The sequence below is a fragment of the Canis lupus genome, chromosome 4, assembly GCF_003254725.2.
Source record: "Canis lupus dingo isolate Sandy chromosome 4, ASM325472v2, whole genome shotgun sequence".
NCBI lineage: Eukaryota > Metazoa > Chordata > Mammalia > Carnivora > Canidae > Canis > Canis lupus.
This window is the reverse complement of record NC_064246.1, coordinates 3194135-3266223: the sequence shown is the minus strand read 5'-3', so window position 1 is coordinate 3266223 and position 72089 is coordinate 3194135. Positions and strand designations below refer to the sequence as shown.

General features: G+C 42.4%; 3 long non-coding RNA genes across 4 annotated transcripts; 2 read left to right on the top strand and 1 right to left on the bottom strand.

The window, feature by feature from the left end:
• Positions 1–12052: 12052 nt before the first annotated feature.
• Positions 12053–17174, top strand: LOC125754904 (uncharacterized). Its single transcript, XR_007410001.1, has 3 exons — positions 12053–12111; positions 15740–15897; positions 16752–17174. It is a non-coding gene; the product is annotated as an uncharacterized LOC125754904 (long non-coding RNA).
• A 25763-nt stretch (positions 17175–42937) lies between these two features.
• LOC112660890 (uncharacterized) lies at positions 42938–46647 on the bottom strand. The gene is made up of 2 exons (XR_003137292.3): positions 43911–46647; positions 42938–43586 (listed from the first exon to the last, which is right to left on the bottom strand). It is a non-coding gene; the product is annotated as an uncharacterized LOC112660890 (long non-coding RNA).
• Positions 46648–46702: 55 nt separating this feature from the next.
• On the top strand, positions 46703–54115 carry LOC112660829 (uncharacterized). Of its 2 annotated transcripts, XR_003137235.3 has the most exons (4): positions 46703–46832; positions 47359–47523; positions 49487–49955; positions 50717–54115. It is a non-coding gene; the product is annotated as an uncharacterized LOC112660829 (long non-coding RNA). The 2 variants fall into 2 exon arrangements; XR_007410000.1 differs by having other exon boundaries at positions 49487–54115.
• The last annotated feature ends 17974 nt before the right edge of the window (positions 54116–72089 follow it).

Sequence of the window (72089 nt, the reverse complement as noted above, 5' to 3'; positions counted from 1 at the left end):
GAAAAAATAAGTGGGAAATATCAGAAAGGGAACATGAAAGACTCCTAACTCTGGGAAACGAACTAGGGGTGGTGGAAGGGGAGGTGGGTGGGGGGTGAGGGTGACTGGGTGGCGGGCACTGAGGTGGGCACTTGACGAGATGAGCACTGGGTGTTATTCTGTATGTTGACAAATTGAACACCAATAAAAATAAATTTATTAAAAAAAACAAAAAATAAGAGCAAAAATCAATAATAATTTTTTAAAATACCCTAGAAATAATCAATACAGCCAAAATTTTGTCCTTGGAAGGCACTAATAAAATAGCTACATCTATACCCACTATTTGCTTTGACGTGGAGGGACCTGGAGGGTATTATGCTGAGTGAAATAAGTCAATCAGAAACATTATATGGTCTCATTCATTTGGGGAATATAAAAATTAGTGAAAGGGAATAAAGGGAAAGGAGAGAAAATGAGTGAAAATATCAGTGAGGGTGACAAAACATGAGAGATGCCTAACTCTGGGAAATGAACAAGGGGTAGTGGAAGGGGAAGTGGGCAGGGGGTTGGGGTGACTGGGTGATGGACACTGAGGGGGGCACTTGGTAGGATGAGCACTGGGTGTTATGCTATATGTTGGCAAATTGAACTCCAATAAAAATTAAAAAAAAAAATAAAATAGTTACATCTCTAGTGAGATTAATGGAGAAAAAATAGTAATATTAGGAATGACAAAAATTATATAACTACAGATACAAAATTCAAAATGAAATAGGCAATATTATGAACAGGTTTATGCTGATAATTTAGAAGCATAGACAGACTGGACAAGTTCATAGAAAAATACGACCTGCTTAAATCTGTCTGTCTCAAAACAGAAACGGAAAGCCCAAATGGCCCAATATCTACAAGGGAAAGAAATAGAAATAGTAGTTTAAAATTTTCACACATAGGAAACTCCAGAACCAGAGGATTTTTACAGGAAAATTCTGATAAATTTTCAAAGAACAAATAATTCTAATCTTAGAGATTCTCTTCTAGAGAATAATAAAAGATCAAATACTCCACAGTTGTTCCTATGACCCTAGGTTTAATCTTGATGGCAAAACCAGACATTCTATTGAGCAGAAGAACCCAGGTATAGAAGAACACATAGTTTGATGATTAAATTATATGGTGTTCAAGAATTGGCTGAAGTAATCTACAGTGATAGGCTTGAGAGCAGTGGTGTCTATGGGGGCTGGGATCGACTGAAAGAGGGCATAAGGGTAAGCTCTGGGATAATACAAATGTTCTTTATATCTTGGTTGGAGAATAGGTTTATCAAACCTAGTGGATTTTACATTTAAGGCATCTACATTGCACTTCACGCATTTTACTTCAGTGAGGAAATAAATATTGAACTCTAGTTAGGAGGTTTGCTTTTTGCAGTGGTCTGGGCTAACAATTCTAAAACTACTTTTATTAACATCAAAGGAAACTATCCACAAAGTGAAAAGGCAACCTACAGAATGGAAAAAAATATTTGCAAACCACTTATTTGGTAAGGGGCTTATATCTAAAATATATAAGGAATTTATACATCTCACTAGCAAAAAAAATCAAGCCAGTTTTTAAAAAACAGTCACCAGATCTGAATAGATAAGTTTCTAAAGAAAATAGGTAGTCAAGAAATACATGAAAAAGTGATCGATAACACTAGCCATCAGGGAAATACCATCAAAGCCACAATGAGATATCACATCACACTTGTTAGGATGTCTATTAACCAAAAGATAAGAGCTTGCAAATGTTGGTGAGGTTGCTAGGTGAAATAAGCCAGACAGAGAAAGACAAATTCTGCATTGTATCACTTATATGTGGAATCTTAAAAAAATAAAAATAAAAAAATAAAGTCAAAGTCCTAGAAACATGGAGTGAAATGGTAGGCAAAATGGGGAGAGTTGGCAAAAAGGGTACAAACTCTCAATTACAACATGACTAAGGTCTGAGGATCTAACCTACAACATGGTGACTATAGTTGATAATAGTGCATTGTATAATTGAAATTTCCTAAGAGAGTAGAACTTACCTGTTCTTACAAAAAAAAAAAAAGAAGAAGATAAATATATCTTGTTATATATATATATATATATTAAATAACTTGATTGTGGGACTTCTTTGACAATGTATACATCTATCAAATGATCATGCGTACACTTTTAATATATTACAACTCTGTCCATTGTACCTCAATAAAGCTGAAATAAAACTACTTTTATTAATAAAAGACATGTTTGTCACTGCTAGAGAAAGCAGTTCCAAATATGGAAAGAAAGAGAGTCCATTGCCAAAGCCAGGACTCTGCTATCCCTTTTCTAATCTCAATTTTTAAAAAAATCCGAGAATTTGGAAACATTTTGGATAAATGGGAATAAATGTAACTTGATAGTTATAGTTTTTGGTATGTGTTGATTGGAGTTTAGATTATTTGGGGATCCCTGGGTGGCTCAGCGGTTTGGCACCTGCCTTTGGCCCAGGGCGCGATCCTGGAGTCCCGGGATCGAGTCCCACGTCAGGCTCCCAGCATGGAGCCTGCTTCTCCCTCCTCCTGTGTCTCTGCCTCTCTCTCTCTCTATGTCTATCATAAATAAATACATCTTAAAAAAAAAAAAACTTTAGATTATTCTAAGACCACATCTCAAATATCTAAGAGATTTTGCTTTAGAGTTTCCAAAGAAAATTTTTTTGGAATCATTTTAAAAATGATTTCCTGTAAAAAAAAAATCTTTCTTAAAAGAAGATACAGTGGTTTTAAAAAATGCAATTGACTCTTGAACAACGGGTTTGAACTGTATGGGTCCACTTTATAATCTGGATTTTTTTCAATAAATCCAGTTCAGTCCTGTATTTTCTTTTCCTTATGATTTTCTTAATAACATTTTCTTTTCTCTAGCTCACTTTAATGTAAGAATACAATGTATAATACATATAATACACAAAATATGTATTAGTTGACTGTGTATGTTATTGGTAAGGCTTCTGGTCAAGAGTAGGCCATTAGTAACATTTTGGGGGGATTCAGAAGTTCTATGACCACACAGGTGTGGGAGTCCTGCACCCCTAACCTCTGCATTGTCCATAGATTGACTGTATATACGCAGGATATGAGGAATTTCCTCTCAGAAGTCACCATAGTCCTTGGTGAAACCTGAATTATCTGGTGTTTTTGCTTTAAGCCTCTAAGCTACATTTCTGTTCCTGTAGAGCAAGAGCAGAGTCCAGAAAAGCAATTTTTCTTCTTTTGTAGAAACTTCTTTATCTGGCAGAAAATGGTCATTCCTCAAACCTGCATCAGAAGGCTACTTTTCAACTCTCGGTCAGTATGATCAACATTAAGCATCCATCAAATGAAAGATTGCAAGCAATAACCTCAAAAAATTCGACTAGGCAACTAGTCATTGATTCTGTGTTCAGCCTGATGGATGAATGCATGAAGGCAACAAGTGATTGCAGAAAGCCCAGACCTGGCCACCTGCCACCTTCTGGCCAGCCCTCTGGCTAGAAAGCACCATTTTTGGCTTTACCAGAACCCTGGTTCCCTCATCATGATCCATCAAGATTCAATCCTTGTTGGAGGTCTGGTCCCCCTCACCTTTCCTTGGGATTTGCAGAAAAGCCCAGAGATCAATTTACAATCAAACTTCATTACCTCTTGGCCTGGCTGTTTGCATGATTGAGACTATCTGGGGGATGAAATTTGTGATTTATACCAAGAAGGAAAATAAAGTCGGTATGATAACAGTATGAAGGAGCTTGTAGGAAAGGCTTAATTTATTTTGGGGATTAAATTCATTTCAGGAACTTTAGAAGCATTGATTCATATTAAGGTAATAAATGTGCTAATTACAGTTTAATCGTTTCACCTCATTAAGCCATGACCACGAGACCTCTCATTAGTCACACCACCTTAGTGGGTAAGAATGATTTTGGGTGTTGTCCAAGGACGATTGGGAATCAGTTGGCTGAGCTGCCCTTGAACAGAATCAGAAAGTAGGTGATCTTTTTGGCAGCATCTTCTCCCAAAGCCCACTCCTGCAGGTGTTTATTTACTGCCCTTAGATTTTCTGCCTACCTCTGAAAGTCTTCCCTGACCAATTACCTTAAGAAGGATCAAGTAAATAAGTGAACTGTGCTTTATTATGGCACTTATAACTTGTATTTGGCACTTGTGATCATTTCTTGAGGATTCTCTCCCTACCAGACTATAATTTCTCGTTGATACATTTTTAATGAATAAATCAATGTATATTTGATGAAACTCATAAAAATGACAAATTCTGAGGGCACCTGGATGGCTCAGTGGTTGAGTGTCTGCCTTCGGCTTAGGGAGTGATCCTGGGGTCCTGGGATCAAGTCCCACATGAGGCCCCCCCGTGGGAGCTGCTTCTTTCTCTGCCTATGTCTCTGCTTCTCTCTTTGTGTCTCTCATGAATAAATAAATAAAATCTTTTAAAAATGGCGAACTTGGTTTTGCCTATTTGAAAGTAAGTAAAACTTAATGAACTAGGTGGTCGGCTCCTGGCAGACAAGGAGGAGGTCTATTTAAGTGCATCCTGGAGGACAGCACAGTATCTGGTGCAAAATTATTGCTTAATAAGTAATGGAAAATAATAGTGATGCTTTTTAAACCCAGAGGACCAAGCCCTAGTGGGAGCATTCTGACCTTGGATGAGAGTAGACTTGGATGGGCATCTTTCCACGCGCCCCTTGGAGTCACATGCCTCCTTTTGAGACCCCCTCCCCAAAGGGAGAAATACTTGCGCGAACAACTCACTCCACTCAGACCCACCTGAACCCCAGCAATCAGCTGTCTGGCACTGGTGAGTTGGCTGTCGCTGCATATGTTCAAGGAGAATCTGGGATGTGTCAAAGTTGGGGGGCTGGAGTCCCTTCGTTGGGAGGATTGTGTGATCCCCAAGGTTCTGTGGATCAGCATTCACAGAGTGGCAATAGTGAACTGTCATTACTCTCTAACCAGGGCTCAGCATTACCAAAGAAGCAATGGGAATGTTTTCTAACACCAAGCATGAAATGCTTGTTGCCGCTAGCTGGGATGCTCCAGCACAGAAATCAGTTCCTGTCTTAATTAGTCAGTGCCTGCTGAACACCTTGAAAATGGAAAGAGCCACGTAATGGAAGTTACATAACAAACCTCCAGCTGCAGCCCATCCCCCTGGAAAATCCTTGTAGTAACTTTGTTCTGATGATCCACCGTTCCCGTCTCAGAAATTGTGAACACACAGATTAAGGTAAACAGTTAACAAGAAAACATTTCAAAACCTCTTCTCCCGCTAGAGGATGCGGTTTGGTTGAGTGTTGTATATTTACTTGAGTTGATTGAAAGAGGGGAAAAGAAAATCATCTGGCACCATGCAAATTAGCCACTGAAGTGTCAAGAGGGTGTGATATTTTTACAAAACAGTCCAGCTGGTTTACACTGTTGGTTTAGAAAAAATATCCTTTCATCTTCATTTGTAAGTTAAAGATTTGTTTTGGAAATGGAAGGAAACTTCATGACTCGTTCTTGTCCCTGGCTGACACTGACCTGAGTGACAACGGTAAAGTGAGGGTCTGTGTCTTGTGGGTGGGGAAGGAGAGTTTGAGGATGAATGGCCCACTTCCTGCCCCGTGGCCCCCGGGTTCTGTGATAACGAGGTATCTTGTGACTACGTTGTAGAAGGTCAAGTCACAATAGGACTCGGTGCTGTGAGGAAAAAGCCAACATCCATCCTGGTTGAAAAACTTAGTCTGATCGGATCATTGGGTTGTGCGCAGCTGCTATTCGCTAAAAATGCTCGGTCTCCCCGACGTCTGCTCTCACTTTTCCTCTCCGAGATGGTGCATGGCGCAGAGGACTGGGGGGTCGTGGGGATGCTTCGCAGCCCTGGCATTTGGCGGCGCTGTCCCTGGGCCATCGAAGCGGCTCTCGGGCCGGGGCTGGCTGCCCACAGCTCCGCGCGCCGGGCCCGGGCGCCCCCGTCCTTTCCGGAGCGCGGCTGCGACTCCCCCGAGCCGGCCTCGGCGGGCGCCCTGCGACTGTCAGTCTGGGCCTGTGGACTGAAGGGGAGCGAAACATGGCCCTCAACATAGGCCTCTTTGGCATAAGGATTACCTTGAGTTGGTTATTATTATTATTATTATTTAAAGATTTTATTTATTTATTCATGAGAGACACACAGAGAGAGAGAGAGAGAGAGAGAGGCAGAGACCCAGGCAGAGGGAGCAGCAGGCCCCATGCACCGGGAGCCCGACGTGGGACTCGATCCCGGGTCTCCAGCATCACGCCCTGGGCCTCAGGTGGCGCCAAACCACTGGGCCACCGGGGCTGCCTGAGTTGGTTATTATTTTTAAGAAATAGCAAGAAACACAGGAAAATCCCTGAAAATGGTGAAGTTACCGTTTTGTGAAGAACATTAACATTGATAAAACTCTCTATTTGTAAGATTGTCTTTCTCTCTGTATCAGGAAGAAGAGAATAACTGAATCTCTAGAACCTCTTATCAGTGGAGACCTTACTTAAATCTGCACAACAACCATACCCTAGTTCACTATGCTTTTCTTGGTCACCTCCCATAACTGGTCTTCCCCCTCCCCTAACACCTTCCTTTGTCTCCAACTGGAGAGAGTATTTAAGGTGATGGCTTGGGCCATTTTGGGGAGTTACTCAGATATACATGTTACTAAATTTCTGCTTGTTTTTCTCCTGTTAATCTGTCTTTTTATTTGGGGAATGGAGGTCGTGATGGTGTCGTAGCCTAGAACCTAGAAGGATAAATAGAAAATTCTATTTACTGTGCTATAATATATGCTACTTGAACTGAGGAAAACCCAGTCAAGATGTGTCCAAAGCCTGCTCACCTGACTGTCCTCTGTGGCCATGTTTACTTTGTGGTGGCATCCTGGTTTGGTACAGGGAAGCCCATTACTGTGGTTTCTTCTAGAACCCCAAATGAGAGGGGAAGACACACCTTTCCTCTTCTTGCTACAACCCCCCAGAGTAAGCAGGAGGTTTTGTTTTGTTTTTGTTTTTTCATCTTCCCTTGTTCACTGTATTAGTTTGCCAGGGCTGCCATAACAAAGTACCACAAACTGGTAGCCTAAAGAACAGAAATATCTTGTCTTTCAGTTTTTGGGGCCACCACCTTAAATACTATCTCCAGTTGGAGACAAAGGAAGGTGTTAGGGGAGGAGGAAGACCAGTTATGGGAGGTGACCAGGAAAAGCATAGTGAACTAGGGTATGGTTGTTATGCAGATTTAAGTAAGGTCTCCACTGATAAGAGGTTCTAGAGATTCAGTTATTCTCTTCTTCCTGACGCAGAGAGAAAGACAATCTTACAAATAGAGAGTTTTATCAATGTTAATGTTCTTCACAAAACGGTAACTTCACCATTTTCAGGGATTTTCCTGTGTTTCTTGCTATTTCTTAAAAATAATAACCAACTCAAGGTAATCCTTATGCCAAAGAGGCCTATCTTGAAATCAAGGTGAAATCAAGGTGTCAGCAGTCTTGGTCCTTCTGTGGACAGTGAGGGACGACTGTCCCAGACTTCTCTCCTTAGCTTGTTGATGGCCATCTTTATGTTTATATGGCCTTCTGGCTGTATAGTTGTGTGTGTCCAAATTTCCCATTTTTATAAGGACACCAGTCATGTTGAATTAGGGTCCACCCTACTGACTTCGTTTTAACTTAATTACTGCTGTGAAGACCTTATCTTCAAATAAGGTCACATTCTGAGGTACTGGAGTTTAGGTCCTCAACGCATGAATTTGAGAGGGACACAATTCAACTCATACAGTCACATTCTGCTTGTACCATAGAGGAACTCAGGTCATGGAGTGACCTCCACATGAACTCAGGTCATGGAGTGACCTCCACAATATGGTTTTCATGCGCCACTGGGTTACCTCTTCTTCATAATACGGATGACTCTATGACCCAAATCATCCAGGCTTGATAGTTAATATGCTAACGGAGGAGAGAAAGGTGCTTAATCTTTTATTAAAGCTGCAGCCTTATTGTAACACTATTATTGCCTTTGTAGTTAATCCTACTTTATGTGTCAAAAGCTGAATATTAATTGTATTTATCTTTATGCTTTTTCTGTGACATGTTTAATCTTCCCCATAAACATCCCCTCCTCCCAATTTGGGACTGCCCCTAGGAAAACAGATGCTCTGGACCAACTAGGAAGAAGGCCATGCAATGAGAAAGGTAAAAAATCAAATATTCCTAAGTTTTAAAATATTATCCCCTTTACAATAAATTGATGGATAAAGCCAGTAACCTTTGGAAGGAAGAAAGCTTCTTGCTCTCTCAATTGCCAAGCTGATTTTTAATCAAGTATTTATTAAAACCGATGGATCTTGATTTACCATAATACTGATTGAAGAGAGAATCTGGTGTTCAGTTTGCAGAGAAATAGATATGAAATCTGAAAACAAAAACAAAAAAAGGAATTTGGGGAAGGAATTGATTCTGGAAGCTAAAGGAGTAAGTTCAACTTAAGATAAAATGTTAAACACAGATTGAAGATGAGGTGGTTGTAAGTCTTGATCCATTTTCTCCTCTGCCTCCCCCTCCTTGCTTGACTCTCTTCTCCCCCTGCTCCTTCTGTCTCTAAATTTCCTTCTGCAAAGCCTGTCTGCAGTCCCTACAATGAGGATGGCACAATTAGCACTTGGATTAACAGCATGTGAGCTGAAAGGGCTTTTATGCATTGGAGCTAACTAAAATCTGTGTTGCTTTTGGTTTCCATTTTTATTTTTAAAAATATTATTGCGCCATTGGGGGCGCCCGGCTGGCTCAGTCGGTGGAGCATGAAACTCTTGATCTCAGGGTTATAAGTTGGAGCCCCATGTTGGGTATGGAGATTCACTTAAAAACAAAATCTTTAAAAAATATAATATTCCACCATCAAAAGAAAAATTTGTCCTATTGTCCCTTTTATTCCTACTTTAATACAATGAATTTCGTTTTTCTGTAACATGCTCTTGGCATATCCATATACATAAATATTTCCATGAAGTTGTAAGCTTGGGCCACATGCCAGATATGTCTTCTGCTTCTGATTCCTTGCTTCACATTATGTCACAAATATTTCCCATGTGACAACATAATTGACATCATAATCACTTTTAGTATTTGTATAATGTCACAACACACTGATTTCTCCTAATATACTTAACCATTTTTCTTTGTGGCACAATTTGATAGTATCTAGTTCTAAGGTTTAATGACAATAAGAATCCTTGAGCATCTTGGCTTTTCCCTCTATATTGAATTAGTGGTGTAGGGCATGTTCCTTGCAGTGGGATTCCAGGGTCAATAATTATGAACACTTCCATGGCTTCAGATAATCAGCTTTTTAAAAAAGGTTTTATTTATTTATTCATGAGAGACACAGAGAGGCAGAGACACAGGCAGAAGGAGAAGCAGGCTCCTTGTGGGGAGCCCGATGTAGGACTGGATCCCAGAACCCTGGGATCATGACGTGAGCCAAAGGCAGACACTCAACCACTGAGCCACCCAGGTACCCCTGGATAATCAATTTAATTGGAAAATGAATACTGAGTTCTCCAAAGAAATTGTCAAATGATAAAATTGTACCATTTTGCTGGTTTTGAAATTGAAGACTAGCTATACTGAATTACTTTCGTACTATGTAAATCTATACTTCTGAGTACACATACGCCAAATTTGTCAGTCTTCTTATGAATAGTGCATTCTTAGCTTTGGAGAGCTATGGTATTATGCTTGAGGGCAGGATTTCCTCCACTTGTGCTCTCTTTCAGTCCCGGGGACATGCTCAGCCTGCTGGGAACACTGATAAATGCATCTAGCTGGATTCTGCCTGTGTGAGGTGGAGCATGGGAAGAGAGGTGGTGTCTCTAGTGTACTAATGTCTTTTTCCAGAATATTTCTGTAGGCGGAAGGAGTAGGTAGTGTTGTCAAGGCCTGAGAAACAGGACCCAGCTGCTTCTCAGAGCTTTCTGAGGAGACAGGAGGTTTCCTTGTGGCCTGCTTTCTTTCTTCTTTCAGACGAAGCCACAGTCTAAATATCTCGCTAATGGAGTTCTCTGGAGAGGCAGAGGTTTGGTTTTCTTGATGCAGGCTGCTGCCAATTCCCAGATAACTTTCAACAGCTGGCAGGGCTGCCAGCAAATGTGTCCAGAGATGGATTTGAAAGAGAAGGAAGATAAAAATGGCTCTTTCTTGCTTTCCTCCCTCCCTTCCTTCCTTCCTTCACTTTCTATTTTATCTTTCTCTTTTTTTAAGCATTAAAAAACTCAGAACAGTTTTTCTTATGGGAAGAGCCAACTTTATGCTGCACACTATAGAACAAGACATGTCACTCTACGAGGAGCAGTGAGAAAGTTCCAGCTTCTAGGCCCCTCCCCAAAGCTGGGTGCTGGCAACTCTCCTCTCTCTCCCAGTCTTTACCAGCTAAGATTAATTTAACCTGGAAGCCAGCATGGAGCCAGCGAGTGATGAAGGCAGGAGCTTGGACTCACAGTATGATACCTGCTTTCTAATTAGCTGTGGAAGAAGAATGCTATTGTTCATCTTGAAGTGATAGGTAATGAGGCTAAGCTTGGATTTATTAAAGGAGCAACAGTGTCTCATTCCAGAAACGGTTCTGTGTATACTATCCCCTGTGTATACTATAAACCATATTAAAATAGGCTTAGAACAGTGTACATACAAATACTTGATAAAAATGAGGCACAATGGAATACCATTCAACAACAGAAGTAACAAACTACTAAAATATGCTGCCACATGGAGAAACCGTCAAAACATTATTGCCAGACTGTAAAGACCACATGTTATATGAGATTTCCAAAAGAGGAAAAAGTAGAGGTAAAAAGCCTATCAATGATGACCTCAGGCTGGGATGGGAAGATTGAATACAAGTAGTCACAATAATGCTTTTTCAGGTAATGAAAATGTTCTAGAACTGGATGGTGATAATGCCCAACTCTGCACATTTATTAAAAATAATTATAGTAATATCCAAAAGGATATATGCACTATTATCCACAATAGCCCAGATATGGAAGCAGCCCAAGCGTCCATTGACTGATGATAGGATAAAGAAGATGTGGTGTGTATATACAATGTTACACAGCCATGAAAAAGAATGAGATCTTGCCATTTCCAATAATGTGGATGAATCTAGAGGGTATAATGCTAAGTGAAATAAGCTAGCAGAGAAAGGCAAATACTGCATAATTTCACCTGTATGTGGAATCTAAAAACTAAAAAAAAAAAAAAAAAAAAAAAAAAGCAAGCAAACAAAACAGACTCTGGAATACAGAGAACAAATGGGTGGTGGCCAGAGGGGAGGTGGAGTGGGGGAAGTGGGAGAAATAGATGAAGGGGATTAAGAGGTACAAACTTCCAGTTATAAAATAATTAAATAATTGAGATTAAAAGTACAGCATATAAAATATAGTCAATAATAGTCTAATGTTATATGGTGACAGATGGTGACTACACTTACTGCGTTGAGCACTGCATCGTATGTGGGCTTGTTGAACCACCATACTGTACACCTAAAACTAACATAACATTGTCAACTATACCTCAATAGTAAATTTTAAAAAATTATAGCATACCATTATAATGAGTGTATTTTTATGGAATCTAAATTATACATCAATAAAGATATCACAAAAACTTGAACTTAAAATTCTCAAATGAAGGAGGTGTCACATCCATAAATCTGTGGATCCTAAAGTAAGAACACATGACTTTGAAGAAAGGTGATTTGTATAGCTTGAAAACAATATTGCAGAAGGCATAGTTTTGCAGAAGCAACATAGTTTTCTTTAGCAACAGTGGAAGTCAGCACAAGGGAGGAATATCTAAAAAGTGTGGTGGGGAAGAATGTGAACTGTAATTATATATCTAGCCAAATAATTACTTATGAGTGGGAAGGAAATAAAGACCTTTTAAGTATATAAGGTATTTGAAAGATTATTACTCATAGATTTTGCCTGAAAAATGACTGGAATTTGTATTCTAGGGGGCAGCTAAGAGAGCCTGGCAGCAAAAAGTATTATACAAGGTGTAATAGAAAAAGTAAGTAAAATTTACTTTAATTTAATCAACATCCTTCTATTAGAAACATGGATCTCAATTTGCAGATAATATCCACGTAGTGTGTAGAGATGAAGGAAGTGCATATCTGTGTGAGAGAGATAAAAAGTGTGTTGAAGGATCCTGGGAGATCCTTATGCTGAGGGAGCCAATTGAACCACATAAAATTAACATCTTCTGTAAATAAGAAATTATCTAATATTGGCAATTTCACATGGCTCAACCAAATCAGTAATTAATTACTCTCTAAAAGTATCCATGAAAAGAGTAGAAATGGAATAGATGTTCAAATCAATAGAGGAGAAAGGGGTTATTTCACAGATAAGGGAGCAGGGATGTTGAAGCCACTTTGTTTGGGGAGCCCTGGCCTGGCTAATGTCAGGACCCACAGTGTCACCTGAACTATTCCTTGGGTGTGGAAGCCCACCCTAGTGGTCCAAGCCTGATGCTGCAATTCCCTCCCTTCCAGCCAGAAATGTATGAAGAATGCAGATTGAGAAGCTGATACACATCTTAGCCTCCAGGGGACCTTCTGCTTCTCGACTCTGCTCTCCCAGGGGCAGAAACTCAAGTCCATGTGAGGGATGAAATGGACTCTGTGGTCAGAGACCCCTCCCACCCCCGTATAGTGGGCAGAGCTTCTGGCTGAGGGACGGTCAGCCTTTGTACTGTGCTCTCAGGGGCTCCGTGTCACAGCCAGCACTCTGAACAGGGCTAGGCTCTGGTTTGGGATGAGGCGGCCCTCCAGCCCCCATGCCCACCTCAACCAAGGAAGGCCAAGTGGACGTCAGGGTGGAGTCCAGAGAAAAGAGGCCTGGATGTTGCTGAGGAGGCTTCTGCTCAAGACCAAAAGGGACCCAAGGGGGCTCACCCCATGTGCATTAGCAGGGGTTCTCTGGAGAAGAGAACCAAGAGGAAATGCAGAGAGGAGAGAGTCTGAGACCAACTCTAAGAAGCTGGCCTCCATGACTGTGGAGGAGGGGATGTCCATAATCTGCAGGGTGGACCAGCAGGCTGGAGATAGGAAAGAGTTCATGATGCAGGTTGAGGCTGAAGGCTGTCTGGGGGCAGGAGTTCTCCTTCCGGGACCTGTCTATTCTCTTAAGGCCTCCCTGGACTGATTGAATGGCCCACCTTCATGATAGAGAGGGATCAGATTAACTCCGCCCATTTAAATGTTAAGCTCACCTAAAAGATACTTTCATACTGACATCTAGACTCATCCTTGACCAAATATCTGGGTACTGTGGCTTAGCCAAGTGCATACATAAAATGAATCATGATCTTATGGTTGGGGCCAGCTCATCCAGGAAGAGGACACCTGGAGACTCTTCTGCACAGTCCTTGTGATTCCAGGGCTGCAGCAAATGGGAGGATGAGATTCTTTGCTTCTGAGTCCTGCTGGGGGCCCTGACATGAATACCCAAGGAGCATGCCTCTGCACTGCCCCCCATTCCGTCCCTCCCTGCCTTCTCAAAATAACACTATACACGTCCTCTAACCTCGACGGTATTACAAGGTAGTTTGGTGGTATGCAAAGTCCACAGGATTTGGAGGCAAGCAGACCTGATTTTCAATCCAAGCTCCACCATTTATCAATCATTAAATGGTCTTGAGTAAGTAACCAAACCTCTCAAAGAATCAGGTCCTTAAAAATAAATTGAGAGGTTCTAGTGAGATAATGTGAGTGGGCCATGGCTCATAATAGGCAATCAACAAATACTGGTTCCTCCATTGATCTGTAAGGCAAGAATAGGGGAGCTCTCGGGGGCCCAAGAAGGTGTACATGAACATTATTTGGCTGTTTCAAAGCAAAAGATAACAAATGGAATTGTTAACTCAAGCAACATAAACACTGGTCTTTGAGGATGAATACAATCTCTTTGGATACTTTCTTTGCGATGGTCTGTGTTCCACGGGATGTATGCATTGGACGACAGAGGGACAGAATGGAGACTGCCGGGTTTTGCTTGTAACTGGCAGTGTGGCCTCCACTAAGACACTTTTTGGGGTGGATGTCTGTAAAGAGGGGGGGTTGGGCCTCAGTCTTAACTTCCCCTTCAGCTGTAATATTCCATGCTTCTACATGCCAACATTTGTGTGCTAAGATATACAACAAGGTGTGCCATTTTATATTTGACATCAAGCTGTGTTTAGGAAAGTGACAACAAGATGTGACTCAGCCATGGACTGCATTGCTTACACTGGGACGTCAATCATTTCTGAGAGCAGATGCTTGTTTTTTAATGAATTTTGCCTCTTAGTGCTGTTTTCTTGTGCATCGATGCCTCCTCTGTCCCCCAAGTGCTTTTGGTCTGCACATCATCAGAGTCTAGATTCTCTTGACACAAGCCATACATTTTGGATTCTTGGGAAATTAATTTTTCAGCTTATTTGGAACTTCTGAGCACTATAACTTTTTTTTGGATCTTGCAGAATAATTTCCCTCCCTCCCCCAAAATCTTTTCAATTTTTAATTTGAAATCATAAATTCAACATTATGAAGAAGAGGGTATTTTCTCTGAGAGAGGACTACCATGCACCTCATCTTTCATAAGAGTTTAAATTTCATGGGAATTGTCTTGAGAGGTCTCTGCTTCTAAGTAGCCAGGACTCAGCCTTGGCCTCCTGTGGTTTGGGCAGGCTCCATCTGGCAGTTCTGGCAGGTTGGGACAGGTTGTCTGAGAGAAGGATGTGCCCGTGGTCTGAAGGAGCAACTCTTTCCCTGTTACTACTGTTCACGTGGTATGCTTCAAAGACACAATCCCCAAGCCATGAAATGAGCATGGACACTCACACTCATGGGTAAATGAGGCACAGACTCACAGTTGGATCTCTCCCTTCTTCTTTTTCATACTCCAGTCTCTCTAAACAAAACCATTGAGCCAGGATTCAGAACACCTGACTTCCAGTTTGTACCCTGCTTCTAACTGTGTGGCCTTGAGGATGTCACTCAATTTCTCTGGACATCAGTTTCCACATATGCAAATGAGAGCAATGGACTCATTTGAGAACAGCAGATACACTACCCTCATGTTACCAACCGACCAACTCATGCAAGGAGCAGACATCACTAATGAATTGCAGCACTGCCAGCTATATAAGGATTAATGGAACAACACAGGAAAGGGCAGTCTATTTGTTGTCCTTGCACAAAACTGTGTCCAAGATGCGTGAAGGCAGTTTGTTTGAATTGTCAGAAAGTGGAAGAGGTTGTCAGTGGGCCAGACTCTCATCTACCTCGATTCAGGAAAGTCCTACTAGAAGGAAGGGAAATAGCTAAAATGACCTTAAAATTCCCCGACATTATCTATAATCCTATAGTGATTGAACCCATCTAAGCCAACATCTATTAAAAATCTATAGTGATCAAAACTCTCTGCTAGGTGACCGTGGGAAGCAAAGATAAATGACAGTTCTTGGCTCAAGAGAGTAAAAATTGACTAGAGGAAGCAGATAGAATAGGAAGGCAGGACAGTCTGAGCATGAATAGCACTATAAGCAATGCATGGGAAATTATTTCTTCCCCTTCTCGGAATGCTTTAAATACAGAATTTTGTTGAGTCTTCTCAACAACTATGCAAGGATGTATTTTATCCCTGTTTTTCAGGATGAGGAAACTGAGACCCGGTGAGATTAAGAAAACTTGGTGGAATCACACAACTCGTTAGTAGCAAACCAGGACTAAAACTCTGGGACTCAGGCTCCAGGAAGGATTCTAAGGACCTTAGAGTCACCATTACAGAGGGTAGACATCTGCCTTGTAAGGTGAGAATGATCTTAAAAGGCAAGAAAGAGAGTATGACCTTCCAGGCTGAGGGAACAGGGAGCCAGCATTGGTTGGAGTCATGGAAAAGCGTGGTGAGCTCCAGGCTCCAGACTGACCACAGGCTCATGTCCTGTTTGCCAACATTCCTGAACAGGTACAGAGTCCCCAGCTCAAGTGGAGGCACAATAATGTTGGTTTTATAGTGGTTGGTGGGATTAATTGCATGCAGTGGGTGATAAGGTTGGAGGTACCACTGTGGGACTGAGAAGACCCATGATTGGCTGACCTTATTTCAGGGTGGTAATTCAGGCATCAATGTGATGAGGGCAGAGAGAATGGAGGCTGGTAGAGTTTGTCTGTGTCAGAGGAAAGGAGGAAACCCCAAACAAAGAAAGTGTCTGTGGGACCAAGAGAACGGTGAGTGTGAGGGGGCAAACTGAAGACTGCTGTTTGTGGTCTAGGTGATGGGGAAGAAGGGACACACACATGCACAGGCATACCCACACTCACATTTCTCTGTCCCCATCTGACACTGTTCTCAAAATCATTCAATGGCTAAGTGAAATATGCTTTAGGGCAATGAGATATGACTTCACAGTACAGTGGCTCATCAGATTTACTAAATAGAAAGTGGATCCAACCAAATATGACCCTCGGTTATTAAGTTGTGGAAGCAGATAGCACGGAAATGTAGGTAGACACATACAGAAACAAAGCAAGGGGATGGGGGAATGCCAACCAGGTATCCTTTCTAGAAGGCGTAGACCATTGTGCCTCTGATCCCAGAGTTGTTGCCTCAAACAGGCATTTCCAAAGCGTTCAGGGAAATATTCTTTTTTTTTTTTTTTTTCAGGGAAATATTCTATCTGAACACAGAGTCAAGACCAGGAAGCAGTGACACGGTGCAGGGGTAAAGGGGATGTAAGAAACCATCAGCAGCAGCATCAGGAGCAGAGAAAAACTATGGGCTCACCAGCTCCAGCCCAGTCACCACCACAAAGTCTGGCTGCTTGTCATGGGAAAGCTGCAAGCAGGGTCTAGGAACAGGTTCATCGCTGGGACTGGCTTCTTCTGGATGACAGCCTGCTAAGGTGGTCAGATGGGTGTGACGGGGACAGGAAGTTGTCTCTCCCTTACTTACCAGCTGTGTGACTTCGGCATCATTCAAGCCCTGTGAACCTTGGTTTCTTCCTCTGCAGCACAGGGTTAAGGATCATTCCTCAGGGGTGTTACAATTAGCACATAGTTAGCGCTCAGTAACCATGAGCTTCAGTCATCTCACCATTAGACTCGTTCACACTTAATTCTGTGTTTGTAGATTATGTGCTTTAGATCTCAGACAAATTCAGGTAGAATTTTTAGCTGTTAGATTTTGGTTTCTTTGCAGTAGATTCTGGCAGGAATCTTAGAAGTCATTTGCTCTAACCTCCAGCAAGAATTCAGAATATAATGTATGTGTTTCCATTTGTATTTCTTGCATGAAGGAAAGCCTCCACACTAGGAGTAGATGCGTGACACATCTAGAGATCAAACAAACAGCAAATCCCAACCAGGCAGCAGGTGGACAGTTTTCAAATTGGCTGTTCATGCCAGGGTGGGTGGTTGTGGGAAGCCCAGGATGCTCTGTAGGGCACAGGCCTTCTGAGTCATGAGGAGACTTTCCAGTAACATTCAGGCTACAGTTTATTACCAGTGAGATCTAGGGCAGGAGAGGGAGAGGGCGGGGGTGGGAGCTGTGGAGAGAAAGAGCTTTTACCGCCTTAGCAGAAACAAGTCTGCAGTGCAAACATTGAAGATGAGCCATGCCTTCTTAAATTCTAGGATCTTGACAAAAATTTGCTACTATACACCAGCAGATAAGAGCAGATCTAGCCAGAGCTATGGAGATAATATTGATGGAAATTCTAGATTTAGCTTGAAGACTTTCACCTGTAAGTGAGGCTCTGTTTGCTCGACTTTTCCTCTGTCAGCTGTTCTAATGTATCCTTGGTAGGCAGGTTCAGGACCTTCGCTGCTGGGAGCTAGGTAGACATGGGGATGGTGTGGGTCGTCACTCAGTAGGTGCCTAGGGGCCACAGGGAGGGAGAACAGCATCTTCCCTCTCCCCTCCCCTATTCTGCAAGAATAGTTCTGGCTAACAGTTTCTAGCCCATTTCAAACCAGCTGGGCGGGGATCCAGCTCCTCACCCCAGCCTGGGCGGTTGCATCCCTGAACTCCTTGGCCAGGTTTGGCCAGCTGCTGCTCTACAGGGTCTGAGCCCTGCTCCCGGCAGTCCTTGCAGCAGCTTGGGCAGAACTTTTTGGTTCCGACCCTTGTTCTTCTGTGGCATGGAGACATCCTTGGCCTCCCACCAGGCCTCTTCCCAAACCCAAGGTAGGACAGGTCTGGGTGTTGCCTGCAGCCACGGGTGTGATTTCAGGCCAGCTACCACCCTGGGATTCACTGCTGGCAGCTGGCTGCCCCCTGGACAAAAAGGCTTGTGTTCAGGCTAGTGCCTTCCACCCAGGCTTATCTGGTTCGTCTTCTTCTCCACCAACATATCCCTGTCCCCTCTTCTGAATTACGGACTCAGAGCCTGAGAATTTCTGCCACATGCACCTTAGCTCTGTAATTTGTGGGGACCAGAGAAAAATGAAAATGCAGGTTCCCTTGTGCAAAAAGTATTAAAAATTGCAAGATTGAGAAAATAGAACAGTAAACCAAGAACAGGGCTCCTGTGATGCTGTGCACCCACAAAGGCAGCCCTAGCCGCCCTGACCTCAGTGGGGCACAGCCCGGGCCAGGGGCTCATTCACAGCCAGTGGCTGGGTCTGAGAAAGGGACCTGGGCCTGGGTGGTGAGACAGAATTGGGTTTGCTCTAAAACCACACTGTGATCATGTTTTTATAGTTGCATGTCATCTACATGACTAGATGTTCCACAAAAAACTTACATTGCTCTTTTTATAGTCTGTGTGTGTGTGTGTGTGTGTGTGTGTGTGTGTGTGTGTGTGTTGCTGTCCCTAGTAAATAGTTTTTACGGCTGTTGTCACTGTAAGCCCTATATTGAAGAACCTCTTCAGGTACTGTTACAGTGAGGAGCCTCAACTGGGGGTGTCTCTGAACAAAGTTGTCGCCTGCAGATGGCAGGTTTTGAGAGTGGCCACCCCAATTCTCAAATAACACAGAAGGAGCTTGGCTGGATGGGCAGCAGTGAACACCTCAGGAGTTTGGCCAGGTCACTGAGAATCTTCAGGTCATAGTTTGAATATATCCTTGTATGTGCCTTGTATTAATCCAGACTGGCTTTTGCAAAAAAAAAAAAAAAAAAAAATTGGAATCGATTGGTTCAGTTGGCAGATGTTCTGCTCCTCTAGATAAGGCTCTCTTTCAGGTGTTGCAAGGGTTCAGAAGGGACCAAGGTGTAAGACACAGTTCTGGTCCCCAAGGGGATCCCAGTTGTGGTAGAGATGACAGTGTAAAACTGATGGTTTGGCCCTTTGTTCCTGGGGATGTCCGGCTTGCCCTGGCTGGAGGAGGCTGCGTGGTAGCAGAGTGAGTGGGGTTGACCACAGCGAACTGGGGAAGCTAGAGAAATATTGTCTTCAGTGGGTCTCAGTGGTATCGAGTTTGAGTCCAGGCTCTGCAGGTGACCTTGAGCAATTATCATTTTGAGATTCTGGTTCTTCATCCACAAAATGGGGAACGTAGCTCCCTCACAGTGTTGTCAGGATGAGATGCGGAACTCGAAAGCACTTTGGTACTTCGGTACTCCTACACAAGTACCAGACAGAAGTGGTATAATGACCTGCCTCCTGCCTGTGCCCGAGCTTTCCTCCCAGTCCAACATACCACCCATCCAACGTGCTCAGCTCCCATAATTCTCTGGGAAACTTCTCCAGACCTTTCCCTTCTTGGGAAGAACCTATTTCTCATTTCTACTCCACACCTGGACTAACTGACAACTTTGCCAAGGAGATCAGCTAATTTACATTAAGGTGTGTGTGTGAGTCTGCCAAGGCCTCCATAACAAGACACCACACACTGGGTGGCCTACACAACAGCACTTTATGTTCTCCAAGTTCTGGAGGCTGGGAGTCCAAGATCAAGGAGCTGGCGGGGTTGGTTTCCTTTGAGGCTCCTCTCCTTGGCCTGCACATGGTGGCCCTTACACAGTCTTTCCTCTGTATTCACACACCCCGACATCTCTTGTGTGTCCATGTTTCCTCTTCCCATGAGGATACCAGTCAAATTGGATTAGGGCCCTCCGTATGATGTCATTTAACCTGAATTACTTCCTTAAAGATCCATTCTCTCAACATAGCCACATTTTTGGCCTCTGTGGCTCAGAGCTTCAACATACAACTTTTGTGAAACCCAGTGCAGCCCATAACAAAGAATTAAGGATCAGTGATCTCCTCCTTCTAAAGTTGCTTGCCTTTGTGAAGAGGATGCTGAAAGAGGAATCGTAGAGGGAAGGAAGGCTGGATACAGGATGGTAGATTCTAGCATCTCATGACCAGCTGGGTGTTGCGGCGGGGGTGGGGGCTTGGGGGGCGGATTTTTGGGCAGGGATTTTCTTGGCACCCTTCACAGACCAACATATAGGCAGCCACCTGTTCTGCCCATGAACATGGCTGGTGCTGGGTAGATGGACCGCATTTCGTTTTCTTCCCAGATTCCAAAGAAATAAGCCACTCTCACCTCCCTGCCTCTGAGGAACACCAGTATTTTTTAAATAGTTCCTTGAACAGCAGCTGTTTCAGCCCTGCCTGGAAAATTGAGCCACCAGCCTTGCCAACTGTTGAGTACTACAGGGAGAGGCACGATGTGCGTTTAAGAAAAGAAGAACTCCAGGGTGTTCAGCAGAAGGGCACAGCCCGGAACTGGCCTCCACTCCTCACAGTTGGGAAGCCAACCCTGCTCCAGCTGCAGCAAGCCGTTAAGATAAATGACAGGCTGGGGTTGTGGGGGCAAGCAAGAGAGAAATGGGACTTATTTAGCTTTTTGTAAAAAGAACCATGCTCTTGCCTTGGGTCATTCAGAGACTTGATGCTAGAATCTGGCTTTGTGGTTGGTGGAAAACAGCAAACCAAGCCCAGTGGCAACCAGTGTCCTTCAGAGGAGGGTGTCAGGAACTCTACCTGTCCCCAGATGAGACAGGGCTTCTTCAAATGATATCTCTGACTCCTCCTCCTGTGCCCGGGAGGGACAGAAACCTTTCATTATCATTCTGCTCAGAAAAAATGGATGTGCAACGGTGGCCTTTGAATTCAGGGATCTGTTAGAGCTTTTAGAAACAAAATACTCAACAAACTAAAAATTACTTTATCTTGCGAATCAGCAGGGATTTTCTTATTATCCCTTGCCAATCTAAGAAGAAAGCTCTTTCGTACACACACACACACACACACACACACACACAAGTGTAGCTAATTTTGTACATTAAAAAAATATTTTGCTCCCACCTCTCTGTCCTTGTTCACAGAAAATGAGGCTCACCACATCTAGGCCATCATAATAAGCATTGCTTTCTTCTTAGTTTCCATACAACTCTGAAGCTATAAGTCAAATCCTGTTGTTTGTTTACGTTTGCAGCATGCCAGCAGCCTGCTAGGGGATGGCCCAGAATCCATAACTACCTGCAGTCTTTGCCAGTGGAAGTCCCCTGCTGAATTCCTGGTCAGACAAGACCTGGGGAAGCTTCTCCATCTGTCTGCAGTGGGAACTGGGACTGTGCTGGCAGAATGGCCAAAGTTCAGAGAAGGCTGGGGCCCTCGGCCATCAGAGAGGTGAAGGAGGTAGCTTTTTCCCTAGGATGTGATTTGTAGTCATTTGCTAAGAAACTCCTTTGCTGTGTTTAGCTGCAGCTGTCTGGATAAAAGGTGAAACAAAACAGAAGATCATAGAGGAAGAGAGGAAAAAATAAAACAAGATGAAATCGGGGAGGGACACAAACTATAAGAGACTCAGTCACAGGAAACAAACCAAGGGTCGCTGGAGGGGACGACAGGGATGGGAGTGTGGTGGTAACTGGGTGATGGGCATTAAGGGGGGCACATGATGTAACGTAATGAGCACTGGGAGTTATATAAGACTACTAAATCACTGACCTCTACTTCTGAAACCAACAATACATTACATGTTAATTAATTGAATTTAAATAAAATTTTAAAAATTAAAAAAATAAATGAAAAAAAGGTGCATTCTCAGAGATAAAGAGGATGACCACTAAGTTTCTATCGAGCACCGAGTCTTCAAGCTCCCACACAAAATAGATGTGACTGTCATGTGTCACTACCAAGGCAACACTGGCTCATACCTAACTTCCAATCCTACCATGCTTAGAGGGAGAACCAGGAATTTGGGGGAATAGTTCTAATGACTATCACGGCGAGCTTCACAGATTGAAGGAAGGAGGGAAGAAAACACGGGGAGTGGTAACCAGATCACACACATCAGAGAGCTGGGGGGCTTGAGTGGGAATACCTGCATATAACCAGGAGGGTGTAAATATGGCAGGCAAGTAATGTTACCATGTTCCTACATAACAAATCTTGAAGTCAATTCAACCTTGCTCCTAAAGCTGGTGCATTACGATGAGGACACACACACAAAGCCATCGATTCTTTGCCCCATTCTTGGACACAGGTTCAACAACATCAGAACTTTTTGCAATATCCTGTCTCTTGTTTCCTGTCTTCCTCCATCTTTTGATCTCTCCTTCATCTCTCTATTTTTTTCTGGCCTAGTTTCCAGTTTACATATTTTCTTTTTTGCTCTATCTAATCTGACAGTAAAGCCATCCAAAGTGCTTTAAATTCAGTCATGATATCTTTCCACACCAGAATTTCCATTTGGTTCATCTTTTTTAGTTTTTAACAGAAATTTCCAGTTATCCATCGGAATCTTTCATCCTGTCTTTTAATTCTTAAACATGTTTGTCATGGTTATTTTGAAGTTTGTGTCTGTTTTATTATCTGGACCTGCTGTGGGTCTGTTTCTATTGTCTATTTTTGTCTTTATTTTTAGTCATGTTTTATCTTCTACATGCCTAATTATGTCTTCTTAATGAATGCCAGATATTGTATATGACCATCTGCAGAGATCATTTGAGGCTTCTAATGCTGTGATATTCTTCCAGAGAGCATGCATTTTTGCTTCTGGCAGACAACTAGGCTATGATCACTGGTAATTCCAGATTGCCTTAATTCAATCAAGGATTTAGATTATTTGAAATTGAGCTTCAGCCCCTGAGAGGGCTGGTCTGTTGGTTTACACTTATTTCCAAGGCAACTGATAGCCTAGAGTGTTTTCCTGGGCTTCCCTCCTTAGCTGTTTCTGAAATCCATAGTGTCTCTGTCTCTCTGTCTCTGTCTCTTTTGTATTGAAGTATAGTTGATACACAATGTCACATTTCTTTCAGGTGTACAGTATAGAGATTTGACAATTCTATAGGTTATGGTCTGCTCATTACAAGTGAAGTTACCATCTGTCACCATAAATGCTATTGCAATATCATCGACTATATTCCCTGTGCTATACCTTTTATTCCCATGACTTACTTATTCCGTAACTGGAAGCCTGCATCTCCCACTCCCCTTCATCCATTTCACCCAATCCTCCCCTCACTCTCCTCCCTCTGGCAACCATCAGCTTGTTCTCTGTATTTATAGGTCTGATTCTGCTTTTTGTTTTTCATTGGTTTGTTTTTTAAATTCTACATATAAATGGCATGATGAAACCCATAGTCTCTTGATGTGTGGAGAACTCTGCCCAGTTTCTCAGGCTCTCAGCTTCTACTTTCAGAATCTGCATATGCTTTTGAGGACAAATGGTCCCAGGTACCAGGCTCACCCATGGGCCTCCTTTCCTTCTTAGAACTGCAATTTCTCTCTGCTTTGGTAGCTCTTTGATGCCTCCAAATAGGTGTCGTTATAGCTGAACCAGTCTTCTTAGCTGTTCTCAGTGGGAGAACCACTTCCTGAAGTAGAAGCTTGGGAGGTGACATTTGGATCGAGACCTGAGCGAGAAGGAGCTGGCATCCTCAGGATCCAGGGAAGAGTGCCAAAGCCAGAAGCGATATCAAGAACAATAATTTGCAGTCAGTGAAAAATGTGGCTGTGTTCAAGGAGTAGACAGGCCGTTGTGGTTGGGGATCGGTGAGCAAGGAGGAGGACAGTATGACAAGAGGCCGGCCAGGTAGCAGGGTCGAGATCATGTGGGTGCTGGAGGCCACAGAGAGCAAAGTAGGTCTTCCCTTAAAGAAGATTCAGAGGAATATGGACACAGTGCTCCCTCCATATGTGTGGAATCCACTCCTGCCTTCATGGCACTTCATGATAGAGTGGCTCACGGATTGTGTTCTGTTCACAGGAACTTGAAATAAATGATCCTAAGGTCCTATGTGTAAATCTGGAAACTGATGAAAATTCTTCAGTTTTTGGTTTATCCATAAACCAGGCAGTTTCCCTAGATCAGAGCATGTTGATATGGAGAGCAAATGGGAGCAAACATGGAAGTGCCATTCATTGGCACACATAGCTGCTGAGGCTCCAGGCAAATGGCCAGTTGACTGGATGCTTTCCCACTCCCTTTTTTCTTTTCCCTCTTCTTCCTCCCTTCTCTCCATTACTGTTGCTTTTAGGCCATCCAGTGTGCTATCCAAAGTCCCCATGATGTCCAGGCTTTCCAGGAAGCTCAAGCCAAGCCTCCCATTCCCTGAGCTTTAGGACTCCATATACTTATGGACTTCTACCTTGGAAAGTAATAGACACACATTGACTAAACATGTGACTGAACGTCTAGGAAAGTAATTCACAATAAGGTCTACTATACTTGACTCTCTCTGGAGAGAATGTTTACCTAAATGAATGTATTATCCCTAGGTGACATCTCAGAGCTAATTTTAAACAGAACTGCAAAGCAGTTTTCTTTTCTCAAGAAATCTTCCAAGGAATAGAATACCTGTTCTCAGCACAAAACCCTGACAAGTTATCTCAGGTGTTCCCCCACTGTTTGGAACTGGCTCAGCACATCACGAAACTCAGGAAACAGAGGTTTCTGCTTCTGGGGACACGCTTTGGTGTGTGGAGGTAAGAACTAAAACATTTGAAACTAGAAATCATGTCTCCATGAGTGTGAGAGACTCACACATCACGTTACATTCATGGGAACTTGAAATCAATGATTCCTGCTTGTAGATTGAAGACCTTAGCCATGATGCCTAAAGTTTTGGTGTATCCATAAACCAGGCAGCTTAGCTACAAACATACTGCCACACACAGCCACAAAAGCCACACTCAGGAAGTCAGACATGAAGGGGAGACCCTGTGTCCTCTAGTTGCTGCTCATGTTAAGCAGGTGACACTTAGCAGAGCCCATCATCTTCTCTGTGCCTGAGGATCTTAATTTCATACAGTCATATGATTGGTCTGAATATAGGAATAAATAGCTGCAGGATTATTCCACCAAGAGATATCTCTGGAAGAGTGAGAAAAAAAGGAGAAGATCTTTCTTTATATTAATATTTTCTCTAAGGGCATCTTCTAATACTGTGTCCCTCAGGCACATCTCACCTGTAGTGAAGATTTTTTCTGGGCTTGTGAATGTCTTGCACAGGAAATTCAACCCATTGCATTTAAGGGGTATAGCAGAACTGGTCATGCTCAGCTTCATGTTTCTTGCCTCCCCTCTCTGGCTGATGATGTGCCCTTGATACAGCTCTGTGTGCAATCTACTGTCCTTTCTGGAAGTACTAGTTCATTCTCACTCTAGAGCCTTTTGTAGAAGACATGTCCCCTGGTTTGGTTGTTTCCTATGACATGTTCAATGAGCTGAGCAGCATTCTGATCATGTCATACCAGGAAAGTGTCTCAGTACTGAGCTCTTTGACAAGAGAAGTCAGCGGCAGAAATATTCAAGAACAACAGCTCTGGGCTCCAGAAATTGTGCTGTTTTCCTTCCCCATAGCTTCAACTCAGGCAGTTAGGATCACAGATGGCAGTAGAACAGAGGGCCCTCCTGGGAGCATTCTTAAATCTGGTTCTAGAATAAATACAGTCATTGCACAGGAAGTGCCTGCAAACAAATGTCTTGCATCCATGAGGACGAGGCTCTGTTTCCCGCCTGACCTGCTTCATTGGCACAGGGCCCATCCATCTGAGCAGAGTTAGGTAAGAAGCAGCTCATGAGAAAGAAGTGAGCACTGAGAGACGTGAAATGATTTACTTGAGATCACAAATCAGTGCCAGAGTTTCCTGAGAGAATGTTACTTCCTGCTCCCCAAGCTTAAGATATGGAAGCCTGCTGTCAGCCAGCATGAGGAGTCCAAGGGGCCAAGTACTGATTTGTTGATGCACTCAATGATTTTTGGGGGGAGGAGGGTAAGGGCATTTCTCATAGCTGCCAACAAGTTGATGTGGTCCAACTGTCATAGAACTTTCATTCTAGAGGGAAAAACAGACAATAACAAACAAACAAACATTGTGATCAGTGCTATGAAGGAAACATACAGGATGAGGCTCGGGAGTTTCAGAGAGTGGTTAGGGAGGTGCCTCTGAGGAGAGAACATTCAGGATGCCAAGATCAAAGGAAGAGATGGAGCTAGCCAAGCACAGGTAAGAGAGCTGAAAAGTGGGGGAACAGCTTGACCTGTTCTAGAAACTATCACAGTATCAGCAAGCCTGGCAGCACGGTGAGCAAAGGGCAGAGTGGCAAGAGATGACAGGGAGCTGCCAGGCTGGGCTGGACTCTATAGTAGGTTAGAGACTTTGACTTTACTCTGAGCACCAAGGAAGCTAGCGAAACTTTCCAAGCAGGAGTAGCCACAGTTTGATTTGTACTTTTAAAATATCAGTCTGGATATATATGGAAAACTTCGACTTTGAGGGGCCAGAGTGACAGCAGGAAATTATTGCATCACCGAGAACTGATAGGAATGTGGACCAGGTGGTGGCCACGGGGTGGCAGGAGTGGGCAGTCTCATTATATTTTGGGTGTAGAATTGGCAGGACATACAAATGGTGGGATGTTGGGGTGGGCAGAATGAGAGGACCGAGGAACCCAGGATGTTACCTAGATTCTTGCTTTCAACAGCTAGCTGAGAGAGGTAGCAGAAGCCACTTCAGCAAGATGTGTCTCTCAAGGTGGGGAAGACAAGGGGAGGAATAGGCTTGCAGGATAGGGAATCAGGGTTCTGCTTTGCATATTCTATCCAAATGCAGAGGTAAGGAAAGCTGTTGAATATATACATCTGGCACTGAGAGGTGTTGTCTGGGTTTAAGATAAGAATTTGAGAGTCATCAAGATATAAATGGTACTTAAGGAAATTGGAATAAACTAGACTACCAGGGAAGAAGATGTAGCTAGAAAGCAGATGTGAACCCGTAGCTCTTCAGAGTTTAAATGTCTTATGGAGGAAGAGAAGCCCATGGGATGACTATGCAGGTATATTTGTTTCCTGTTGCACTGCAACCAATACCACAAACATGGTGGAAAGGCATCTATGGAACGGGAGGAAATATTTGCAAACCACAAATCCAGTAAGGGGTTAATATTCAAAATATACAAGTAGTCATACAACTCAATAGCCGAAAAACCCAAACAATCTAAATAAAAAATGAGCAGAGCAACTGAATAGATATTTTTCAAAAGAAAACAAACAAATGGCCAACAGGTCCACGCAGAGATACTCAACTTCAGTAATCACCAGGGAAACGCAGATCAAAACCACAATGAGGTATCATCACCTTATACCTGTTAACATGGCCATCATAAAAAGATAGGAGGTAGGGGCACCTGAGTGGCTCAGTTGGTTAGGTGTCTGACTTTCGATTTTGGCTCAGATTGTGATCTCGGGGTGGTGTGATGGAGCCCCACATCGAGCTCCACACTGGAGTGGAGCCTGCTTGAGATTCTTTTTTTTTCACTCTCTCTCTCTGCTTCTCCCACCCTGCTTGTGCTCTCTCTCTCTCTCTCTCTTAACTCCAAGGAGGAGTTAGAAAGAGGGAGAGAATGAGGAAATAAGACTAAAAAGAGAGATTGGCCAGATCAGACGGGTCCAAGGAGGCCACAATAAGGATTTACCCAGGGTGTGATGTGAATCTCATGGGGGTTTTGAGCAGTAAAAGAACAACTTCTGATTTTTTAAATGAATTTTATTTTTATTTTTATTTTTTAGATTTTATCCCTCAGTTGCATCTACTCCACCTGCTGTACTCAGGGACTTTGTTGCCAGAACTCTCTTCCTACAGCCCCAAGATGCCAAGGTTTCAGAAAAGAAAAAGCTTCTTACCATGAATTGTCAGAATTCTCTGGTTGGCAGCACCTTGCAAGAGTTAGTATTCTACTGTGCACTTTATCTCTTCTGTGTCCAATACCTTCCATCCTCCCTCCCTCCCTCCTCCCTCCCTCTTTCCCTCCTTCCTTCCTTCCTTCCTTCCTTCCTTCCTTCCTTCCTTCCTTCCTTCCTTCCTCTTTTTTTTCTTCCTTCCTTCATCCTTCCCTCTTTCCCCCCTCCATCCCCCCTTCCTCCCCCCTTCCTTCTCTCCTTCTTGGGATCCACATGCTCAGTGGGATTCTCTCTGCCATCTGCCATCGTGGGTGAGCAGGAGCGTGTGCCCAGCCGCTCAGTGGCCCATCCAGCTGCCTCACCTTACTGGCAAACAGAGCCCATTATGGTACACTGGTGAGAAGAGGTCGCGGTGACAATAGGAAGAATTTCATTTTCTAGCCTCATCCCCCATCTTGCAGCCAAGATGAGTTGCATACTTTGCTTTCCTGGCTTTTGTCAATCACAAACACTTAGGGCTCTCTTCTCCCTCTTTCTGGGAGAAGAGGGGGAGGCAGTGAAAGCTGAGAGGACACCCTGTATTCCACAAATATAAAAACATAAAAATATCTCTCCTCAAGATGAAGTGATGAGAAAATATGCAAAACCTGGGAGCAGAATTCTTTTTAGGGGGGGGAAAGTTTTTAGCACAGCAGTGTGATAAACCCTGTGGCCTATAAAATGACAGCTGTCGGATGTGGCTTGAGGAGGCTAAGGGAGCTGCAAGACATTCAAATGTCTCTGAGCAAGGATTTCAGAGAGCTGATGGAAGGAAGAGAGAAGGGGCCAAGAACCGTGCCAGAATCCTGGCCCCAGAGGAGAGAGAGGTCGTTCATGGTATGGACAGCTGAGGAGCTCCGAAGGACAGGGATGTCTTGATACTCCACTCTCAATGATCTGCTGACCTGGCTCACACTGTACACCCCTGCTCTCACTCCCAGAATCCTTAGCAAAGTCTACCATGTACATGTGTCAATGGCATTGGTTGCAAATCAAGGAAAGGAGCTGCTTTTGCTCTCTGCTTCCTCTGTAAAGTTCTCCACCTGTGATTTTCCTGGTCCCAAGAAAGAGAAGGAAAAGTGGGTACATTGATTTGTTTCATGCTCCCCATACTTTCACTCCCATGGAAATCTTTCCCATATTATTTTTTTAAAGATTTTATTTATTTATTCATGAGAGACATACAGAGAGAGAGAGAGGCACAGACACAGGCAGAGGGAGAAGCAGGCTCCATGCAGGGAGCCTGACGTGGGACTCAATCCTGGGTCTCCAGGACCACACTCTGGGCTGAAGGCAGCGCTAAACTACTGAGCCACCCAGGCTGCCCCCCATATTATTATTTTTTTTGAAGATTTTATTTATTTATTTGAGAGATTGAGAGAGAGAGAGCACAAGCAGGAGGAGGGGCAGAGAGAGAAGCAGATGCCCCATTGAGAAGGGATGTGGGGCTCAATCCCAGGGCCCTGAGATCATGACCTGAGCCAAAGGCAGACACTTAACCAACTGAGCCACCCAGGCGCCACACTTCCCATATTAATTTTAAGAGTTTTGCACTCATAGAAGGAAAGCATGTCGGTTCTGGTTGTTGTTATTTTTTATATCACTTGGTAAGGGAAGGGTTAAAGCTTTGTCAGTAAGTATAAAATCAGTAAGTTTTCTGATCTCAGAGTAAGATATATCCCCAGGAAGGGAGAAAGACTTAGACGTTAGTGATGATCTTCTGTCATGAAAAAACTAGTCAGATGGGAGAAGTGGGGGTGGGAGAGCAGCCCCTTGGTTCAAAAGAATGAAAATGAGAAAGGGATTTCTAGCTGAGCTTAATGAGGCTGCTTCCAAAGTTAGCTATAAGTCTAGCCTGACTTGACATTTTAAGAAGAAAACATCTGAGATGAGAATCAACAGCAGAGTAGATGTAGATGGTATTAGATTCTGTGTGTGTTGGGGGGGGGGCGGGGGGGCACCACTAGTCAGGTCAAAGCCAGACTGCAGAAAATTGGGATGTTTGGTGGTCAGTGACCAGTAAATACCAAGAGAGGAGAAAACCACACAAATGAATCAGACTGTAAATTCTTTTCTTTAAATTTATTTTTTATTGGTGTTCAATTTGCCAACATATAGAATAACACCCAGTGTCATCCCATCAAGTACCCCCCTCAGTGCCCGTCAAATTTACAATCTCAATCTGGGTGACGGGCACTGAGATTGTAAATTCTATATGGAATACACTAATGCCTAAAAGGCCACAAGGGAGGGATGTGGGCAGGGTGGGGATAAATGGGTAAATTAAGAAGGTTTGCATACACTATGCCTCATAGCTTGTGCACCTAAACTCCTAGAACTTTCTCTAGACCATATTGGATTAGAGAGAAAAGAGCTAGCAAGGTTATTTTTATTGAGACTTTGGAGCCCAGAGGCGATGAAGGCACCTTTCTGACATGTATGCCCACAGTGGCTCTGTAGGAAAGCCTCATTTACCCTGGGGAGCTGGGGTGGTGCAGTCGGCTAAGCGTCTGTACAACTTTGATTTCCAGTTTACAGTTTGCTTTGGTGTTATTGAAATGCAACATTGCCCTAGAGCATCCAGTTCTTTTCAAAGCTAGGGCTCAGAGACCTTTCAAGGGGGCTCCCAATTCGGTGTTCCAGCATCCTGTCATCTCAGGTCTCCCCCAGGCCAGAAAACTCTACTCTCTCCCCCAACTCAGTCTCAAAGATCTTTCTACAGACCCTAGATATGTTGTAGACAAGCCTGGTCTCCATCCTACACCCAGTTTATTTCCCTGAAAGAACAGACTCTCAAACAGATTGGTGTCTGGCCAGAGAGGCATAGCCTAGAGGCCTACTGGAGGTTACTGGGGTCAGCCATGAAAGACATGAGCTAGGAAGTGATAGAAAAGGGTAGGCTATGGAAAGGCTGAAAGACAGCAATGGTGTGTGGCCCGTGGGTCCTTGAAGGTATGGAAGACAAGCTGGCATGGATAGTAATTGCTTAAGATGGATAGGTAGATGGGAACAATGGCAGAAAGTTCATAATGATCATAATAACAGCACCCACCAGGTGTGGACTTTTAATTATCACTATCCACTATGCTGAGCACTTTACAGGCAGATTCTCAGCTTGTCATCAAAACTTCCCATTTTATAGAAGAGAAAACTAAGACTTGGCAAGACTGGGTAATATACTCGTGGTCGCCCGGTTAATAAGGCAGGACCAGTCTATGTAATTCCATAGACTGTACTTCTTGGCTTGGGATAAAGAAGACTGCTTGGCTGAGAAAGCCATTGCTTTGTTTAGAAGATATCACTGACCAATCCAAGTACTCTCCTTATTGTCTTGATAGACTCTAAGAAACTAGGAAGCCCTGAGTAATGTGATATGGACACAATTCATCCACTATTCCCACTGAAGCTCTGAACTTACTGCTTTTATGTCCTGAGAGTTCAAGCTCCTGTCGAGAAACCATCAAATCTCCCAAATCACCAAGGAAAGGTGCCTACAGAGCTTCTAGAAAACGCTATTGGCTCTGCAAGCACCCCTTTCCCTATCAGTAAGACAGTATGAGAGTCCTCTTATGGAAGAATAAAATAATACTTCTAAGACTAATACTAATAAAAAAAATACATTTATTAGGAAATTACTCACTAGTGTCCTATGGTTGAAGTTCTGGAATGTGCCAGATACATTTTATGGTTTTGTCTCTAACTCTGTCTCTGAACTGCTCCTGTAAAAGATCATGTGATAGAGCTGCGCTTTGAGTTCCTATTTTAGCTTTAGTTGTTAGAAATTGCTTCTATTAGAGAGTAATGGGAGGATTGAGCCTTTAAAAATCAAGGGACACCTGAGTGGCTCCATTGGTTAAGCATTCGACTCTTGAATTCAGCTCAGTTCATGATCTCAGGGTCATGAAATTGAGCCCTGTGTCAGGCTCTGTGCTGGGTATGGAGCCTGCTTAAGATTCTCTCTCTCCCAAAAAAAAAAAAAAAAAAAAGATTCTCTCTCTCCCTTTGCCCCTATCCCCTGCCTACTCTAAATAAATAAATAAATAAATAAATAAATAAATAAATAAATGGAATCAAGGCATTTCACTCTCTTACTTTAAGGCCTCTGGAGGTCCTCACCAAGACCTACAAGGCCACACATGGTCGTGTCGGCCCCCAGGTCCACTGTGTGCACTCTGACTTGATGTCACTCCTTCCTATTACCCCCCCTCTGGTCTCCTTGCTGTTCCTCAGAAACCCCAGGGGTACTCTTATGTTTGCACTTTCCTTTTTCTACCTGGAAACATTTGCCTCCAGGTATCTACATGGCTCCACTTCTTTCATCCTGTAGTTCTGTGTGTGCTCCAGGTCCACCCCATAAGAGAAGCTCTCTCTGACCACCCCATATAAACTGGACCTCCCAGCTCTCTTTGCCCTCTTTTCCTTCAGAACACACCTCTCTTCTGAGCCTAGAACAGAGCCTGGCACATTGTGCTCAATATACTCCTGTTGACTAAATGAAGGAAGGAATGAATAATTAACACATATCCATTATCAGTGCTAAACCAGATGCAGGTTTTGCTTGCGTCTTCTTCAGAGAAATATCAGGGTGTAATCATCCTACCATAGAAAACAGAGAAATGAAGCAATTACTGATTTTCCATTCCCAGAGACAACTTCTACTTAAATGACCTAGAAAATTGAGATCAGAGTATCTTTTGACCCAAATAGAACAAGAACTGCCTCAAATTACTTCCTCATTTTGTCAGTGACAGCCACGCCCTAGTTTACAAAGATAAATTAGATTTTAGCCCAATGCAGTCATAGATCATTGGCCTAACTAATAAGTAAATGAAGTTTCCACTTTGTCTCTTCTTAAAATGAGTCCAACTTACCAATGTTTTAAATTTAAGACTATGATTTACACTCATAGTTTTCAGGCCTTCCAAACAGAGAACTGTTTATGTATACCAGATTCTTTCAACAGAGAGCTTTTGTTTTAGGGCTTAAATAATTTAGGGCTTAAATAATTATAACTTATCTATGCTTTGTCTAAATATCAAAAGAGCTCCTGGTCTTTCCTTGTTTGTTATATATGTGACCTAAAGTCTGCCTCTTCCCTATTTTCAAGATATTTTTCCTTAATTGCATTTAAAGAGAAGAGATTTGTCTCATGTCCCACCTGAGTCACCTCCTGAGTGGCTATTTTTTTAAAGATTTTATTTATTTATTTATTTATTTATTTATTTATTTATTTATTTATTTATTTTTATTTGAGAAAGAGAGAGCACATGAGCAGGGGGAGGGGCAGAGGGAGAGGGAATCTCAAGCAGACTCCCCATTGAGCCTAGAGCCTGACACAGGGCTCAGTCTTACAATCCTGAGATCAGGACCTGAGCCGAAACCAAGAGTCAGATGCTCAACTGACTGAGCCACTCAGGTGCCCTCTTTGTGGATATTTCTTTCCACCTCTTGCTCTATTCCTTTAATTCAAGACAAAAATAAAGTATAAAATATAAAAAATTATCTGGATGGGTATTTTATGTTCACAGATAGGAAGATAGTATTGTTAAGATATCAGTTCTTCTACCTTGATTCCATGCAATTTTAATCAAAATCCCAGCAAGTTCTTTTGTAAATATTGGCAAATTGATCCTACCGTTTATGTGAAAAGGCAAAAGACCCAGAACAACCAACAGAATCCTGAAAAAGGAGACAAAGCCGGAAGGTTGACTTCTAGACCTCAAGACATATTAATAATCCACAGTAATCCAGACAGCATGGCACTGGTGAAGGAATAGACCATTGGATCAGTGGAAGAGAAATAGACCCACACAAATAGTCAACTTGCCTTTGACATAGGAGCAAGGGCCCGATGTAGGGCTTGATCCCAAGACCCTGAGATCATGACCTGAGCCAAAGGCAGACGCTTAACTGACTGAGTCACCCAGAAACTCCAGTGATGAGGTTTCAGATACACCAAAAACATGATTCACAGAAGAAAAACGTTGGTAAGCTGGAATTTATTCAAATTAAAAAAAAAAAAAACTATTCTGTAAAAGCTACTGTTAAGGGAATGAAAAGAGAAAACCTCAACTGGGAGAAAATACATGCAAAAATGACTTATATGCAAAGAAATCTTAAAACTCAACAATAAGAAAATAAAGAATGCAACTAAAAAAACTGAGCAAAATATCTGGACACCTTACCAAAGAAGATACACAGATGGCAAAAAAGCATATGAAAAACTGTTCAACATTATTCATCATGGGGGAATTGCAAATTAAAACAAAATACACTTACTAAAATGGCCAAACTCCAAAAAACTGACAATACCAAAGACTTTTTTTTTTTTTAAGATTTTATTTATTTTGTTCATGAGAAACACACACACACAGAGAGAGGCACAGACACAGGCAGAGGGAGAAGCAGGCTCCATGCAGGAAGCCCAACACGGGACTCAATCCTGGGTCTCTAGGATCACACCCTAGGCCAAAGGCAGCACTAAACCACTGAGCCACCTGGGCTGCCCACTGAAGTCTTTCTTAATGTGTGTTTAGAATATATTGTTTCTGAGAATAATTGTGTATCTATCCTTGCAACAGATGAGAGAGGGCATATTTGCACCACAAAAATAACCAGTAAGTGTACTTAAGAATAAGAGAAAATTCCTACATATCAATAGGAAAAAGCAAACAACCCAATGTAGAAAAATTGAGCAAAAAACATAAAAATGTATTTTATCTAAGACAAACCAATATAGACGTATCAGTTGATATATATCGGCCACATAAAGACATATGGCCGATAAAGACATAAAAAGATGGTAAGGGGATCCCTGGGTGGCTCAGAGTTTAGTGCCTGCCTTTGGCCCAGGGCGCAATCCTGGAGTCCAGGGATCGAGTCCCGCATCGGGCTTCCGGCATGGAGCCTGCTTATCCCTCTGCCTGTGTCTCTGCCTCTCTCTCTCTCTCTCTCTCTCTCTCCCTATGTCTATCATAAATAAATAAAAAAAAATATCTTTAAAAAGATGGTAAGCCTTGGAGGGTTGTACACTTTGTGCACAAGTAGACCCTAATTCTATACCATGTGATTGTAAAAGTTAAGAAGTCTGACAATGCTAAGTATCAGCGATACAATGGTCATTAGGATCTCCTATATATTGCCAGTGGGAAAATAAAGTAGCGATCCCTTTGTAAAATAATTTGGCATTATCATGTCTATTTCAATATTTGCATATTTGCAATTCCGTTTCTAGGTAAATATCCAAGACAATCTTTATTTAGCACTTGTGCATTAAGATACATGTGCAAGGCTTTCCATGGAATTTCTATTCCATACAGTAAAATATTGAAAACAGTTTGATACCGTTTGACAAGACCTGAGCTAAATGATGTTTTATCCACACTGTGGACCACCACACCACAGTGAAAATAGATTAGCTCCAGCCACATGAGACAATGTGGATGAATCTTAACTGCACTTGTTAAATAGCAAGTAAAAGCAAACAGTATTTTGGTAGATATACATACGTATAGGATAAAACACACAAAAAGAAAAAAAGATAAGAATGATAAACACAAAATCCAAGGTGTTAACTTGCTGCAGGAAGCAAGCGGGGAAGTGGGATAGTAGACGAACACATAGGTGGGTGCATGTCATTGGGAAATTTTTGAGTCTCGGGTGAGGTTGGCTTGGCAGTGTTTGTTGTGCAATAAAAATAAATCAAGAAAGGAAGAGGGGTTATGTAAGGACCAGTGATGACTATGTGTCATGAGCCAAAGATTGCACTTGGTAAAGTTCCATGCTCTTAAGATACAAAACTAGGGGCGACTGTGTGGCTCAGTCAGTTAAACACTATGCTCTTGATCTCATCACCTCAGGTCTTGATCTCAGGGTTGTGAGTTTGAGCCTCGTGTGGAGCCTACTTAGAAATAAACAAACAAGAAAACCTAAACGAAAAGCTAAGTTGACAACTTTTATGATAGTAAAGGTAAAACATTTATTTCCACTCCTAAAATCATATATGATTTTGCTTTTGCCCCAGAGGTTTATTAATTATTGTCATTTTCTTAAAAGATCTTATTTACTTATTCATGAGAGACACACAGAGAGAGGCAGAGACACAGGCAGAGGGAGAAGCAGGCTCCATGCAGGGAGCCCGATGTGGGACTCGATCCCAGGACTCCAGGATCATACACTGGGCCAAAGGCAGACGCTAAACTGCCGAGCCACCCAGGGATCCCCAATTATTATCATTTTCAGAGTGAACTACAATAAAGCAATGTGGGTGGAAGCAGAGGACAAGGAATCAAGCATGGCTGCCAAAATATGCTCAATCTGACCACTGTATCTATCACCCCTTGCTCATCATCTTTGTGCCTTTCAGAGAATAACTGGTTTTAGCAGCAAACGGCACAAAACAAGGAAATCTGGAGATTGGCAGTTCCAGAAGGGGCCAGTGCACTGGTTCAATCAAGTCAGGACCCTTGATCAGCACCCTGCTCTTGGCTTTCCCTTGATGGGTACCCAGAGCCAGTGCCTCGTTTGGGAACACCAAGCAGAAAGGAGGAGGGATTTCCATGACTCCTGTGGATCAGTTATGATCCATTCCTGTGCACCAGGCACCAAGCCACCTGCTGTCTGAGCACAACTGAGCTTCAGAGAGCAAGGACCAAGTAGAAGTGGCTGTTAAGAAGGTAAACAAGGGCATCTGCTACCCCACTGGTCTCCTGTGTCCTTCAGAGCTGGCTCTGCAGGGGTCACAACAATGCTCTACATCTCCTAACACTTCACAGTTTGCAAAGCGTTCACCTACATTGTTTCACTGCTTCTCACTGCTGAGCAGGAGAGATGGGTGAGCTGTTATCTTCGTTCTTTCACAGAGAGAGGGACTGAGGATGGTAGGTGGTAAGTGATTCACCCAGGATCTTACAGCTTCTAGAAATAAAACAGGGGCTTCCCACACCAGCGTCCAGGGGGCTTCCACTAGCCTCTCAGTGGGCATGTGGCGGGGTAACTGGCAGCAGGTGCATGTGGCTGGACTGTAAGTTCTGTGTCAATTTCCTCTTGCAGCCCATGCCCCGCATGCTCCCAACACATGCAGCACGCATAGCACGATGGGTGTTGTTTGGGCATCAGCAGCTGCACAGAGGGGAGTGGGTGGGGGAACAGAATTTTTACACAGACACATCTTGTGCAGACTAAGCGATGCCGAGCAGGGGATGAGGTCCCAGAGCCCAAGGAGCAGATGTGTGAAGGCTGCATTCAACCCACGTGGCATCCAAGAGCTCCAAGAGGCACCCCTGCAGTCCAACTTCCTTTCAGCATCACTGCCACATGGGGTCCGGCTCTTAGCCTACCCTTAGTGATTCAAACCAGGAAAGATAGAAGTGGTGGCTGTCAGGAAGCACTTGGGAACATGCACAGCGGACAAGAAAAGATTCTGGTTAACTCTTTGAAACCAAGGATTGAAAGCAGTGAGATCTCCCAGGGTTTACAACCTGCAAGTGTACCTGGCTCCACCCCCAGGAGGAATCCGGAAGCTTATCTAAGAAAGTGTGCTCAGCTATTGGAAGGGACTGTCTATGCTGGAAGGGTAATTTGTAAATACATATTAAGAAGTATAGGAACAATAAGGTCACTTAAACCATGGACAGGTAGGTCTCTTGAGACCTTTATATTAAGGGAATAACTTTAAGGGGAAGAAAAATCTGTAGATATGGTTATGGCTGGTATTTTGTCATTTGTATTCTGTTATACATATATTTTTATACATAGGCGAGTGATAAGTTGGAAACACTCAATGGCAAGAAATAACCATATGATCTACTCAGTGGAATCCAGATAGCCTTTAAAAAGTATGACCACATGATCTACTCAATGGAATCCCAGTAGTCTTTACAAAACATAATGGTCAAGATTAGATTTATTAAAAAGTATTTATTGGATGCCTATAGTATGCCAGACATTGGGACAGTAAACCAAGCACACCCAATCCCTGCTTGGGCTAGTTTTCACTCCGCTGCAAATGGCAAAGAGGGGCAGATGCAGCAGGGAAGGAACTCAGGGTTCAGAATTCAGGTGAAAATGTGGAAAAGGAAGATTGTAAATACCACGTAGCCCTTTCTGCGCAAGGTATGTACCTGTTCTGTGAACAAGGGCTGGATGGAAACAAGGAAAAATACCTGATGGGATGATCTGACTATGAACAAGTTCTTTCCTTTATCGTTCTAATGCTTTTAATGCAATGTCGCAAAAGAAAAGTTCTAAACAGGGACAGAAATTATCTGATACTTTAAGCATTCCCTCCTGTGTTTCAAAAGAAGTGTGTTTATCCAATTGTGTAGAAGTCAAAGGGAAACTATAATGAAAACATTTGAGGAAGGAAGGAAAGGAAGAGGAGGAGAGGAGGAAGAGAGGAGAGGGGGAGAGAGAACAGATGCAGTATTTGTGTTTGTTTCTGGCTTTAGAAAGACCCCCTTTTGTTCATACTTGTCTCTCTAGGTCCCAGGCCCATGACAGTGAGGTGAAAGGTCTAAAATAACCTTCTGACTTAAATTCTAATTTGTTTGTTCTTATCTAAGAACCTTTATACTGTCCCCACCATAGTGAACTAGTGAAATCCAGTAAAGGTACATTCTCTGAACAACTGCAAAACCAGCAAGCACTTGGCGACCCCCTTGTAACCAAATTTGGTCACAACCTTCAAACTGCAAAGCTGATTCTAAATATGGAAACTGTGTTCTCATGAACGTCTGTTGCCACCCAGTCCTCTAGACACAGATGACTTCAGGTAGATTTTGCTATTGGTATTGGATGGCTGCGATGATGTGTATTTTTTAAAATATCATTTTTTCTTGTTTTCTAGATCCAGCAGTCATTTGTTTCAGGTTTCAGGCATTTGGGGTCATGAAGGAATCCAGAGCACTTTGAGTAAGGAAGCCGTTTTTTGCTGCTCAGTGTCTCCCATCTGCTCCTTATGCTCTGGCTACTTAGGATTCCACCTGCTGCTCCACTTGCTATGTCATTTGTCTTTAGGTCCTACCCTGAGCTCCTCCGTGCCATTGCCCTGCACTGCAGAATAGATGCTGGTTCAGAGCCAGCTGCATTTCTGTGAGCTGCAAGATGGTCCTTGCAGGTGTCTGGTGCAGGAATTTTCAGCTTGCCAAATGCCTTGAGATAGGAAGCTAAAAATATACATGTGCGTGTTTGTATGCGATTCTTTGTGATTATGAGCAGCGAGGAAAAAGTGACAAGGAAATATCTGCTGTGAATGGTTGCTGCTTCCTTATCATCATCAAATGATATTTAGTAAGCTTCTTCTATATGGCTGATGTTAAGGGCAACTGCTGTCCTTGTTGGATAAATGCTGTCATTCACTGGCATCCGGTTGACACATTGCAACAAAAATCATCATGGGAAAGAAAGGGTATCTTTTACTAGATTTACCAAATCACTGACAAATGAACAAGCATCTGCTTTCACAGCTGGAAGATCACTACAAAACAGACTGAGCAGATTTTCAGCAGGATAGGTTAAGTAGCAGATCTTTCTAGGCGTTGTGTTTCTACCACTTACTCTATCACTCCTTAAAAAGCATTGGAGGTTATTTCACAAAGGTGAGTGATATTTGGGTGTGTGGGGAGAGACACATGGCAGTAAAGGAAGCAGAGATCCTTAGTTTTAGAATTGGCTCTTCCAACACAAAGAATTTCCTTGGGAAAATTAATTTAGCTCAATGCGGAAAATTTATATTTGTCCTCATCTAAAAATTGAGAGGGTTAGACCACATGGTACCTAGCCTGTTTTAACAATGCCATGCCATGCCAATTTATGGAATCCCAGAGAGCCTTTTGGTTTGATTCTGGCTCTCAGGCTGGAATATTCATGCCTGCTGCTCTATTCTGTGGTGGAAAGTCATATTGTAAGACTGTGTTGAGCATCATTTGCTAGAAAGGCTTTGTCTTATGGGAAGTCAAGAGCTGTGAGTTATATTATGTAGTCCCAGCACTAAGCTTGCTCAGATTTTGATCGTGGAAAGGACTGTGGATCCCACTCACACTCTTTCTAAAGAACTGTTCCTTCAGAATTACTGCAGATCTCATAATATTCAATAGCCTTTTGGTAGTTACCATCTCTATGGCAACATGATATACCATCACATCCCCTTTTGTCCATGAAGCTCAACCATCGTGTGGCTTTCTGATGCTCTTTTTCCTTCTTATTATCCTACTTATTCTGGGCCAATCTTTTTCTGTCTCCATGAGTCCCTCTGTGTTCTCCCATCTCCAGAAGCAGACATATCTCAGACTTCCGCCCTTGGCCTTCTCTCCTTTCTCCATTGTCTCTGTAGGTGAGATTATCCACTCCTGCAAGTTCAACTGTTATTTTTGTCTCTCTTTCCCAGAACCCATCTGTACCTCTGGCCACTTTGTGGACTTCTCAATTTGTAGCTGCTTGCTAAACATTTCACCCGGATGTCCTGCCAATGCATTGAAGTCAACATATTCAAAATGGACCTCATCAATATCCCCACATCAGTCTGGCTTCCTAACCAGGATTCCCCAGGTATTAAGTGTCCAAATTCGAGAAGCATCCATTAGTTCCCTTGATACCTCCCTTCCCTTCAGGCCCCCATCCAACTTAGCCTCTACAGTGTCTTGCCAAGCCTCTCAACTTCTGGACATTCTACATACCCACTTAGTTGTACCTTGCTGCTCTCATCTTTCTTTTCTCATGCATATAGATAGAAAGCCTTCTTCTTTCTCTGGCTGGTTTCTGTAAAGCTCCTTTAGATTCTATCCCATCAGATTCCTCAGGAACCCCTCTCCACACCTTCCTCCATCTCTTTTCTTTCTCTTCAGTCTTCAAACTTTGCCTTTCTATCAGTATTGTAACATTCTTCAAGTTTATGGAGAAAGAATTGTCTAGGCTCTCATTATCAACATCTTCCATTAATCTCTTCTCAGTTGAAATATAATTGACATACCATGAAATTCACCTGTTTAAAGTGTACAATTCAGTGGTTTTTAATACATTCACCAGGTTGTGCAACCATCATCCCTACTTCATCAACCCGGAAAGAAACCATAAAGCTTTCAGTAGTCACTCCCTTCTTTCCTTGCCCCAGCTCTTGGCAAACACTCATCTACCTCTGTCTCTATGGATTTGTCTATTCTGGACATTTCATATAAATGCATTGATACAATCTATGGTTCTTGTGAGCGCCTTCTTTTACTAAACATAATGTTGTCAAGGTTCATCCCTGTTGTTGCATGTATCAAGATTTCTTTCTATTTTATGAGTGGAATAATATTCCATTGTGTGGATATACCACTTCTTGTTTATCCATGTGTTCACTGATGGACATTTGGGTTGTTTCTATCTTTTAAATAATATGAATAAGGTTTCTATAAATATTTGTCTGAACATTTGTTTTCAATTCTCTGGATATATACCTAAAATAGGAGTAGAATTGCTGAGTCTATGTTCAACTGTCTAAGAAACTTCCAACTGTTTAACAAACTTGCTATACCATTTTACATTCCTACCATCAATGCTGAGGACCCCAATATCTCCACATTCTGCCAACACTTCTTATCATCTTTTTAGTTCTAGCCATCCAAAGGGATATGAAGTGGTATTTTATTGAGGTTTAATTTGCATTTGCATTTGCACTTCCCTAATGACTAATGGTATTGAGTATGTTTTCATGTCATTATTGGTTTGTTTAGTATCTTATTTGAGATAATGTCTATTCAAATTGTTTATCCATTTCCTTAACTCTTTTTTAAAGTAAAATCTTCATTTTACTTTTTTGTTGGTATTCTTTTTTTAAAATTGAGATGTAATTGACATTTAACATTATATTAACTTCAAGTGTACAATGAAATGAGTTTGTGAATTGCATATATAATGAAATGGTCATTGCAATGAGTCTAGTAACATCCATTGCCACACATAGTAATAATTTAAATGAGAACTTTTAAAATTTATTTTATTTTATTTTATCAAGATTTTATTTATTTATTCCTGAGAAATACACACACACACACACACACACACACACACACACACAGAGAGAGATACAGAGACACAGGCAGAGGGAGAAGCAGGCTCCATATAGGGAGCCTGATGCGGGACTCGATCCCAGGACTCCAGGATCACACCCTGGGCCGAAGGCAGGCACTAAACCACTGAGCCACCCTGGGATCCCCTAAATGAGAACTTTTAAGATCTATTGTCTTAGCAACTCTCAAATATACAACACATTATTAACTATAGACATCATGCATTACACCCCCAGTATTTATACCTGTTTTATTCTGGATCATTTTTAAAAATGTAAATTCAGGTTTCCTGATTTTCCTCCCCCTGTTGTGTCAATAAATCCATCAAAAATTCTTCATATCTGATATTGTGCTTTCCATTTCTGGCATTTCTGCTTGATTTTTTAAAAAATTATGTCCATGTCTCTGCTTAAATTGAGTTCATGCATGGGTCCATCTCTTTTTACCAGATCCTGTAACACATAATTTACAGTTATTTTCAAGTCCTTGTCTAAGAGTTACAACATCTGAGTCATCTCTGAATCTGATTCTATTTATTGCTTTGTCTCTTGACAATAGGTTGTGTTTTCTTTGCTTTTCAATGTGTCTTGTAATTTGTTACCCAAATGGTGGGCATCACTGATAGAATGGTAGATACTTGGGTAAGGAGTATTTACATCTAGAAATAGAAACTCTACTTCATTTGTTGGTGTGTGTGTGTGTGTGTGTGTGTGTGTGTGTGTTGGGAAGGAGTCAATCTCCTTGAGCAAGGTTTGAATTCCCTTGCTGTTTATTATCCTCAGTGCATCATGGCTTCATATTCCTTCAGGATTGGATTGCCAGCTGGTTTTTCTCACTGCAGTTTCAGCTTCAGCCATCTTTGTACATCTAAGCAGACAGGGATCCTCTCTCCATACTTTCCTCTTCTCCATTGGTAAACTGATATTGTTGATTATTCGGTGATGAATTTATTAGGAAGGGATAGAGAGGTTCTCATGGTCCTAGTGGTCCAGCCTCAGTTTTAGGCAGGGCTTGTGTGCCCCAGATGTGAGCTTTCCTGGCCTTCCTATCTCTCTTCCCATCACAGGAAAACTTTGTCTTGTATCTATAAAAGGTCTTAGGCAGGAGAGAACTTCCTGCTTCTCTCCCACAATAGCAAGATGCCTGCTATATATTGGTGCAAGATAGTGGGGTCAATGAAGTTTTCCTGCTGCTCCTCTAGGGACAGATGATTGATGCTTCTGCCCTTCTTCCAGAGACAGTGAATCTTTGGCTCATTCCTGGGTCAAGAAGGAGAGTTTCTCTCTCTCCCCTAAAAGCAGACAGGTTTCATTCCTCTTCTTCAGCAGTCCTAGGGAAAGAAATATTTGCTGCTGCTTTCCATGGCTTAAAGTTTTTGATTCATGTGAGAAGAACATCTGGGGAAGCAGATGATGTTTTGTGCCTAGCCCCTAAAGGTAGCATTTACCTCCCACACACCTGTGTCAATGAGAGGAGCTCTTTCAGGTCCTCTGCCCTGCCACCTCCAATCTTTCTTGTGAGCACCAATTTTCATGGAAAATTCATGGGATAAGTGCAAACTGTGGGTCTGAGGCTCCCAGTTCTGAACTGATGGGCTAGCCATATGTGGCCTTTAGGAATTCATTCACTTTTTAGATGATTTCTTCATACTTACCTTTACCACAGCCTCTTTTTCCTCTTACATTCTTCCAATGGTGAAAGAGTTACTCTGTCCCATTGTCCTTGGAGAGACTTGTTACTCTTTGGAATTCAGCTTCCTCAGTTGCCCTGAAACCACAGGATTCTGTAGACTCTCCTGCTATTTCTCATTATTAGGATAGGAAGCAACATTTTCCTGGAGCTCTGCACAACATAGGTGAGAGAAGGACTCCTAGATTCATCTCCTTTTGCCTTCTCCTCTTTGCATCTCTTTGCCCTTTCTTCTCTAAGCCTTATGTAAGCAGAACATTCTGTGGTACCCATGCAAGGCCCTCCATTTCCTCTGCCAAGAATGTCTTGTGCTATCATTGTGTTTTGCTTTTATTTATGTTGTTGCTTTATTCCATTTTTTTTACAATACAGTTTAAGAGCAAATATTTTAAAAGGCTTATTACAGAAATGCAGAAACCCCGTGTTCCTTCTCGCTCCCTTGAGCCCCTTTCCCAGAAGGCAACATGTTAAATGTGTTGAACTTTTGGATGGTTATTTGTTGAGTTTTTAGTTTTAGATAATATCATTTTATAGTCCATTATGGAAAATGGGTATCTGTCTTTTTTTACCCTTTCCCCCACCACAATCCACTTATTTGACAACCCTCTACCAACTTCCAAAAATATTTGCTAATATTATATTTTGGTAAGATCAATATTTAATATGACGTTTTAAAAACTACTCAAAGCTGAGCCATGGAGTAAACGATTATTATTTTAACTTTCCTGAAAAATATTTTGCTTCCTCTAAAGATGCATCTTGTTTATTTGCTTGTTTGTATCACTAATCCAATACTGATCATTAATTCAACCCCCCACAGCGTCTCAATCTCTTCTCAATTCATTTAGATACAGCAGTTCAATCAGTTTCATCTTCTTTCTGATATGGTTCAGTGTGTTGTATGCCTCCTTGATCTTGCTTGAGTCTTGCTTCTCAATCAGTTAATCTATTGATTTCCCTGTTTTCTGTTGCAATTTTTTTCTTTTTGGTTTATTTCATTATTTTGTTGGAGAATATACTCAAATAACTTGCTCAAGCAATCAGAGTTTCTAATAAGGTTCTTGTCATAAAATTTATATGGCTTTGCACATCTAAGTCTGCCTTTACTCTACCTTGTTATCAGAATTATCATTTGATTGTATGTATGCTCTACATTGGCCATAATTCTCCTTTCAAAACATTTTGACATTTTCTGTAGTTTCTGGTGCCATTTTGACTTCTGCTTTATTGTTTGTTTTTGGTATTCTGAACTTTGTGACATTTTCCTGGGTACTTCCTAGACCCTTTCAAATGGAAGCATTTGATCCTAAGAAATTATTTTTTGATAGTTTCTCCCCCTGTCTCTCTTTTCTCTGAATTTCTGTTTGGATGTTAGACCTCCTAAATTGGTACTTCAAATTTCTTATCATTTCTTTCCTATAATTCATCTCTTTTTCTTTGTTTCATTTTCCGAAAGGATGCCTCAATTTTATTTCTCATTGCTTCTGCTTAATTTCTCATTTTTACTATCATGTTTTCAATTTCCAAGAGTTTTTAAAAAATATTCTGAATATTCCTTTTTGAAAAAGCACCTTATATTTGTTTTGTTTTGGGAAGTAATATCTTCTTTCTCTGGTGATATTAAGGAAATATTTTTGAATTTTCTTATATAGATTTTGCTTCCTTCAAGTTTTTTAATACTGTTTTGAAAGGCATTTTTGGATTCTTGCACACATTTAAGGGGCTTTTCTCAAATGTCTGGTGATGCTTAGTTGTCTGCTCTTATTTCAGAGTGAGATTTTAAGAAGACTACTGAAAGCTCTGAGTTTATTGATAGAGCTTGTAGGATTGTGGGATTCACTGTAGGGAATGTAAGTAGGGGTTGCATTGGAAAACTCTGTCGGTAGTGTTAATTCTTCTTTCAGAGCTGGCCAGATTCTCCAAATATCTTCCAATCTCCCACCTCCCAGCATGGTGGAAGCTGAGATGGCGAAGAAGACTAGTGTTTTGGCATCTGTAAATAAATGTTCATTTAATCCCCTTGCTTTCAGTATGGCACTCTCACCTGCTGCAGGCCTGTAATCACTAGAGTAGGAATACTTTTCAGAATAAGCCTCTAGTCCTTCCGTAGGATGGGAAGAGGCATCTATACATTTGTATGGAGGGAGTTGGGGAATAGATCTCAGGCCCTTCTTTATAAACAATTTAGCACCATTCTACTTGGTCTTGCTTCTTTATCAATCAACCTGTTGTATTCCCTGTGTTCCATTCCAGTCTTTTTCTTTTTTGGGCTATTTCATTCTTTGATGGAGAATAGACTCAAATGATATTTATGGTCCCCTCTCACCCCCGCACACACTCATCTTCCAGAGGTAACCAGTGCCACCAGTTTCTGAGCCTTTGCCCATTCTCTGATGTAAACTGGATTAAGTTTTGGCTTTCTCCAATACTGGTTTATAATTCAGCTTTCTTGGGATTTCTATTTAGTTATCACTTCCAATAGCTTGCTGGCCACCTGTCTTCTCCCATCATCTTATTTTCTTGAGAATGTTTGCCTTCATAATTTTTTCTTTTGCTATCATTGTAGATGGGAATGAAAGCAAAAGTATAGGTCCAAGCTGCCATCTTTATGCAGAAGGCTGCAGCCATGTTTTTTCACTGGATGACTTTCATTAGTTCTCCCCGTGAGCCTTCTCTGGTTCTTCTCCATTCTGTCTCTGCCATTCCAGGTCACACGCTTCCAGAATTTTCCTATGCTTCCATGACATCACAATGCTCTCTGCAGGTAGTGCCTTTATTCAACCACCTGGCAAATATTTATTGAGCACTTACTATGGACCCAGGAGGGGTGAATAAAGTACATAGCCATCATGGAGCTCACATTTTAGGGGGTGAAACAAATACACAGGTAAACCATGCATACTGTGCAAACATACAAAATGATAATTTCAAGTAATGATAAGAAGAAAATAAAAGAAGGTAGCAAATAGACTGGGGTGGGAATGTTAGGACCATCTTATAATGGATATAAGACATATTTTCTGGGGTAGCTATTTCATTACCAATTTGAGAGAGTACAAAGTAATCAGGGTCCTCAGTTAGAGCCAAGAGGCAAATGCATGCCTGAGAGAAGGGTTTGAAGATATGGAGGAAAGTTTTGATGGCAGACCCATGATTTCCCAAGGCCCAGTTTGGATTTGGGTTGGGGAGGAGAGCCAAAGACCAGCTCATGTGAGGGAGGTATGAGTAATACAGCAACAGACGTCAGGCGATGCTGGAGGTTTGAGCTTCTTGCAATGGCTGAGATGAGCAGCAGGAAGGGCCTGATGGGATAGTTGCACTGACATTTTTACTGGAAGATGAGGCAGACATCTGACTTACAGCCCAATGTATTTGGCCATTATAGGTTCTCTGACCACAGTTCTCTTTTGTAGGAGGAACAAACTCTTCAGAGCAGACACGTGTTCTGGGGTTACCAGAAAGAACCTCAGGTGGGGACTCTCCGGGAGCTGAGATGTCCCTGGTGCAAGCACATAGAGTGACACCAGCTTCCTTGAGGGGCTCTGATGGCTGTGTGCATTGGAGCACAGAGGAGAGGAGTGGGTACTCATCATGATGATTGGTGATAAGGTCTTTGCTAGGCAGAGGTTTGGGGTAGAGTATTATAAAAATTGCAGACACTGAGAAAGCAATCTGTGACCCTTGGTGTCTTTCTTTCCTCTGTGATTGTCTTTCTGGCCTGCCCAAATCAGTTACACTAGTTAGATGATCTCTTGCCCGACTTCCTTGAATGGAGACATAGAGAGCTGCCAGTGTCAGGAGCACCCAGGGCCAGCCTCTCTTTTGGATGTCACCCTGCTCTATGTCCCTTGTCACCCTTCCCCTCTGTTGCTGCTTGCTGACAGGACTATGTTGACAAGTTTTGGCAAAGCCGACAAAGATAGAATAGTTTCCTATCACTCTGCTGTTGAGGTAACACCTACTCAGGGTGATCTTTTGTCTCCTTTGCTGTGGCCCTTTTGATCTGTCAGTGTCCTCATTTCCCCTACAAATCCCAGGGTCACTGACCTTCTGTGTCATTCAGTGACTTCACATGTCACAAGAAGGGGGAACAGGGTCAGGCGTGCTATATTTTCTCTTACATTGAGGTTGCCCTTCTACCACCAGAGCAGTTTGTGGAAGGATAGGCTTTTCCCCAAACTCCCAACTAGGGAAAAAAGGAAGAAAACACTACCATTTAAATAAAAAGGCTCAAAAAGCTCCATAAATACAACACCAAGAGTGAACCCCAATGTAGGTTCATTGATGGTACTACATGTGTCACTCCGGTGGGGGCATATTCCCAATGGGAGATGCTGTGCCTGTGTGGAGACAGGGAGCACACAGGAACTCTCTGTACCTTCCTTTCCATCTTTTGGTGAACCTAAACTGCTCTAAAAAGATAAAGTATTTTGAAAAATTAAAGCACTGTAAATTCCCAATGCAGGATTTTTAAAAATGGTTTAAATTATAAGACTAAGTAAGGTTATCTGACTCTGTGCCTAGAAAACGAGACTGGCTTATGAGAGCCTTGCTATTATTACCTCACTTGCAAGCCAATTAGCCAGGGCAGGTCATGGATGTACCTTGCTGCCCAGAATGCATGGGGACTGTTGATTTAGTGAAGGCTGAGGCCCACTGGCTCTGGTTCCTCCCAGGTTTTCCCCAGACACCAGATAGACCCTGAGTGGGATTCCAGTTCTTGTCATCTCTGCCGTTGCTCCCAAGGCATAGAGGACACTGGCATGCCCAGGGGTCCAGGCAGGAGCAAGACAGTAGGTTCTGATTCCTTCCTTCTCTCTCCATTCCCATTGGGGGTTCCTTTTGAGAACCAGGAAGCTGAGGTTCCTCTACAATATGTCGTCCCTTGACCTGTCTCCCCCTTACTTTGTGAGACCAGGGGGATTCCTGATTATAATTTGTGTCGGCAAAGCCTGTTCAGAGATGGGTCTGAGCCAAGACCCTGTCACCAAAATTTGGCTAAATCTCCAGAAGTCTGGGCATCTGTTTTCCTCTCTGTACAGCTGGGGGAACTTCCAGGGCCTTATAGCTCCATATATTATGTAATTCTACTGGCTTTTTGGCTGCCAATGGGTAATGCACACTTCTGCTTTGCCCTTTGCTGGCAGGAGCTGAGATTTTTATTGGTTTAGTTTGGTCTGAAGAGAAAGGAAGCCCAGGAACTCAGATTCTCCTCATTAATATTTCATGTTCCATGAGCAGCTATTCCTCCTCCCACCAGGAGAGGCTGAGCAGTGGACCCTCAGATGCTTTTTAGGATCAGATATAAGCAGATCTCCTTCACCTGCTGGTCACTGAGTCCCATTGGGGATGTCTGTGGGGGGCAGGCAATGCAGTCCCTTCTGTCTTCTCAGAGATAGTGTGGCTGAGAGGATCTGGAGAGGGAGACAGAGGGACAGGGGAGAGGCAGTGTGGGCTGAGCAAGTGGAGAGAGAGGAAGAGTGGTGGTGGTGGTGGGTGGTAAAGATGTTTGAATAATTGAATTACAATTGCCTTCCCCAGGATGAAGCCACTCCTGCCCTCCCAGGGCCCAGAGGATGGTGGTCATTTCTCAGCAGAGAGTCACTGGAGCCCAGCGTGGCTTCCTCCAAGAAATAAATGGCACCATTGCAACTTGAACTCCTATTGGTTCCCTTCTCTGAAGCAGAGCTGGCTTCTGTCATAAGGGCATGTTCTGACCTTTGCAAACTGTCACTGAAGATAGTAATGTGTGTCACCCTTTGCTACCAGAGGACTATTTCTCTCTTATCAGGGAAATCCTGTGAGTCATGTACCGAGGGCTATGGAGACCTGATTGGCGTGGGGCGCACTTGCACTGGTGACCACAGCACCCTCTTCACACTTTCTTAAAAGCATATATCACGATGTTGTGAACCACTCCTGCTGAATTCCTCCTCTTTGGCTTCTGAAAGCTCTAAAGAGAGGAAGTCTGCCTTCTTCATCTGGTTCCCAGGATTTACTCCAGAGCCAGGTGCACAGGAGATTCCCATTGAATTGTTGTCCAGTGGGTGGGAAATAAATATGACCTTGGCTTTTATCTTCCCTGGGAGTCCTGAGCTCCAGCATTTAGACCAAATGGTTAGAGTGGGAGAAAGCTGATTCTAGAAACTGTGGCATCTGAGTGCAAGAAAAGCCATTCCGTGTATTAGATGCTCTGACTTCATTTCCAGGCATCAAAAAGATGCAGCTGGGAAAATTCACATTGAATTTCAAAATGATCTCCTTAGAGATGGTCTAGTACAATCCCCTCATTTTCTCAAAGTAGAAGGTTTGGAGAAATTAAACTTATCAAGTTCCCCATTGGTAAGCGCCCCTTGCTAACTGCCCATTAGGATTCCTGCTTTGTAATCCTGTACTCTTTTGACCATTTTACCCCGTCTCCCTATTTATTCATTTCTTCTAAGAATAGAAAATCATGTGGAATTTAAAGAACAGAAATTGGAAAACTAGTGTAGTAAACAGGTAGTAAGGGGAATGTTCAGGTGGCTCGCTTCAGAATGCAGATACTCATCTTTGTCTCGTTCATTGGCTATCCACGAGAGACTTGGAGATGTCTTTGTCTGGACAGGACGGAGACATGGGTCCTCCTTCCTTTCTCTTATGCTTATGGTTTCCTGGTGAGTTTTTGTTTGTTTGCTTTGTTAGGTTTGTTATGTCTATTTTGACACATGGAAAGTAAACGGATCCTCTCTTTTATCTGCATCCGTACCTTGGCTGTGCCTCGGTTTCCAGGTAAACACTGGCTCTGGAGCCCCACCCTTGGTGGCTTTCCTTCTTCCTCTGCCTGCTGGTGAGGACATCAAGGAGGAACATCAAGAAGGAGAAGGACAGAGAGGAGAAAGACAAGAAAACCACCCAACATCCACATCACCAGGCTGCCACTGCCACGGGGGTGACCATGGCAGAGCCCTCTGGAGGTGCGCAGCAATAGCCGCATACTATGGGCAGTCCTGATGTCAATAATCCTGGAAAAAGGGACATTCTTTCCCAGTAAAGGTCAGTGGGCTACCTTCCACAGGTACTCCCCAACTTGCCCTCCCTTTCCTCCTCTGTGAAGGACTGGGGAAAACTTTATCACTCAGATTAGGGTAAAAGCTGATACTTACTGAATCCTTTCCTTTATTAACCTTCTAATCCCCACGACATTCCCCCTTCACAAACAAGGAAACTGGGGCAAAGTCCACCCAGCCGACAAATCTAATGTGGCTTTTTCCATCACTGCCCTTTGCTAGGGCGCAGGCCTGGCCCCACACACTGAGGGGGTTGGTTCTCATGCTACTGTCTGGTGGGTCCCACACCCCCATCCTCTCCCTGGACAGCTAGAACCAGCCTGCTCACTGTGCCCCTCATGCTTGCCTCTCAAAGCCTTGCTCTTTCCACCAGCCACATGGTTTCAACCACCTGGGGATATGGACAGGAGGTTGAAGCCATGTCCTTTAGGAAAGGACTCAGGCTCCTTCACTCTAGAGAGCCACTGTGCTACGTGGCCTCTTGACAGTGATGCTATCATCTAGGAAAACCCTAGGCCCACATTAATCACAGGATTCCCTGCAGACATTCCCTGACCAGAGCCAGTGTTGGGGCTGGACCAACCCCGTGGTTCTTATTTTGGTTGCAGGATGCACTTCAGCAAATCTATCAGGAAACTTTGAGGAACAGGATTTATTTCTTATGAGTCTTGCAGGGAACATGACACACTGAGGGCCACACACACAGCATGGTGACAGGTAAAGAGAAGAGGCACCTGGAGTTCTGCCTTTATTGAGGACAGAGGGTAGTGTGTCTAGGGTTTCTTGAATTCACTCCTTCCTGGCTCATTTAAGGCATGAAAATGGAAACTGAGGTACAGGGAGAAGCAGGGTCACTCAAACTGTCATTATGTAGCTTATCCAGGACTTTCTGAAAGAGAGAACTTCATAGTTTGGGGTGGCATAAGATTCCTTATATGGCTGTTTTACCAATAAATGTGTCTTATAGCTGGTAATGTGTTTGTTGGAGATGGATGTATTTGCAGCCGATGTCTTAGCAATCAAAGGCTGAATGTCAGGCACATATGTTACAATCGAAAAGCTTAATGTCACACTATAGGTATTTTCATCAAATATTTTTGATCAAATATAAAAATATTCAAAGTTGGGGATCCCTGGGTGGCGCAGCGGTTTAGCGCCTGCCTTTGGCCCAGGGCGCGATCCCGGGATCGAATCCCACGTCGGGCTCCCGGTGCATGGAGCCTGCTTCTCCCTCTGCCTGTGTCTCTGCCTCTCTCTCTCTCTGTGACTATCATAAATAAATAAAAATTAAAAAAAAAATTTAAAAAATATTCAAAGTTGTGGTCCCATAAGAGTCCCAATACACAGGTAACATATAAGGTTGTTTTCTGCTGGCTCTGGTGGGGGAAGCAGGGGCTGGGTGGTCTCCTGCCCACCCTTCCCTGGTGCTCTCTCTCCCAGGGACAGACTGAGCACCAGCGGGGAGCCTCCCATTTGCCTCCAAGGCAGAGCTGCAAAGAGGAGCCTCCCACCCACCACAAACCCCGCTTGTTGGAGGAAGAAATTTGTTTTTTAGCCAAACTGGATAATCGGCCTTAGTTTCTACTTTTTAATCTCTTGGTAGTTTCTAAATGTTCCTTTGTCTTTTGCAGCCCTGAAACGACACTCCATTCTTTTACTTTTAATTTAATTTAATTTATTTTTTATTTTTTTAATTGAAGTTCAGTTTGCCAACATATAGCATAACACCCAGTGCTCATCACCTCAAGTGCCCCCCTCAGTGCCCGTCACCCAGTCACCCCACCCCCAACCCACCTCCCTTTCCACCACCCCTTGTTCGTTTCCCAGAGTTAGGAGTCTCTCATGTTCCGTCTCCCTCTCTGATATTCCCCACTCATTTTCTCTCCTTTCCCCTTTATTCCCTTTCACTATTTTTTATATTCCCCAAATGACACTCCATTCTTTAAGGAATATCAAATTGAACTGGCACACAATAGAATATTTCTTACCATTTTGGTATGCATAACTCTTAGGTGTAATTTTACGGGTATGCTTTCTGACCAGATCTCAGTAATGGTTGGAAGTGAAAAGCACAAAAGAGAGTCGGTGCCATTGAGATGCTAAATATGCATAAAAACATTTTTAATGTCTAATGATTTTTTTTTTTTTGGCTTTTGGGAAGTCTGGCTTGTTGTTTTCTAATTACAACATAACTGAAGAATAGGTCTGAAATTATACAAGCATGCCTCAAATAGTGCTGTATTTATTTTATCTTTGTTTTAAATGCTATTAATATGACTTATCATAGAGATTCTAATTTATGTTACGATTGAGTTTCCAGCAACTGAATACAACCTCCAGTCTTCTTTTTAGTTCAAATCTTTATTTCACGTCTTCTTTAATATAAATACCAGTGCAAGAAATGAAAAGAATAGATAATGCACAGTATATCACATGCAGGATGCTGGTTAGTTGGGCTCTGAAGAGCAAGTAGCATGTTGTCCTGTATAGTTCTGTCTCAACTCTACTTTAATTTTTTTTAAGATTTATTTATTTGAGAGAAGAAGAGAGAGAGACAGTATGAACAGTGGTGGAAGGGATAGAGGGAGAGGGAAAGAGAGAATCTCAAGCCAACTCCTCGCAGACTGGGAAGCCCAGCTCAGGGACTGATCACAGGACACTGAGATCAGGACCTGAGCTGAAGTTAGGAGTGAGCTGCTCTACCGACTGAGCCACCCAGTCACCACCCCCGCCCCAGTTCTATTTTTCAAAATGCCTTTTTATTTAAGAATAAAAAGGTATTGGGATGCCTGGGTGGCTCAGTGGTTGACTGCCTCCCTTTGGCCCAGGGAATGATCCTGGAGTCATGGGATCGAGTTCTGCATCGGGCTCCCTGCTTGGAGCCTGCTTCTCCCTCTGCCTATGTCTCTGCCTCTCTCATGAATAAATAAATAAAATCTTTTTTATAAAAAGAAAAAAAATGGGCAGCCCGGGTGGCTTAGCGGTTTAGCGTCGCCTTCAGCCCAGGGTATGATCCTGGAGACCCAAGATCGAGTCCCACCTCAGGCTCCCTGCATGGAGCCTGCTTCTCCCTCTGCCTGTGTCTCTGCCTCTCTCCCTCTCTCTCTCTCTCTCTCTCTCCCCCCCCCGTCTCTCATGAATAAATAAATAAAATCTTTTTTTAAAAAAGAAAAAAAGGTATTCAGTATCTGTTGAGTGATAAATAAATGAATGAGTTGATGAATTCAGTGATGTATTAGTCATGTCACTTAATTATGAATCATATTTTTAAGCATCTGTCCATCCTGCCTCACTAGGATGAGGCCAGACTTTTGTTTGATTTGTTCATGGAGGTATCCCAAGCACAGAGCACAGTGTCTGGCACACAGAAGGCACTCAGTAAATATTTCTTGAATAATAAGTGCACCCAAGACTATAGCCACAGGTTACACTCCCTCATCTCAGCCAGATGGTTCTTAAATGCTTATCTTTGGTCACAAAGGGAATTGGGAGAAATATTTCAGATGTGTTACAGGATTGGAGCAGGTTGCTCTGCTGTTCCTGGTCCTGTCACTAACTTCGTCTGGCCACAGGAGCCCCTGCTCAAAATGCGTGGAAGGCAGTTGCAGACATCAATCTGTGTTTATTATTTTTAGGAACTCTTGTTTCCTATACCATTTCTCACCTGTGATTTTTTTCACTTTTTGATTCCTCAAAATAATCGCTTCTGGTGACCACAGGGACTCCAATGGATACTTGTACACTCATGTTCATAACAGTTTTGTTCATAGTAACCAAAAGGTGGAATCAACCCAGGGGTCTAAAGATGAATGAATGGATAAATGACGGTGTCCAGTGTGTACACAACCAAACAATGGAATACTATCAGCCTTAAAAAGGAAAGGGGGCTCAGTTAGTTAAGTGTATGCCAAAGGTCCTGGGATCAAGCCCCATGTCAGGCTGCCTGCTTAGCAGGGAGTCTGCTTCTCCCTCTACCAGTCCCCCTTGCTCGTGCTCTCTATCTCTCTTTCAAATAAATGAATAAAATCCTTGAAAACGGAAGGGAATTCTGACAATGCTACAATATGGATGAACCCTGAAAACATAATGCTGAGTGAAATAAGCCAGTCACAAAAGCATAAATATTATACGAATCTACTTTTAAGAGGTGCCCTGAGTAGTCCAATTCATATGGAAGAAAGCAGAATGGTGGTTACCAGGGGTTGGGGAAGAGGGAATGGGGAGTGAGTGTTTAATGGATACGTTCCCTAAACTGACATATTTGGAAAGATAAAGTGGTTCTGAAGATAGTTATCAGTGATGGTTGCACAATGATGAGAATATACTCTGTGCTACAGAACTGTATGCTTGCAAATTGTTAAAATGGCAATTTCTAGGTTACGTGTATTTTACCACAATAGAAAAGAACTCACACTCATTTCTGTTTGACTCAGTGGTTCAGCTCACAACCTTTACCTTAGCCTTGGTTTGAGGTCCCATTTTGGATAAATCTCCAGTCATGAACCATGGCCTGCCTACAGTACTCAGCCTGCACTCTCTATCTCAGATTTGAGTGGCATATTCTGAGGGAGGCCTGAGATGTTGGATAAAGAGACCATTAGCCCTAACTGTGTCTTCCTGGAGAGGATGTACTGGGAGTTTGGTCCATGATCCCAGATGAGCCCAGTTTCCCAGCCATTTCCACCAAAGCTCTAGACATGTGATGGAAGCCATCCTGGACTCTACAGATCAGGCCACCTGCCAAGTGTGATCCACTGAGAGACCATGTGGAACAGGAGAATTGCCTGATGAGCCCTTTCTGAATTCCTGACCCTTATGACTGTGAGCTATTACGGTAAAATGGTAGTTGTATTAAGCCACAAGGTTTGGGCAGTTATAGCACAGTAGATAACAGCTTTGCCACTTGGAGTGATTTTACTTTTGGAGATTATCTGCTGTTGGTTAAGCTAATGAGGGTCAATTAACTAGGGGGATTGTCCTGCAAAACTGCTCCGAGTCTTTAAAAATCTCTTTGTGGCCACATTTCCTCCAGCCAAGCCAAGTGAGCACCACTGCAGTTTCTGGGAGGATTCAGAACACCCCACTGTTTCTGCTGCTACTATCCATGCATTTGAGGTGATCACAGCCTATCGATGCTGGACTGCACCTTTGCTAGTGGAGAGACTTGAGCAATAAAATTAATGAAACCGAAAAACTAAAATAAGTGGAATAAAATCCATATTGTATCTTAAAAAAATTGAGCCCTGAACTGTTCTTTTGTTGTTTTGTTTTTGTTTTTAATCAGAGTAATGCATTCATATGCTTCAAAGAAATTCAAATGGTATGAGAAGGCATACAAGAAAAAGCATTTCCATCACTACTGCAGTGCCATGTTGAATAAGAGTGGTGAAGGTAGGCACCATATTCTCGTTCCGGATCTCAGAGGAGAAGCTTTCAACCTTCCCCCTCCCCAATTTAATATGATGTTAGTGGTGGCTTTGTCATATATGCCTTTATCATACTGAGATGTGCTCCTTTTAGGCCCGATGTGTTGAGAGTTTTTATTGTGAAAGGATATTGAATTTTGTCAAATGCCTTTTCTGCATCTTTTGTGCTGACTTTATGATTTTTGTCTTTCTATTTTTTAAATGCTTTATTTTAAAAAAATTTTATTTATTCATGAAAGACACAGAGAGAGAGGCAGAGACATAAAGAAGCAGGCTCCATGCAGGGAGCCTGATGTGGGACTCAATCCCTGGACTCCAGGATCACACCCTGAACCAAAGGCAGACACTCAACTGCTGAGCCACCCAGGCGTCCCTTTCATTCTACTAATCAGTGTATCACCCTTGTTGATTTCCATATGTTCAATCATCATTGCATCCCCGGGAGAAATCCCACTTGATCATAGCAAATGATCCTTTTAATGTGCTATTGAATTCAGTTTGCTAGTATTTTGTCAAGAATATTCTCATTTATGCTCCTTAGGGATATTGGTCCATAGTTTTCTTTCTTGAGTTGTCCTTATCTAACTTTGGCATCAAGGTAATGCTGGCCTTCTAAGAGGAGTTTAGGATTGTTCCTTCCTTTTCAAATTTTGGGAAGAGTTTGAAAGGAATTGGTGTTAATTCTTTTCTTTCTTTCTTTCTTTTTTTTTTTAGTTTTTAAAAAAGATTAATTTGTTTATTCTTGAGAGACACACAGAGAGAGTCAGAGACATAGGCAGAGGGAGAAGCAGGCTCCTCGCAGGGAGCCCGATGTGGGACTCAATACCAGAACCCTGAGATCACTACATGAGCCAAAGGCAGACGCTCAACCACTTTGCCACCCAGGTGTCCCAATGTTAGTTCTTTAAATATTTGGTAGAATTCATCTGTGAAGGCATCTGATCTTCGAAATTTCCTTGTTATGAGGTTTTTCATTACTGACTCAATCTACTTGTTATTGGTCTGTTCAGATTTTGTATTTCTTCATGACTCAGTCTTGGTAGATTCTATGTTTCTAGATATGTATCCATTGTTTCTAGATCACCCAATTTGTTGGCATATAATTTTTTCGTAAGTCTCTTATAATACTGAGTACTTTTGTGGTATCAGTTGCAATGTCTCCCCTTTCTTTTTTTTTCAATGTCTCCCCTTTCATTTCTAACTTGGGTCCCCTCTTTTTTCTTAGTAAGTCTAGCTAAAGTTTTGTTATTTTGTTTGTTTTTAAAAAACCATCATTTAGTTTTGTTGATCTTGTCAAATGTTTTTCTATTCTCTATTTCATGAAGTTCTACTCTAACCCCCTCCCTTCGGCTAACTTTACATTTAGTTCTTGCTCTTCTAGTTCCTTGAGTTAGGTGGTTTTTTTTTCTTAATATAAACATTTATTGCTATATAATGCCTCCTTAGCATTGCCTTTTCTGCATCTCATGTTTTGATATGCTATGTTTCCATTTTTGTTTCAAGATCTTTTTTTAATAATAAATTTATTTTTTATTGGTGTTCAATTTACCAACATACAGAATAACACCCAGTGCTCATCCCGTCAAGTGCCCCCCTCAGTGCCCGTCACCCATTCACCCCCAACCCCCACCCTCCTCCCCTTCCACCACCCCTAGTTCGTTTCCCAGAGTTAGGAGTCTTTATGTTCTGTCTCCCTTTCTGATATTTCCCACACATTTCTTCTCCCTTCCCTTATATTCCCTTTCACTATTATGTACGTTCCCCAAAAGAATGAGAACACATAATGTTTGTCCTCCGATTGACTCATTTCACTCAGCATAATACCCTCCAGTTCCATCCATGTTGAAGCAAATGGTGAGTATTTGTCGTTTCTAATAGCTGAGTAATATTCCATTGTATACATAAACCACATCTTTATCCATTCATCAAGGTCTTTTTTTATTTCATCTTTGACCCATTAGTTGTTTAGAAGTGTGTTGTTTAATCTCCACATATGTGTGAACTTTCCAGTTTTCCTCCTATTAGTGATTCCTAGTGTCATGCCACTGTGGTCAGAAAAGATACTTCATATGATTTCAATATTTTTAAGTTTGCTGACTTTTTGGGTAACCTAATATATGAATGTGTGTATGAATGGAATCTATGAATGAATATAACCTAACTTTCTCCTATCCTGGAGAATGTTTCATCATGTGCACACTTAGGATGAATGTGTATTCTGTTATTGTTGTTTTCTTTTTTTACATTTGTTTTCATTTAAGTTCCATTTGCCAACATATAGTATAACACCCAGTTCTCATCCCATCAAGTGCCCTCCTCATTGCCCCTCACCCAGTTACCCCATCCCCCCACCTACCTCCCCTTCCACAACCCTTTGTTCCTTTCCCAGAGCTAGGAGTCTCTCGTGGTTTGTCTCCCTCTCTAATTTTTCCCACTCAGTTCCCCTCCTTTCTCTTATAATCCCTTTCACTATTTCTTATATTCCCCAAATGAGTGAAACCATATGATGATTGTCCTTCTCCAATTGACTTACTTCACTCAGCATAATACCCTCCAGTTCCATCCATGTTGAAGCAAATGGTGGGTATTCATCCTTTCTGATGGCTGAGTTATATTCCATTGTAGACCACATCTTCATCTGTCGAAGGACATTGAGGCTCCTTCCACACTTTGGCTATTGTGACATGGATGCTATAAACATGGGGTGTAAGTGTCCAGCATTTCACTACATCTGTATCTTTGGAGTAAATCCCCAGTAGTGCAATTGCTGGGTCATAGGGCAGTTCTATTATTATTATTTTTTTAATTTATGATAGTCACACACACAGAGAGAGAGAGAGAGAGAGAGAGAGGCAGAGACTCAGGCAGAGGGAGAAGCAGGCTCCATGCACGAGGAGCCCGACGTGGGATTCGATCCTGGGTCTCCAGGATCACGCCCTGGGCCAAAGGCAGGTGCCAAACCGCTGCGCCACCCAGGGATCCCAGGCAGTTCTACTTTTAACTTTCTGAGGAACCTCCACACAGTTTTCCAGAGTGGCTGCACCAGTTCACATTCTCACCAACAGTGCAAGAGGGTTCCCCTTTCTCCACATCCTCTCCAACATTTGTTCTTTCCTGTCTTGTTAATTTTCACCCTTCTCACTGGTGTGAGCTTGTACCTTACTGTGGTTTTCATTTGTATTTCCCTGATGGCCAGTGATGCAGAGCATTTCCTCATGTGCTTTTTGGCCATGTGTATGTCTTCTTTGGTGAAATTTCTGTTCATGTTTTTTGCCCATTTCATGATTGGATTGTTTCTTGGGTGTTGAGTTTAATAAGTTCTTTATAGATCTTGGATACTAGCCCTTTATCTGATAGGTCATTTGCAAATATCTTCTCCCATTCTGTAGGTTGTCTTTTAGTTTTGTTGACTGTTTCTTTTGCTGTGCAGAAGCTTTTTATCCTGATTAGGTCCCAATAGTTCATCTTTGCTTTTGTTTCCTTTGGTTTCATAGGTGTATCTTGCAAGAAGTTACTGTGGCCAAGTTCAAAAAGGGTGTTGCCTGTGTTCTCCTCTAGGATTCTGATGGATTCTTGTCCCACATTTAGATCGTTCAACTATTTTGACTTTATCTTTGTGTCTGGTGCAAGAGAATGGTCTAGTTTCATTCTTCTGCATGTGGCTGTCCAATTTTCCCAGCACCATTTATTGAAGAGAGTGTTCTTTTTCCAGTGGATAGTCTTTCCTGGTATGTCTAATATTAGTTGACCATAAAGTTGAGGGCCCATTTCTGGGTTCTCTATTCTGTTCCATTGATCTATGTGTCTATTTTTTGTGCCAGTACCACACTGTCTTGATGACCACAGCTTTGTACTACAACTTGAAATCCGGCATTGTGATGTCCCCGGCTCTGGTTTTCTTTTTCAATATTCCCCTGGCTATTTGGGGTCTTTTCTGATTCCACACAAATCTTAAGATTATTTGTTCCAACTCTCTGAAGAAAGTCCATGGTATTTTGATAGGGATTGCACTGAACATGTAAATTGCCCTTGGCAGCATAGACATTTTCACAATATTAATTCTTCCAATCCATGAGCATGGAGTATTTTTCCATCTCTGTGTATTCTTCAATATCTTTCAGAAGTGTTCTGTAGTTTTTTAGAGTATAGATCCTTTACCTCTTTGGTTGGGTTTATTCCTAGGTATCTTATGCTTTTCGGTACAATTGTAAATGGAATGGATTCCTTAATTTCTCTTTCTTCAGTCTCATTGTTAGTGTATAGAAATACCACCAATTTCTGTGCATTGATTATGTATCCTGCCACACTGCCGAATTTCTGTATGAGTTCTAGCAACCTTGGGGTGGAGTCTTTTGGGTTTTCTATATACAGTATAATGTCATCTGCAAAGAGGGAGAGTTTGACTTCTTTGACAATTTGAATGCCTTTTGTTTTGTTTTGCATATTCTTTTTTTTAATAAATTAATTTTTTATTGGTGTTCAATTTACCAACATACAGAATAACACCCAGTGCTCATCCCGTCAAGTGCCCCCCTCAGTGCCCGTCACCCATTCACCCCCATCCCTCGCCATCCTCCCCTTCCACCACACCTAGTTCATTTCCCAGAGTTAGGAGTCTTTATGTTCTGTCTCCCTTTCTGATATTTCCCACACATTTCTTCTCCCTTCCCTTATATTCCCTTTCACTATTATTTATATTCCCCAAATCAATGAGAACATACACTGTTTGTCCTTCTCCGAAAGACTTACTTCACTCAGCATAATACCCTCCAGTTCCATCCACGTTGAAGCAAATGGTGGGTATTTGTCGTTTCTAATGGCTGAGGAATATTCCATTGTATACATAGACCACATCTTCTTTATCCATTCATCTTTTGATGGACACTGAGGCTCCTTCCACAGTTTGGCTATTGTGGCCATTGCTGCTATAAACATTGGGGTGCAGGTGTCCCGGCGTTTCATTGCATCTGAATCTTTGGGGTAAATCCCCAACAGTGCAATTGCCAGGTCATATGGCAGATCTATTTTTAACTCTTTGAGGAACCTCCACACAATTTTCCAGAGTGGCTGCACCAGTTCACATTCTCACCAACAGTGTAAGAGGGTTCTCTTTTCTCCGCATCCTCTCCAACATTTGTGGTTTCCTGCCTTGTTAAGTTTCCCCATTCTCACTGGTGTGAGGTGGTATCTCATTGTGGTTTGGATTTGTATTTCCCTGATGGCAAGTGATGCCGAGCATTTTCTCATGTGCATGTTGGCCTTGTCTATGTCTTCCTCTGTGAGATTTCTGTTCATGTCTTTTGCCCATTTCATGACTGGATTGTTTGTTTCTTTGGTGTTGAGTTTAAGAAGTTCTTTATAGATCTTGGAAACTAGCCCTTTATCTGATAAGTCATTTGCAAATATCTTCTCCCATTCTGTAGGTTGTCTTTGAGTTTTGTTGACTGTATCCTTTGCTGTGCAAAAGCTTCTTATCTTGATGAAGTCCCAATCATTCAGTTTTGCTTTTGTTTCTTTTGCCTTCGTGGATGTATCTTGCAAGAAGTTACTGTGGCTGAGTTCAGAAAGGGTGTTGCCTGTGTTCTCCTCTAGGATTTTGATGGAATCTTGTCTCACATTTAGATCTTTCATCCATTTTGAGTTTATCTTTGTGTCTGGTGAAAGAGAGTGGTCTAGTTTCATTCTTCTGCATGTGGATGTCCAATTTTCCCAGCACCATTTATTGAAGGGACTGTCTTTCTTCCAATGGATAGTCTTTCCTCCTTTATCGAATATTAGTTGACCATAAAGTTCAGGGTCCACTTCTGGGTTCTCTATTCTGTTCCACTGATCTATGTGTCTGTTTTTGTGCCAGTACCACACTGTCTTGATGACCACAGCTTTGTAGTACAACCTGAAATCTGGCATTGTGATGCCCCCAGCTATGGTTTTCTTTTTTAAAATTTCCCTGGCTATTCGGGGTCTTTTCTGATTCCACACAAATCTTGAAATAATTTCTTCTAACTCTCTGAAGAAAGTCCATGGTATTTTGATAGGGATTGCATTAAACGTGTAAATTGCCCTGGGTAACAGTGACATTTTCACAATATTAATTCTGCCAATCCATGAGCATGGAATATTTTTCCATCTCTTTGTGTCTTCCTCAATTTCTTTCAGAAGTGTTCTATAGTTTTTAGGGTATAGATCCTTTACCTCTTTGGTCAGGTTTATTCCTAGGTATCTTATGCTTTTGGGTGCAATTATAAATGGGATTGACTCCTTAATTTCTCTTTTTTCAGTCTCATTGTTAGTGTATAGAAATGCCACTGATTTCTGGGCATTGATTTTGTATCCTGCCATGCTACCAAATTGTTGTATGAGTTCTAGCAATCTTGGGGTGGAGGCTTTTGGGTTTTCTATGTAGAGTATCATGTCATCGTCGAAGAGGGAGAGTTTGACTTCTTCTTTGCCAATTTGAATGCCTTTAATGTTTTTTTGTTGTCTGATTGCTCAGGCTAGGACTTCCAGTACTATGTTGAATAACAGTGGTGAGAGTGGACATCCCTGTCATGTTCCTGATCTTAGGGGAAAGGTTCTCAGTTTTTCCCCATTGAGGATGATATTCGCTGTGGGCTTCTCATCAATGGCCTTTAGATATTGAAGAATGTTCCCTCTATCCCTACACTTTGAAGAGTTTTAACTAGGAATGCGTGCTGTATTTTGTCAAATGCTTTCTCTGCATCTAATGAGAGGATCATATGGTTCTTGCTTTTTCTCTTGCTGATATGATGAATCACATTGATTGTTTTACGGGTGTTGAACCAGCCTTGTGTCCCGGGTATAAATCCTACTTGGTCATGGTGAATAATTTTCTTAATGTATTGTTGGATCCTATTGGCTAGTATCGTGTTGAGAATTTTTGCATCCATGTTCATCAGGGATATTGGTCTGTAATTCTCCTTTTTGGTGGGGTCTTTGGTTTTGGAATTAAGGTGATGCTGGCCTCATAGAATGAATTTGGAAGTACTCCATCTCTTTCTATCTTTCCAAACAGCTTTAGTAGAATAGGTATGGTTTCTTCTTTAAACGTTTGATAGAATTCCCCTAGGAAGCCATCTGGCCCTGGACTCTTGTGTCTTGGGAGGTTTTTGATGACTGCTTCAATTTCCTCCCTGGTTATTGGCCTGTTCAGGTTTTCTATTTCTTCCTGTTCCAGTTTTGGTAGTTTGTGGCTTTCCAGGAATGCGTCCATTTCTTCTAGATTGCCTAATTTATTGGCGTATAGCTGCCCATAATATGTTTTTAAGATCGTTTGTATTTCCTTGGTGTTGGTAGTGATCTCTCCTTTCTCATTCATGATTTTATTAATTTGAGTCTTCTCTCTCTCCTTTTTAATAAGGTTGGCTAATGGTTTATCTATCTTATTAATTCTTTCAAAGAACCAACTCCTGGTTCTGTTGATCTGTTCCACAGTTCTTCTGGTCTCGATTTCGTTGAGTTCTGCTCGAATTTTAATTAACACTCTTCTTCTGCTGGTTGTAGGATCTATCTGCTGTTTTTTCTCTAGCTCCTTTAGGTGTAAGGTTAGCTTTTGTATTTGAGTTCTTTCCAGTTTTTGAATGGATGCTTGTATTGCAATGTATTTCACCCTTAGGACTGCTTTTGCTGCGTCCCAAAGATTTTGAACGGTTGTATCCTCATTCTCATTAGTTTCCATGAATCTTTTTAATTCTTCCTTAATTTCCTGGTTGACCCTTTCATCTTTTAGCAGGATGGTCTTTAACCTCCACGTGTTTGAGGTCCTTCCAAACTTCTTGTTGTGATTTAGTTCTAATTTCAAGGCATTATGGTCTGAGAATATGCAGGGGACGATCCCAATCTTTTGGTATCAGTTCAGACCCGATTTGTGACCCAGTATGTGGTCTATTCTGGAGAAAGTTCCATGTGCACTTGAGAAGAATGTGTATTCAGTTGAGTTTGGATGTAAAGTTCTGTAGATATATGTGAAATCCATCTGGTCCAGTGTATCATTTAAAGCTCTCGTTTCTTTGGAGATGTGGTGCTTAGAAGACCTATCGAGTATAGAAAGAGCTAGATTGAAGTCACCAAGTATAAGTGTATTATTATCTAAGTATTTCTTCACTTTGGTTATTAATTGATTTAAATATTTGGCAGCTCCCACATTCGGGGCATATATATTGAGGATTGTTAAGTCCTCTTGTTGGATAGATCCTTTAAGTATGATATAGTGTCCCTCTTCATCTCTCACTAGTCTTCGGGGTAAATTTTAGTTTATCTGATATAAGGATGGCTACCCCTGCTTTCTTTTGAGGACCATTTGAATGGTAAATGGTTCTCCAACTTTTTATTTTCAGGCTGTAGGTGTCCTTCTATCTAAAATGAGTCTCTTGTAGACAGCAAATAGATGGGTCCTGCTTTTTTATGCAGTCTGAAACCCTGTGCCTTTTGATGGGGTCATTAAGCCCGTTCACGTTCAGAGTTACTATTGACAGATATGAGTTTAGTGTCATCATGATACCTATTCAGTCCTTGTTTTTGTGGATTGTTCCACTGAACTTCTTCTTAAAGGGGAATTTTAAGAGTCCCCCTTAAAATTTCTTGCAGAGCTGGTTTGGAGGTCACATATTCTTTCAATTCCTGCCTGTTTTGGAACCTCTTTATCTCTCCTTCCATTTTGAATGAGAGCCTTGCTGGATAAAGTATTCTTGGTTGCATGTTCTTCTCATGTAGGACCCTGAGTATATCCTGCCAGCCCTTTCTGGCCTGCCAGGTCTCTGTGGAGAGGTCTGCTGTTACCCTAATACTCCTCCCCATAAAGGTCAGGGATTTCTTGTCTCTTGCTGCTTTAAGGATCTTCTCTTTATCTTTGGAATTTGCAAGCTCCACTATTAAATGTCGAGGTGTTGAACGGTTTTTATTGATTTTAGGGGGGGATCTCTCTATTTCCTGGATCTGAATGCCTGTTTCCCTTCCCAGATTAGGAAAGTTTTCAGCTATGATTTGTTCAAATACATATTCTGGCCCTCTATCCCTTTCGGCGCCCTCAGGAACCCCAATTAAACATAGGTTTTTCTTCCTCAGGCTGTCGTTTATTTCCCTTAATCTGTCTTCATGGTCTTTTAATTGTCTGTCTCTTTTTTCCTCAGTTTCCCTCTTTGCCATCAACTTGTCTTCTATGTCACTCACTCGTTCTTCCACCTCGTTAACCCTCGTCGTTAGGTCTTCTAGTTTGGATTGCATCTCATTCAATTGATTTTTAATTTCTGCCTGGTTGGATCTAAATTCTGCAGTCATGAATTCTCTTGAGTCCTTTATGCTTTTTTCTAGAGCCACCAGTAGCTGTATAATAGTGCTTCTGAATTGGCTTGCTGACATTGAATTGTAATCCAGATTTTGTAACTCTGTGGGAGAGAGGAATGTTTCTGATTCTTTCTTTTGAGGTGAGGTTTTCCTTCTAGTCATTTTGCTTAGTGCAGAGTGGCCAAAAACAAGTTGTATTGGGAAAAGGAGAAAAATGAGAGGAGAGAAAGAAGGAAAGAAAAAGAGAAAAAGAAAAAAGAAAAAAGGAAGAAAAAAGGAAAAAAGAAGAAAAAAAGGAAGAAAAAGAAAGAAAGGGGGAAAAAAGGGTGGGGGGAGCATTCAGAAATTAAAAAAAAAACAAAAACAAAAACAAAAACTAAACACAGGGGAGTATCTTCTGATTGTGTATACTTTAGGTCCCTTGACTTCCCCTGGAACTTGTCCGTCTAGCTGGTCTTCTGGGGGAGGGGCCTGTTGTGCTGATTTTCAGGTGTTAGCACTTGGGGGAGCTGCTCTGCCCCCTGCCTGGTGCAGGGCTCAGTGGGGGTTGTTTACCCCGTGAGGCCCCAGGAGGAACAACCCCAGTGGCGGGGCCAGCTCTGGAGCCCTGGAGTCAGCTCCCGCAGTAAGTAGCTCTGGAGCTCTCCGTCTACAGAGCCTGGAGGCTCCGGGTGGGGCCGCTGATCTGCTCTTCTCGGGGCAGGAGAGCCCTCGCTGTCCTGGGCCCTCCCGGCCTCTGCCTGTCCCGGGGGAGGCCGTATCCTGGGCTGTGTCCCGGCGCCCTGTGCTCCGGGGCCTGCGCTGTTGGATTCGCTCCCGCCCCGCAGCCCCCTCCGCGGAGCCGCCCCCGAGCCCCCCGAGCTGCTCCGGGTCCCGCGTGCGCGCTGCAGCCCTTAGGGAGCTCGGCGCCTCTCCCGGGGCGCAGGTGTCTGTTAGTGTCCCCGGGAGCCCGAGGGCATCCCCGCCCTCCTCCGTCCTGCTCCAACTCCCCGCGAGCCCCTTTCCGCCCGGGAAGGTTGGTGCAGCTCCTGCTCCTCCGGGCCGGGGCTCTCCTGTCCTGGGGACCCTCGCCCCGGCCTCCGCCCGGCTCCTCGCGGGGCCCCTCCCCCTTGGACGCCTTTGTTCCTTTATTTCTTTTTCCCCATCTTCCTACCTTGATAGAAGCGCGAACTCTTCTCACTGTTGCATTCCAGGTGTTCTCTCTTTAAATCTCAGGCCGAATTCGTAGATTTTCAGGGTGATTTGAAGGTTATCTAGGTAATTTGGTGGGGACAGGTGACTTGGGGACCCTACTCTTCTGCCGTCTTGCCCCTCCTCTCTCCTTTTGTTTCTTTTTGTTGTCTGATTGCTGAGGCTAGGACTTCTAGTACTATGTTGAATAGCAGTGGTGAGAGTGGAGACCCCTTTGTGTTCCTGATCTTAGGGGAAACGCTCTCAGTTTTTCCCCATTGAGAATGATATTCGCTGTGGGCTCCTCATCAATGGCCTTTAAGATATTGTGGAATGTTCCCTCTATCCCTGAACTCTGAAGAGTTTTAATCAGGAATGGATGCTGTATTTTTTCAAATGCTTTCTCTGCATCTATTGAGAGGATCATGGTTTCTTGGTTTTTCTCTTATTGATGTAATCTATCCCATTGATTCTTTTATGAGTGTTGAACCACCCTTGCATTCTGGGGATAAATCCCACTTGGTCATGATGAATGATTCTCTTAATGTATTGTTGGATCCTATTGGCTAGTATATTATTGAGAATTTTTACATCTGAGTTCATCAGGGATATCGGTCTATAATTCTTTTTGGTGGGGTCTTTGTCTGGTTTTGGAATCAAGGTGATGCTGGCCTCATAAAATGAGTTTGGAAGTATTTCCTCCCTTTCTATCCTTCAAAACAGCTTAAGGAGAATAGGTATTATTTCTTCTTTACATATTTGAGAGAATTCTCCTGGGAAGCCATCTGGATCTGGACTTCTGTGTCTTGGGAGGTTTCTGATGGATGCTTCAATTACCTCACTGGTTATTGGCCTCTTCAGGTTTTCTATTTCTTCCTGTTCCAGTTTTGGTAATTTGTGGATTTACAGAAATGCATCCATTTCTTCTAGATTGCTAATTTGCTGGTATTTAGCTGCTCATAATACATTTTAAAAATCATTTGTATTGCCTTGGTATTGGTATTGAAGAAGGTCTCCTCCTTCATTTGTGATTTTATTAATATGAGCCTTGTCTCTTTTCTTTAAATAAGGCTGGCTAGGGGTTTATCTATCTTATTAATTCTTTCAAAGAACCAGCTCCTGGTTTTGTTGATCTGTTCTACAGCTCTTCTGGTCTCTATTTCATTGAGTTCTGCTCAAGTCTTTATTATCTGTCTTCTTCTGCTTGGTGTAGGCTTTACTTACTATTATTTCTCCAGTTCCTTTAGGTGTGAGGTTCGCTTGTATATTTGAGTTTTTTCCAATTTTTTGAGGGAGGCTAGTATTGTGATGTATTTCCCTCCTAGGACTGCTTTTTCTGTATCCCAAAGATTTTGAACAGTTGTATCTTCATTTTTATTAGTTTCTATGAATCTTTTTAATTCTTCTCTAATTTCCTGGTTGATCCATTCATCTTTTAGTAGGATGCTCTTTAACCTCCATGTGATTGAGTTTCTTCAAAATTTCATTCTTGTGATTGAGTTCTACTTTCAAAGCATTGTGCTGTGAAAATATGCAGGGGACAATCCCAATCTTTTGCTATCAGTTGAGGCCTGATTTGTGACCCAATATATGGTCTATTCTGGAGAAAGTTCTATGTTCACTTGAGAAGAATGTGTATTCAGTTGCTTTCAGATGGAAAGTTCTGTATATATCTGTGAAATTTAGTCCAGTGCATCAGTAAAGGCCCTTGTTTCTTTGGTGATGTTCTCTTAGAAGATCTGTCATTTGCTGAAAGTGCCATGTTGAAGTCTCCTGCTATTAGTGTATCATTATCTAGTATCTCTTTACTTTGGTATTAACTGATATACTTGGTGGCTCCCATATTAGGGGCATAAATATTTATGGCTGTTATGTCTTCTTGTTGGATAGATCCTTTAAGCATGATATAGTGCCCCTCTTCATCTCTTACTACAGTCTTAGATACAAACTTTAATATTTGATATGAGGATTGCTACTCCAGCTTTCTTTTGAGGACTATTTGAATGGTAAATAGTTCTACACCCTTTCATTTTCAGGCTGGAAGTGTCCTTAGGTCTAAAATGAGTCTTTTGTAGACAGCATATAGATGGGTCTTGCTTTTTTATCCGGCTGAAACCCTGTGTCTTTTGATGGAATCATTTAGCCCATTCACATTCAAAGTAACTATTGAAATATTAGAATTTAGTGCCATCATATTACCTATTCAATCCCTCTTTTTGTGGACTGTTTCTTTGGGCTCCCTCTTTCTTTTACAGGGCCCCTTAATACTTCTTGCATTCCTGGTTTGGTGGTCACACATTCTTTCAGTTTCTGCCTATCAGGCTTTTTATCTCTCCTTCTATTCTGAACGAGAGCCTTGTTGGATAAAGTATTCTTGGCTGCATGTTGTTCCCATTTAGGACCCTGAATAGATCATGCCAGCCCTTTCTGGCCTGCCAGGTCTCTGTGGAGAGGTCTGCTGTTAATCTGATATTTCTCTCTATAAAAGTTAAGAATCTCTTGTCTGGTGCTGCTTTAAGAATTTTCTCTTTATCTTTGAAATTTGCAAGTTTCACTCTTAAATGTTGAGGTGTTGAATAGTTTTTATTGATTTTGGGGGGAGGTCCTCTCTATCTCTTGGATCTGAATGCCTGTTTCCTTCCCCAGATTTGGGGAGTTCTCAGCTATGATTTGTTCAAATATACTTTGTGGTCCTCCCTCACTCTTAGCCTCTTCTGGAATCCCAATTTGGAATATATTCTTCCTTCTCAAGCTATCATTTATTTCCCTAAGTCTTTCCTGGTGGGCTTTTGTTTTTCTCTTTTTTCCTCAACTTCCTTCCTTACTATCAACTTGTCTTCTATGTCACTCACTCTTCTTCCACCTCATTAACCCTAGCAGTTAGGACATCCAGTTTGGACTGTATCTCATTTAATCTGTTTTTAATTTCATTCTGATTAGATTTCAATTCTGCAGTAACAAAGTCTCTAGAGTCCTTTACACTTTTTGTCGAGACCCACCAGTGGCTTTATAATTGTACTTCTGAATTGCATTTCTGACATGGTATTGAAATCCAAATTCTCTAACTCTATGGCAGAGAGTATTGTTTCTGGTTCTTTTTTTTTTTTTTTTTTTTTTTTTTTTTTTTTTTTTTTTTTGTGGTGAATTCTTCCTTCTAGTCATTTTGTCCAGTGTGGAGTGTATGAGCGGGTTGAGACAAAAATATCAACCGTGGCCTAAGTACACCCTAGATGATTCCAAATGGTCAGAGACCAGAAAATAAAAGAAAAATAAGAACAGAAAAAATGAATCAAAAGGACCACTGAGTTAAAAAAATTTTAAAACAAAGTAATAAAAATAAAAAGCCAAATACCAGAAACAAAGAAGAAAAAAAGAAAAAGCAAAAAAAAAAAAAAAAAAAAAAAAAGTAAAGAAAACAAAAGAGGGAAAACAAAATAAAGGGAGGGGGGGAGGATGGTGATGGTGGGGAAGTGGTAGTGGAGAGAGAATGTAGTCTACCTGAGAGGTCCCAGAGGTTGATCCTCTTGGTTCTGAGTGTATTTTGCCTTGTATGTTAGAACATGCTCAATCCCAAATTTATATAAACCAGCAATACTGGAAAGCCCCAACATCGATCACCAAACCATAAGATAAAAGAGGAGGGCAGAATGGGAAGGAAGAGAGAATATAATCTCACAGAATGAACCACCATGTGTTCCACTTGGTTCTGGGTGTATGTTGGTCATGTTTTAAAAGGTACTAACTTCCACCATTGTAAAACAAAACAAGGCAATAAAAACAAAAAACAAATACTCATATATCTACCAAAATTAAATTGAATATGTTGAAGGAAATCAGAAGTGAAAAATATATCTGACATGTAATTGTAGAAATAAGAAAATCAAAAAGAAAAAAAACTTTTAAAAATGAAGACTTGGTAAAACACTGTAGTTTAAGTGGGAAATGAGAAAAAATATTGGAAATTTTTAGTCTGACATAGAAATGAGTCCTAATGGAAAAACAAAAAAAAAAAAAAAAAAAAAAAAAAGGAAAGAAAAGAAAGGACCCTCTAGGTCTATATACTATTTTCCCTCAGTCCTGGAGCTTTCCAGTGCTTCTTGGTCAAGAACTTGCTCTCCCCTGTCCTTTCAGTTGGTCTTCTGTGGGTGGGCCTGCTGCCCTGATTCTCAGGTGTGTGTGCCTGGGGGACCTGCCCCGCCCCCTGCCAGGTCCTGGGGTCAGTGGGGGCTGTTTAACCCGTGAGGCCTCTGTGCCCTGGTGGCCCCGCCCCTCCCAGCACGAGGTGAAAGAAGGAAGAAAAACGACAATGGCAGTGGCCAGATTTCCAGCTCTGGAGCCGAGCTCCCCACAAGTAACTAACTGCAGTCTCCCAGTCTGCACTGGCCTGGATGCTCCCAGGACAGGTGCAGGTGTACTGGTCTGCACAGCTTGGGGGAGAGTTCTCGGTGTCCTGTGCCCTCCCCGCTTCCACCTGTCCCCGGGGGAACGCAGGATCACTGGCTTTGCTCGGGTACCCTGGGATCCGGGGCCCTGTGCCTCTAGACCCATATTCCCGGGGACCGCCTCCCCCAAAGGGAACGGGATACAGCCGCCTCCATCCAGAGCCAGCCTGCCTAACTGACTGGCTTTTCCCAAATGTCCCAGGCTGCAGTGCTCCAGCCCTTTACCGATATCAGACTGCGGTTTGTGGTGAGCTTCCCTCCCCCCCCTCCACCCCCACCCCCACCGGCGCCCCTCCTATTATTGTGACTCTGGGAATCTGGAGGCTTCACTGCCCCTCCTGCGATTCTGCCTAGTTTCCCTGCTAAGCGCTTTTCCGTCCAGGAAAACTCCAGCGAGGATTTTTAAAGTTCCCGCTTCTGCGAGGCTGGGCTTTCCTGCCCCAGAGCCTCTCACCGCTCAAAGCAGAGCCCAGCTCCTTGCAGTGCTCCTCCCCAACTCTATGTTATTTTTTCTGTCTTCCTACCTTGTTACAAGTGAAAACTCTTCTCTCCGTAGCATTCCAGCCTTTATCTCTTTAAATCTCAGGTCAAATTTGTAGGTGTTCAGGATGCTTTGAATGTTATCTAGGGAAGTTTGTGGGGCCGGGTGAGTGGAGGACCCCTACTCTTCCGCCACCTTCCTCCCTCCCCCGTTCTGTTATTTGTTAAATGGAACATCCTATATATGCCTGTTAGGTTCATATGGTCTAAAGCGTAG